This window comes from Pseudophryne corroboree, chromosome 12 (genome assembly GCF_028390025.1).
Source record: "Pseudophryne corroboree isolate aPseCor3 chromosome 12, aPseCor3.hap2, whole genome shotgun sequence".
Classification (NCBI taxonomy): domain Eukaryota; kingdom Metazoa; phylum Chordata; class Amphibia; order Anura; family Myobatrachidae; genus Pseudophryne; species Pseudophryne corroboree.
Window position 1 is genome coordinate 101319582 of NC_086455.1, and position 72089 is coordinate 101391670.

The window sequence follows — 72089 nt, forward strand, 5'->3', positions numbered from 1 at the left end:
GCCGGTATGCTGGTCGCCGGGAGCCCGACCGCCGGCATATCGTAGTGAACCCGACACAGGGACCTATATGATTACTGTATACTGAGTTAACTAGTTAGTCAGAAATCATTACAGATCTCTTGTTTTGTTTAGCGATCTTATATATCATGATTCATATCTTTGTAGTGACCTGTAGTATATGTGTATATACCAAAATCATCATGTAAAGGATTACAGTAGCCGGAACTGCTTATTATCGGTTTTTATATGTATGTCAGTGTGAGAATACGGTATCTTATTTAAACGCTATATATTTATCATATATATTATGATTCTGGAACACATAATACTGGTGCAGATAGTCAGATTGCATATGATCGCATAGTATTATTTGTTTAAAAATTATACCAAAATTATAGGATAAATATCCAGTGGAATTGCCCTGGAGTTTATCACAAACTTGGGATGGTGATACATGCTACCTATTATAGTCTGTTACCTAGAGTTGATTTGTTTTGTTTTTTTAATTCACATTCAATACCATTCATATATATCAATCCCATTAGTTTACCAAGTTGCAATGTTACAGATGCGCTAATGCACTGTCCTAGCATAATTGGGCAATTTATTATCGGTTTTCATATGTATGTCAGTGTGAGAATACGGTATCTTATTTAAACACTATATATTTATCATATATATTATGATTCTGGAACACATAATACTGGTGCAGATAGTCAGATTGCACATGATCACATAGTATTATTTGTTTAAAAATCATACCAAAATTATAGGATAAATATCCAGTGGAATTGCCCTGGGGATTATCACAAATTTGGGATGGTGATACATGCTACCTATTATATAGCCTGTTCCCTAGAATTGATTTGTTTTTGTTTTTTTTTAATTCACATTCAATGCCATTCATATATATCAATCCCATTATCTTACCAAGTTGCAATGTTACAGATGCGCTAATGCACTGTCCTAGCATAATTGGGCAAAACAACAATTCGCACAACCGTCGCTGAAACGGAGAATGAACAATTTGCAATGCCCTCGATCGGACATAACAGCCTATAGAAGAATGCTAGTCCATTGGCTATGTGGATACATCACGGCTGTATCAACCCGAACAAACGCAGCCCGCGTCGACCAAAAATGAATGATTTCGCCCATCAATTTGTTAACTAGTTATGCCACAGAGGCATGTAGTGCCTCATGGCTCATTGTGGTCATTAGTTCCTAGATCAGCCTTAAAACGTGGGGAAGTGAAACTTCAGTCCTCGAGCTGTTGTTGAACTACACATACCAGCATGCCCTGCAACAGTTTTGCTACATTGTTGATGTAAGCATTTTGCTATATCAATGTGTTAACTAGTTATGCCACAGAGGCGTGTAGTGCCTCATGGCTTATTGAGGTCATTAGTTCCTAGATAATGGATAGGCAGAATTCTAATATTCGACCATCAATTTGTTAACTAGTTATGCCACAGAGCCCTGTGGTGCCTCATGGCTCATTGTGGTCATTAGTTCCTAGATCATATCCAATTCGCCCATGAATTTAACTAGTTATGCCACAGAGGCATGTAGTGCCTCATGGCTCATTGTGGTCATTAGTTCCTAGATCATCTTTAAAACAAGGGGAGGTGAACCTTCAGTCCTCGAGCTGTTGTTGAACTACACATACCTGCATGCCCTGCAACTGTTTTGCTTCATTGTTGATGTAAGCATTTTGTTATATCAAAGTAGTGCCTCATGGCTTATTGAGGACATTAGTTCCTAGATAATGGAAAGGCTGAATTCTTATCTATATTGGTAGAGCAGAGATAATGGCAGCTGCCATGCGCAGCCAAAAGGTACGTTTTAATAATAAAGAAATTGTAAATATATATGTATACATATAGGAAACAGGCCTGAAAATGACCTTATTTTAAACATGTCATTTGTGATTTTACAGCAACAAAGCTCAAGGTATGTCAATTCAAGGATAATTAAAAATCTATGGGGTTCTGATACAGTGTATACTAAAATATTTGCTACCCCGCTGTTGTATAATATAAATTAGAATTTTCTAAATGCTGTTTAATTCGTAATAAAATAAAAATATCTATATAGTTTTGCTATTTTTCCCGATTCTCAGGGGCAAGTATATATATATATATATATATATATATATAATTATGCCCTGCAGAAGTTTTGCATCATTGTTTGTGTAAGCATCTTGGTATGTATTCACTAAGCAGGGATAACCCTGTTCAAACCCAGTTGACCAAAATGTTTTGCTTCACTGGTTGTGTAAGCATTTTGGTATGTATTCACTAATCAGGGATAACCCTGTTCAGCCCAATTTACCAAAAGGTAAGTAACCCTCTAAATGATATGTTTTAATCATTATAAACAGAAACTAATATTCGGCCGCCCATCAATTTGTTAACTAGTTATGCCACGGAGGCATGTAGTGCCTCATGGCTCATTGAGGTCATTAGTTCCTAGATAATGGAAAGGCAGAATTCTAATATTCGCCCATCAATTTGTTAACTAGTTATGCCACAGAGCCATGTAGTGCCTCATGGCTCATTGTGGTCATTAGTTCCTAGATCATTTCCAATTCGCCCATCAAATTTTTAACTGGTTATGCCACAGAAGCATGTAGTACCTCATGGCTCATTGTGGTCATTAGTTCTTAGATCATCATTAAAACATGGGGAGGTGAGCCCTCAGTCCTCGAGCTGTATGAGGTCTGGACATGTCACGATGTAATATATGGTGCTCAGCTATATAAACGGTTTAATACACAGTAATATGTGGTATGCTTGCAGCGTTATACACGTTGTAATACCCAGTAATATGTGGTCTGTATACAGTGCTATACACTCTGTAATACACAGTAACATATCGCTTGTATGCAGCGATATAAACGGTTTAATACACAGTAATATGTGGTATGCTTGCAGCGTTATACACGTTGTAATACACTGTAATATGTGGTCTGTATACAGTGCTATACACTCTTTAATACACTGTAATATGTGGTCTGTATGCATCGATATAAATGGTTTAATACACAGTAATATGTGGTATTTGGTGTAAATCTTTTTTTCGTTAATATACAGGTCTGGACATGTCACGCTGTAATACCGACAAGTCTGGTCATGTCTGCTTGCAATCAAAGTTCAGCGATCGGCCACAATAAAGATAAACTTTTTAGTGCTATTTAACACACAGTAACATATGTCATGTATGCAACGATATATAGGTTGTAATATACAGTTAAGATTTTTAAATATTCTTCAATTTAAAACCAAATACGCTGTTTCTACATATGTTTGCAAAAAATAACGTGTGAGAATGTCATTTTGAAATTTGTGCTGTCATCATTAATCATGCATGGCCATTAAAATCAATACGCTTTTTAAATCAGTACCAGGTGTGATGCTTCCGTGCATCTAAGAAAATGGACACGGTCATTAAAATCAATATGCTTTTTAAACCAGTATCATGTGTGACATAGTATGATTTTTAAATAGTACCATATGTACCATGCATGAAGTTTCATCTGCTGAAATGTAAGAACATTTTGTGTTACTTTAAAATATATCTTTTTTTTGTGTGTGTGTCATATGTGACATTCTTTTCAAAGCAATTATCTTTTAATACAGTTTAATATCGAACTCTATAAATTTTATATTAAATTTTATATAAAAGCGATATCGAACACTATAATTTAATATTAAAGGAGGAGTTACCCAGGAGAAAGGGGTGGAGCAACTGTCACTTTGACAGAAAGGTGGTCTTTCTCTACTCACTTAACCACTTGCCTGGCATGGTCGCATCAGATGCGACTATGCCTGCAAGTCCTCTATCTGACCTGGTCACACAGGATGCGACCAGTCAGATAGAGAGTGTTAGCAGCGGCAGGGAAGGGAAACTTCCCTCCTCTGCTGCTGTCAGAGGGATCGGAAGGTCCCTCTGCCTCCCTGCACTCTCCCCTACTGATTTTCGTGCTGCCGATCACTGTTGATCGGTCAGCACGGCAGGATCATCACCCCCCCAGCGGCTGCAGACAATGGCAGCTACTGGGGAGTGTAAATTAACCCTCCCAAGCCAACCCTAGACCCCTTCCCCTGTCAGGCTATCCCCTGTCAAAATGAAAGCCGCGATGGTCACAATGTTCCTGATCAATGTTTCGATGTTTGAAAAAATATTTAATATATATATATATTATTTTTTTTTACTAAAATCATTTGGGATAGGGTTAAATTCCTGTTCTTCACCTAATTCACTCATAAAAAAAATCTGACAATTTTGGAGAGGTTTTTGGTGAAATAAATCGTCAGTTAAGTGGTTAATGCCCCTTACACATTTGCCAAACACTTTTGCACAACCAACCCACCCGCACACAGCACTCACACAGCCATTTCCACTGTGACGTCTGCCTCTACTTGGATACAGATATGTCCTCTTACACCTTGCCTCAATATGTAATGCAGCAGGAGATGCCTGGAATGAGTCAGCTGGCAGCTCTAGGCCAACTCTGATATTGTTGGGAGCCTTTTTTGCTGAAAATGCATCTTATTTGCATTCCTACTGACTATGGAGCTTCTGGTTAAAATGATATGCAACATGCCTATATTCTGCGGGCGACTGGGTATATCTGCATTCACAGAGCTACGTTACAGTGATTTCCAGGAATACACTGTAATTTAGCCACAGTCACACAAAATATAGGCATGACGCATATCATTTTAATCAGCAGAAGCTGCTTGTGCTCCTAGGCAGTCCAAATTTCCAAGGCATTTGCCTAGGTTGCCTTTGCCTAGGGCCGGCTCTGGGTATAAACACCACTAGAACTCAAAGAGGTACTCCAATGGTGTCACGATCCAGGTAACTAGACGCTGTTTCCTACCTGTTAGGTGCCTCCTGAGATTGGCGCAGCGAGCCAGAGCCGGGCCATAGTTATGCTTTTAGTTATGGCCTGCAGCGCTGGTTTCAGTATTTGCACTTACAGTGGTGCGGCGCTCTCGGTCCTGTCGCGGCCGTCACTGCCGCGCCTGTGGTCTTCTGCTGGATGTGCGTCCTCTGTGTGCCCCGGCCGCCGCTTCCATCCCTGTGGCCGCTGTGCGCATCTGGGTGTGCGGAACTCTGCTGCTGCGGCTTCCGCCGCCATTGTTGTTTTACACATGGTCTCAGTTTGTTTCTTTCCCCTTCAAGACAATGGGCGCAGCCATTTTGGATTTGGATCACATATCACTATCCTCACCTATCCTCAGTGCTGCTGGAGCCAGGTCATAATTGTCAGCCAATCCCTGCTATCCAGCAGGTATAAGTATCCTGTCCCAGCACCCAGAAGGTTGTCAGTACTTCAATTGTCTCTCCAGCGATTCCAGTGTGCAGTTCACTGTGGACTCTCCTGTGGACCTTCCCTGCGATATAGCCTGACTCCCTGGTGCTTTCCCCCTGCGGTGCTGTTCCAGTCCTCCTCTGCTAAAGCTCTGTGGTGCTACCTGCCTCCTTGGTAAGCGCACCCAGTGCTAGCAGAGTGTGTCTCTCTGGCTTCCAGCAGCCACCCTCCAGCAGTTCTCTGTTTACCTCTCAACCAGTATTAACCCTTACTGTGGAATACAAATCCTGTGAACTCCAGTACCATTTCCAGTTACCTGCGAACCCCAGCTTCAATCCCTGTTTACCAGCGAACCCCAGCTTCGATAACAGTTACCTGCGTACCGCAGCTTCATTCTAAATTTCACCTATGTTTCCCAGCATTCACCTTTAATCTCACCTGGGCTCCCAAGTATTATACAGCACTTCTCACTCCAGCTCCAGTTTACTGGTCTCTACCAGCAGTGCTCAGAGACTCACGTTTTCACTTATTGTTTGGTTGCTTGTTCTTGACTTTTATTTAATAAAAACCCTCAAAGGCATCTCCTGTTGTCATGGTCACGCATTCTGGCATCTGCGTGCTACTGCTTAAGCGCATGTCTAGGAGTCCTCTCTCACCTCCTAAGTTCCGTTACCTATCAGCTCCTACAGCTGAGGCTTCCAGCTACCGTCACCAGCCCTCAGTTGTGACAGTAAGCACTGACCTAATGGATCCGGTCGGAGACCAAGTCCAAGGGACCAGGCCGATGCAAGAACTGGCAGCCCATCTTGAACATCAGGAGGCTGCACAAGGCCATGTTATCCGGTGTCTCCAGAACCTCTCTTCCCGACTGGATGAAATTCAAGCTACCCTCCGTGGGTCAGGGGCGTCCAGTATGCCGACAGTAGTACCTCCGGTGGTATCCCCACCACCATACCCATTTCTCCTCCACGTCTCCACTTGCCAACACCTGCCAAGTATGATGAGTCTGCAGGGGTTTCCTGAACCAGTGCGAGATCCACTTTGAGTTGCAACCCAGCAGTTTTCCTACAGACCGCACCACATACATCATCTCTCTACTCAGTGGCTCCGCCCTCAACTGGGCATCACCCCTATGGGAAAAATCAGATACCCTGCTGTCATCCTACTATGACTTTGTGGCTACATTCAGACGTATCTTCAATGAGCCAGGTCGAGTGTCGTCAGTTTCTTCTGAGATCCTTCGGCTGCGTCAGGGGATACGAACTGTCGGGCAGTATTTAGTACAATTCCAGACGTTGGCATCTGAAGTCTCCTGGAATGAGGAAGCCCTCTATGTAGCTTTCTGGCAATGCCTATTGGAACGTATTAAGGATGAGCTCGCCACTAGAGACTTACCCGCGAAATTGAATGAGCTCATGTCACTCTGCACTAAAGTTGACCTACGGTTTCATGAAAGGGCTAGGGAGCGAGGCAGGTCAACAGTTCATTAAACTCCTTCTGCTCCTCCTCCTCGTCAACCATCTCCATCCAAAGATGAACCTATGCAGATAGGTCATTCACGACTTTCTCCAGCAGAGCGCAGAAGACGCCTATCCAATCGCCTTTGCTTATACTGTGCTGCACCTTCTCACCTCATTAATGCCTGTCCCAAGCGTCCGGGAAACTCCAAATCCTAGCCCGCCAAGGAGAGGGACAGCTAGGAGTAATGTATTCTTCTCCATCTTCAAGTGACTGCAACCTCTCAGTTTCTCTTCAGGTGGCTCAGCGTACCAAGAATCTTATTACTTTATTGGATTCTGGAGCAGCCGGTAATTTTATTACTGAGAAGTTCGTCAAGCAGTGGTCTCTACCCACTGAGAGACTGTCATCTCCTATATCTTTAACTGCCGTGGACGGCAGTGGGATTCCTGATGCGGTGATTACCTCCAAGCCCCTACCTATCCATCTGAAGGCAGGGGTTCTATATACAGAGTTGATTTCCTTCCTGGTAATCCCAAGGGCCACTCATCCTGTGGTTCTAGGCCTCTCATGGCTTCGTTTGCATAATCCCAAAGTTGATTGGAAGATGACCCATATCCTGGCATGGGGTCCTTCCTGTTCCAAGACATGTTTACATAAAGTGCTTCCAGTTTGCAAGTAAAACTACAAGTCTCCTGATGTTCCACCTTCTCCATATCAGGACTTCACCGATGTTTTCAGCAAGTCTTCATCTGATATTCTTCCTCCTCATAGAGAATGGGACTGTCTTATCGATCTCATTCCAGGGAAAACTCCTCTTCGTGGACGCACATATCCTTTGTCATTGCCTGAGACCCACTCCATGGAGGAGTATATCAAGGAAAATCTGGCTAAAGGGTTCATCCGGCCTTCCTCTTCTACAGCTGGGGCAGGCTTCTTCTTCGTAAAGAAGAAAGACGGTGGCCTGCGGCCTTGTATTGACTACTGGGGTCTGAATGACATCACAGTGAAAAATCGGTACCCTCTGCCGCTGTGTTTTACCGCATCAGTGGAGCCACTATCTTCACTAAATTAGACTTGAGGGGTGCTTATAATCTCATCCAAGTCTGGAAGGGTGACGAGTGGAAGACCACTTTTAACACCCGTAATGGACATTACGAGTACCTCGTCATGCCTTTTGGACTCAGCAATGCTCCAGCGGTATTCCAACATTTCGTGAATGAAATCTTCAGAGACATCCTGTATCGTCATGTTGTGGTTTATCTCGATGATATCCTTATTTTCGTGAATAATCTGGAGGAACATAGGTTCTGGGTGAAAGAAGTTTTGTCCCGTATTCGTACCAATCATTTGTATTGCAAGCTGGAAAAGTGCGTCTTTGAAGTTACGTCCATCCCGTTCCTGGGGTATATTGTATCTGGTTCTGGTCTTGAGATGGACCCCGAGAAGCTTCAAGCAATCCAAGATTGTCTGATTCCCATAACCCTCAAGGGCATCCAGAGATTCTTAGGGTTTGCCAACTACTACAGGAAATTTATTCTAGACTTTTCCACCATTGTAACGCCTTTTACGGCTCTTACCAAAAAGGGTGCCAACCCTTCCAAATGGTCAGAAGAAGCTACCCAAGCCTTTCATTTGTTGAAACAAGGATTCATCTCTGCTCCGGTTTTGAAACAGCCAAATACCAGTCTACCAATTATCCTTGAGGTGGATGCCTCTTCCGTTGGAGTGGGTGCCGTACTGTCTCAAAGAGCAAACGATGGTCATCTACATCCTTGTGGCTTCTTCTCATGAAAGTTCTCTCCTGCCGAGCGTAACTACGCCATTGGCGATCAAGAACTTTTGGCGATCAAGCTCACTTTGGAAGAGTGGAGGTAGTTATTAGAAGGAGCTTCTAATCCCATCACAATTATGATGGATCACAAGAATCTCCTATATCTAAAAGGCGCTCAATGTCTTAACCCTCGCCAAGCCAGGTGGGCACTCTTTTTCTCCAGATTTGACTTCAAATTACAGTTTTATCCTGGGTCACAGAATCGTAAGGCTGATGCCCTTTCCCGCTCATGGGTGCAAGAAAATGAGTCTGAGTCTACTGACAAGTATTATATCATTGATCCAGTGGCGTTCTCCGCAGTGAGGATGGACTCTATGCTCCTGCCAGGGAAAAGTTTTGTGAAGCCGGCTCTCAGAAGGAAGCTCTTGCATTAGGCACATTCCTCTCACTTTGCCGGACATGCTGGCATATGCAAGACCTTAGAATTTGTTTCCAGATCATACTGGTGGCAGACCCTAAAAAAGGACATTGCTGAATTTGTGGCCTCCATCCCAAAGTGTGCCCAACATAAAGTACCCCTCCAGTCACCCGCTGGGCAACTGGTTCCTTTGTCTGTTCCTCATCGTCCGTGGACTCATCTTTCGATGGATTTCGTCACGGATCTCCCTGTGTGTAACAAATTCTATACCATCTGGGTGGTAGTGGACCGGTTTACCAAGATGGCTCATTTCATCACTCTCACTGGTCTCCCGTCAGCTTCCAAGTTGGCACAAGTCTTCTTTCAAGAGATTTTCAGGTTACACGGTCTCCCTGTGGAGATCATTTCCGATAGAGGTGTTCAGTTTGTGGCCAAATTTCTGGCGAAGTCTTTGTCAAGCGCTCCAAGTCAAGCTGAAATTATCTACAGCCTATCACCCTCAAACCAATGGGCAAACTGAGAGGGTGGATCAAGACTTGGAGGCCTTCCTCAGTATCTATGTATCCTCTTCCCAGGACGATTGGGTTCAACTTCTCCCATGGGCTGAATTTTGCCACAACAACCAGTATCATTCTTCGTCTTCCTCCACGCCATTCTTCACCAACTATGGGTTTCAACCAAAGGTTCCTAAGTTTCATCCGCTTCCAACAACATCGGTGCCTGCAGCTGACATCACGATTCGATGGTTTGCAAATAACTGGAAGAATGTTCGTACAGCTCTTCTAAAAGCTTCCGCCAGGTACAAGAGATTTGCGGATAAGAAGTGTAGGGCAATTCCTGCCCTTAAAGTTGGTGACCGCGTTTGGCTGTCTACAAAAAATCTTCGACTGAGGGTTCCGAGTATGAAATTCACCCCCGCTATATTGGACCCTTCCCGATTGAGCAAGTTGTCAATCCAGTGGCTTACAAATTTCAGCTACCTCTGTTTTTGAAAGTTCCTAAGACGTTCCATGTTTCTCTCCTCAAACCTGTGATTCTAAATCACTTTCATTTAGCACTTCCTTCTGCTCCCAAAGTCCAAACTCAACGTGGTGTTGAGTATGAGGTCGCCAAGATCCTGGATTCTCTTGTTAGATATGGACGTCTCCAGTATCTGATAGATTGGAAGGGCTATGGTCCTGAGGAACGTTCATGGACAAATGCATCTGATGTCCATGCTCCTAAATTAATCCATAAATTCCATTCCAGATTTCCACAAAACCTAAGAAGTGTCCTGGGGCCACTCCTAAAAGGAAGGGGGGTGCTGTCACGATCTGGGTAACTAGATGTTTTTTCCTACCTGTTAGGTGCCTCCTGAGATTGGCGCAGCGAGCCAGAGCCATAGTTATGTTTTTAGTTACGGCCTGCAGCGCTGGTTTCAGAGGTCTTATCAGTATTTGCCGCGCCTGTGGTCTTCTGCTGGATGTGCATCCTCTGTGTGCCCCGGCCACCGCTTCCATCCCTGTGGCCGCTGTGCGCATCTGGGTGCGCGGAACTCTGCTGCTGCGGCTTCCGCCGTCATTGTTGTTTTACACATGGTCTCAGTTTGTTTCTTTCCCCTTCAATCTAAGTCAATGGGCGCAGCCATTTTGGATTTGGATCACATGTCAATATCCTCACCTATCCTCAGTGCTGCTGGAGCCAGGTCATAATTGTCAGCCAATCCCTGCTATCCAGCAGGTATAAATATCCTGTCCCAGCACCCAGAAGGTTGTCAGTGCTTCAATTGTCTCTCCAGTGATTCCAGCGTGCAGTTCACTGTGGACTCTCCTGTGGACCTTCCCTGTGATATAACCTGACTCCCTGGTGCTTTCCCTCTGCGGTGCTGTTCCAGTCCTTCTGTGCTAAAGCTCTGTGGTGCTACCTGCCTCCTTGGTACGTGCACCCAGTGCTAGCAGAGTGTGTCTCTCCGGCTTCCAGCAGCCACCCTCCAGCAGTTCTCTGTTTACCTCTCAACCAGTATTAACCCTTACTGTGGAATACAAATCCTGTGAACTCCAGTACCATTTCCAGTTACCTGCGAACCCCAGCTTCAATCCCTGTTTACCAGCGAACCCCAGCTTTGCTCACAGTTACCTGCGTTCCCCAGCTTCATTCTAAATTTTACCTATGTTTCCCAGCATTCACCTTTAATCTCACCTGGGCTCCAAAGTATTATACAGCACTTCTCACTCCAGCTCCAGTTTACTGGTCTCTACCAACAGTGCTCAGAGACTCACGTTTTCACTTATTGTTTGGTTGCTTGTTCTTGACTTTTATTTAATAAAAACCCTCAAAGGCATCTCCTGTTGTCATGGTCACACCTTTGGGCGACTGGGTGCTACTGCTTAAGCGCATGTCTAGGAGTCCTCTCTCACCTCCTAAGTTCCAGTACCCGAAAGCCCCTACAGCTGAGGCTTCCAGCTACCGTCACCAGCCTTCAGTTGTGACAAATGGTATGTGGGGTATGATAACAAGCCATTGCTAAGTACTTGGTTAAATGAGGTAGTAGTCAAGGAGAGACTAAAATTAAGAGAAATAAATCTCCTGGGCCAGATGGACTTCACTCCAGGGTTCTTATGGATCTTAACTCAGAGATATTGAGGCCCCTATAATTTATTTTCAGTGAGTCAATTACATTAGGAATGATACCGAAGCACTGGCATATAGCAGAGGTAGTCCCAATATTTAAAAAGGCAATTAAAACTCATCCCGGTAACTATAGACCTGTAAGTTTGACATCTATAGTGGGAAAATACTGGAAGGTATAATAAGTGATAGCATACTAGATTACTTGGATACCTCCAAGGTTATTATTAGAACTCAGCATGGTTTTGTGAAGGTCATGTCAAACTAACTTTATAAGCTTCTACGAGAAAGTGAGCGATAATATCAAACAGGGTAAAGCAGTGGATGGGGTCTTTTTGGACTTTGCTAAGGCCTTTGACAAAGTCCCACATAAGCAGTGCTGCAAGTATGGTGGTACGGGGTTGTACGGCATACCGGTAAGAAATTCCCAGCCGGTACGCCATACCGTCGGGCCGTCCACCATACCTGCATCCCACTGCTGTGTGAGGGGAGGAGAGCACAGCGCCTCTCCTGCCTCTCATTGCTCTATGATGTCTAGTCTCCAGTGGCGGCGGCGGCAGGGTGACGCTCAATAAGGCACCAGTTTGCTAGCCAATAAGAGCTCATGGACCGGCAGCCGTGGCTCCTGATTGGCTGCCGGTGCGCGAGCTCTGATTGGCTAACGAACCGGCACCTCATTTGAGATACTCGCTGCTGGAGACTGGAGTCGGACTTCACGAGCAATGAGGTGCAGTAGAGGCATGCACTGTGCTCTCCTCCCCTCACATAGAGGCAACAACAGAGGCAGCAGTAAGCATGGAGGGGTACAGTGGGGCATTGTATATCTGGCACAGTGGGGCATTGTATATCTTGGACTGTGGGTCAATGTATATCTGGCACAGTGGGGCATTGTATATCTGGCACTCTGGGGCAATGTAGATCTGGCACTCTGGGGCATTGTATATCTGACACAGTGGGGCATTGTATACAGTATCTGGCACTCTGGGGAAATGTATATCTGGCACATTGGGGCATTGTATATCTGGCACAGTGGGGCAATGTATATATGGCACAGTGGGGCAATGTATATCTGGCACGGTGGGGCAATGTATATCTGGCATGGTGGGGCAATGTATATCTGGCACAGTGGGGCAATGTATATCTGGCACGGTGGGGCATTGTATATCTGGCACGGTGGGGCATTGTGTATCTGGCATAGTGGTGCAATGAACATCTGGTGCAATGTATATCTGGCACAGTGGGGCAATGTATATCTGGCACAGTGGAGCAATGTAAATCTGGCACGGTTGGGCAATGTATATCTGGCACGGTAGGGCAATGTATATCTGACACTGTGGGGCAATGTGTATCTGACACTGTGGGGGCAATGTGTATTTGACACTGTGGGGGCATTTGTGTATCTGGCACTGTGGGGCAATGTATATCTGATACTGGGGGCAATGTGTATCTGACACTGGGGCAATGTGTATCTGGCACAATAGGGCAATGTATATCTGGCACTCTGGGGCAATGTATATCTGGCACTGTGGGGCAATGTATATCTGGCACTGTGGGGCAACGTGTATCTGGCACTATTGGGGTCATATGTGTATCTGGCCCCCCATATGTGTATCATGCCCCATTTTCATTGGCCACGCCCATGTGGCATTTGGCCACATTATTTTTTACGCGCACCTTAGGCGTGTGCACACAGTACCTATAACACAATTTTTCTACTTGCACCACTGCACATTTCAAATTAAGAGAGCTTGCGGTAGGAAACACTATTTGTACTTGGGTGAGTAAATGGCTGTACAACAGGGAACAGAGAGTGGTAATTAATGGGATGTTCTCTCAATGGGCCCCAGTGCTTAGTGGCATACCGCAGGGTTCAGTACTCGGGCCATTGCTGTTTAACATATTAATTAATGACCTAGGAGTGGGCCTGGAAAGCACAGTGTCAATTTTCGCAGACAATACTAAACTGTGTAGAGTAATTAATTCAGACAAGGATGTTGAGTCTCTATGGAATGACTTATCTAGACTGGAGGTCTGGGCAGACAAATGGAGAATGAGGTTCAATATAGAAAAACATAAAGTTATGCACTTTGGGACTTAGAAGAATCGGGTAGCCTATAAATGAATTGGGGAAAATGTAGGGATCAGAAAAGAAATATAACCAAAAAGTGCGCAATAAATGTCACAGTAGGCAGCCGTTACACATTAACAAGGGAACACCAAATCCCTAGAATACTAGAGCAGAAAAAATAATTTTTATGTGTACATAGGCGCCTTTTGTGACAAAGATGACAAATGGCATAAGTGTTTATAAATAAAACACAATTTATTACAGAAATGACATAAAAACATATAAAACATACATGAGGTATATTGCACTGATCCCAAAAAGATATATATATTTCTCACCCTCTTTTAAATTTGCGGTGGGCAGATAGCTTTTATGGCAAAAAAGCAATCAAGTCCCGGTGGAATTCAGATGGCACCACCGCAAATAAGCTTTTATCTTTAAGAGGTAGAGTAGGGAATCCAGCGATACACTCACAAGCAGGTATCCATATCGTCCAAACGACGCGTTTCGGAGTGCAATCTCCTTTTTCAAGCTTGGATGACATGGATCAGAAAGAACCAGATATATATACCCTTAACAATTAGTACAATTAGAGCAATTTCCGCTTCCGGATTCGTCAACCGGAAGTGACGTGTACGTTTTGTGTAAAACTTCCGGTAATTCTATTTGCAATTCCCTCCTAAAAGTGCATAGTGCATATTACTCTCCACACAAAACACCAAAAAGAAAAAAGGTCCATCTATACTAGTGGATGTTTCCTCAAACTCCTAGATCGATTGAAGGAGCGCTGGACTTCCATTTTCGCTGACCGGAAGTGACGTGTGCGTTCCACCGCTGCATTCCATATCGCGGCCATTTTAAAAGAATCTTTCCATTCATTCAGGAAGTATGACGTGCGTTCCACTAGAGATAATCGTATAAGAAGGAGCACTTCCACTTTTATAGATTCTGTCTTCATATATGAGTTTAATTCAATTAGGATAATTCTGATGCCATATCTCCTCAACCTTCCTTTGCCGTACTTTATATTCCGGGCCAGTCCATCCCTAATACCGGGAGATAGGCATCTTTTGTATCTCCACAGTTATCCTCATGCATATTTAATAAAAAGAAAAAAAAAAGAAGTAAAAGATTAGAGAGAGTTTCACATATATGTACTAAAATGTTAATAATACAGATAAGATGAAAAACCATTTACTCTAAAAACCATCTTAACTCAAAATCCGAGTTATGTCCTTCAGGTTGTAAGGTATTTAAACTAAAATCCACCTCATTTCACTCTGTGCAAGTTTCTTTTCTACATTTCTATATTTCCAATTGCCCTTAATCAATTGGATACCTAGGAATCTCTTGATTCCTTTTTCACATTTATTGTGAACCAAACAGAAATGCTCTGATAATGGGTGGGTGTTGAGTCCCTTTTTAATGTTATACACATGTTCTGCAGTTCTCATTTTTAGACTTCTTGTGGTCTTACCTACATAGAGTTTACCACAATTACACTCTATGAGGTAGATCACATTACGTGAGTGACAGGTGATGAATTCTCTTATTTTATATTTTTTTCCCCCTACTTCAAATTGTGTAGTTTTTCTCTCTATCCCATTTTTTGTGGTTGATTTACACATGAGGCACGTTCCACAACGATGGAATCCAATACTTCGTTCGCTGGCCCCCTTTTCATTTTTCAGCGCACTCTGTACCAACATATTCTTAAGGGACGAAGCCTTTTTATAAATAAAACTGGGTTGGTCAGGTATAATATCGCACAAGATCGGGTCATCCTTCAAAATCCTCCAATTTTTCCTTATAATACCTTCTACCTTTTTATGATGGGCACCATATTTAGTAATATAGGCCCATTCATATCGAGTGTCTTTTTCTATGGGTTTGGGTTTTTCTTTTAAAAGGTCTTTTCTATCTATAATTTGAACTTTTTGTTTTGCAGTTTCCAAAAGATGTCTAGGGTATCCTTTTTGAGCAAAGCGTGTAGTCATTTCATTTGTTTGTTCATGAAAAATGCTTGTATTAGTGCAGTTTCTTTTTAATCTTGTAAACTGGCCCAAAGGAATATTTTCCAACCATCTTTTGTGATGTTCACTTGATATTTCAATATATGAGTTAGAATCTGTTGGTTTTTTGTGTGTCTTAGTGCATATTAATCCATTTTCTATATATATAACCAAATCTAAAAATGATAAAGATTCTGTACTCCTATTAAAAGTTAATTCTATATTATACGTATTCTGATTAAGACTATGGCTAAACGAATTAAAAGACTCCTCCCCTCCCTGCCAGATAAAAAACACATCATCTATGAACCGCCACCAGCAAACCAGGCCTGCCCCCAGGACGGATGAATGAACATCATTCATTTCCCAATAGGACATAAATAAATTGGCGTAGCTGGGGGCAAACCTGGTGCCCATGGCGGTTCCCCTAATTTGAAGATAATAACACCCGTTAAAATAAAAATAATTATTTTTAAGAATGAAATCTATAGACTCTATAATGAAATTTTGTCGAACCATTTATAGATTTAGAGGAAGTTAAACAAAAAGACAAAGAAATCATCACCAAACTAGAGAGGAGCTCTAGAGACTTAAAAATTAAGAAAAGAAAGAAATTTCAAAGAGATCTAGAAATCCTCAAAGGGACAAGTGGTGAACAGAAAATAGAGGAAAATCTAAGTAAAACCCCCTTAACCCATAGGGCAAAAAAGAATGTTAGAACGAATTTCAAGCATTCTCGTCCCTATCAGATAGATAATCCTAACGGATCTTATAACAATCCAAGGTACCCTAGACGAGATCTTGAGCGAACCCCTAATATGTACCTCAAAACAAATCATTACCAAAGAGAATGTAATGATCATAGGTCTGACTATTCAAAACCAAGAGAATGGAATAATCATGGTTTTGAATATCCGAGAAAGAGAGGAGGAAATCAAGCTATTTGGAGAAGAAATCCAAAGTTTGGTAATAGAGAGAGAGAGAGAGTGATTTTAATGTACCAATCAGAAATAGATTTAATCCATTAAGGAAAGACCAACCGCACAAACAAAACCCCAACTCCCCCTCTTTTTTAAACTGGGGTCCTTGGACACCAAGGAGAGAGTAGGACATACAAAAACCCATAGGGGGAAAAGGGGAGGAAATAAACTTATTCATAAAAAGAAGAAAAAAATTCCCATTGTAATAGATGGGAACAAAGAAACAGGTAAAGTTTTTAATCTGAGTGATTACCCATTAACAGATGATGAACAATCAGTGTTAGAAAAGGGACTTAAATTTGCCCCTACATCTCAGATTAATCCCTTTGAGATGTTTTTAGACCTTCAGAAATTTGTCAAGAAGGTTAGTATAAAAAAGTTTTTTAGACAGAAAGAAGATGGAAATCATGAGACTCTAACTACAGAAGCCCTCACCCCTTTTAAACCTAAATCTAAGTTCTACCCCAGACACGTTAAAAATGGCAACATAGATTGTTTTAATTCCATCGTTACAAAAGAACTTAAGAAACTTACCAATGTTAAGAAGAAAAATCTCACTAAGAAGGAATTTACTGCTGTAGAATCTTTACGGAATAACGATGAAGTTATTATCAAACCAGCAGATAAGGGGGGTGGGGTTGTCATCATGAATAAAGGAGATTATGTATAGGAAATTAATAAACAACTGGGAGACCAACAAACATATAAAAAATTAAGGAGTGACCCCACCCCAAATGTAACTAAGCAGTTATTTGAACTGGTAAATAAAGCGTTCAACAGGGGATTCTTTCTAAGAACGAAATGGAATATGTATGTATCCAGGATCCGGCTATTCCAATGATCTACGTACTCCCTAAAGTACACAAACATCCCACTAAACCACCAGGGAGACCTATCATCGCGGGGGTGAATAGTATCACCTCCAATCTTTCAGCGATGGTAGACTTCTTTTTACAACCATTGGTGGTCAAACAGTCTCCTTTTTAAAAGACACTGGAGATGTGTTGAGAAAGCTGGAAGAAATATCCTGGAATGAAAATTGTATTCTAGTTAGTGCTGATGTTACTAGCCTATATACAATTATTGAATGGGAACGGGGCAAAGAAGCCGTCACCCATTTCCTCAATACTAGTGATTATTCAGAAGATCTCCAAAATTTAATTATAGAGTCTATAGATTTCATTCTTAAAAATAATTATTTTTATTTTAACGGGTGTTATTATCTTCAAATTAGGGGAACCGCCATGGGCACCAGGTTTGCCCCCAGCTACGCCAATTTATTTATGTCCTATTGGGAAATGAATGATGTTCATTCATCCGTCCTGGGGGCAGGCCTGGTTTGCTGGTGGCGGTTCATAGATGATGTGTTTTTTATCTGGCAGGGAGGGGAGGAGTCTTTTAATTCGTTTTGCCATAGTCTTAATCAGAATACGTATAATATAGAATTAACTTTTAATAGGAGTACAGAATCTTTATCATTTTTAGATTTGGTTATATATATAGAAAATGGATTAATATGCACTAAGACACACAAAAAACCAACAGATTCTAACTCATATATTGAAATATCAAGTGAACATCACAAAAGATGGTTGGAAAATATTCCTTTGGGCCAGTTTACAAGATTAAAAAGAAACTGCACTAATACAAGCATTTTTCATGAACAAACAAATGAAATGACTACACGCTTTGCTCAAAAAGGATACCCTAGACATCTTTTGGAAACTGCAAAACAAAAAGTTCAAATTATAGATAGAAAAGACCTTTTAAAAGAAAAACCCAAACCCATAGAAAAAAGACACTCGATATGAATGGGCCTATATTACTAAATATGGTGCCCATCATAAAAAGGTAGAAGGTATTATAAGGAAAAATTGGAGGATTTTGAAGGATTACCCGATCTTGTGCGATATTATACCTGACCAACCCAGTTTTATTTATAAAAAGGCTTCGCCCCTTAAGAATATGTTGGTACAGAGTGCGCTGAAAAATGAAAAGGGGGCCAGCGAACGAAGTATTGGATTCCATCGTTGTGGAACGTGCCTCATGTGTAAATCAACCACGAAAAATGGGATAGAGAGAAAAACTACACAATTTGAAGTAGGGGGAAAAAAATATAAAATAAGAGAATTCATCACCTGTCACTCACGTAATGTGATCTACCTCATAGAGTGTAATTGTGGTAAACTCTATGTAGGTAAGACCACAAGAAGTCTAAAAATGAGAACTGCAGAACATGTGTATAACATTAAAAAGGGACTCAACACCCACCCATTATCAGAGCATTTCTCTTTGGTTCACAATAAATGTGAAAAAGGAATCAAGAGATTCCTAGGTATCCAATTGATTAAGGGCAATTGGAAATATAGAAATGTAGAAAAGAAACTTGCACAGAGTGAAATGAGGTGGATTTTTAGTTTAAATACCTTACAACCTGAAGGACATAACTCGGATTTTGAGTTAAGATGGTTTTTAGAGTAAATGGTTTTTCATCTTATCTGTATTATTAACATTTTAGTACATATATGTGAAACTCTCTCTAATCTTTTACTTCTTTTTTTTTTCTTTTTATTAAATATGCATGAGGATAACTGTGGAGATACAAAAGATGCCTATCTCCCGGTATTAGGGATGGACTGGCCCGGAATATAAAGTACGGCAAAGGAAGGTTGAGGAGATATGGCATCAGAATTATCCTAATTGAATTAAACTCATATATGAAGACAGAATCTATAAAAGTGGAAGTGCTCCTTCTTATACGATTATCTCTAGTGGAACGCACATCATACTTCCTGAATGAATGGAAAGATTCTTTTAAAATGGCCGCGATATGGAACGCAGCGGTGGAATGCACACGTCACTTCCGGTCAGCGAAAACGGAAGTCCAGCGCTCCTTCAATCGATCTAGAAGTTTGAGGAAACATCCACTAGTATAGATGGACCTTTTTTATTTTTGGTGTTTTGTGTGGAGAGTAATATGCACTATGCACTTTTAGGAGGGAATTGCAAATAGAATTACCGGAAGTTTTACACAAAACGTACACGTCACTTCCGGTTGACGAATCCGGAAGCGGAAATTGCTCTAATTGTACTAATTGTTAAGGGTATATATATCTGGTTCTTTCTGATCCATGTCATCCAAGCTTGAAAAAGGAGATTGCACTCCGAAACGCATCGTTTGGACGATATGTATACCTGCTTGTGAGTGTATCGCTGGATTCCCTACTCTACCTCTTAAAGATAAAAGCTTATTTGCGGTGGTGCCATCTGAATTCCACCGGGACTTGATTGCTTTTTTGCCATAAAAGCTATCTGCCCACCGCAAATTTAAAAGAGGGTGAGAAATATATATATCTTTTTGGGATCAGTGCAATATACCTCATGTATGTTTTATATGTTTTTATGTCATTTCTGTAATAAATTGTGTCTTATTTATAAACACTTATGCCATTTGTCATCTTTGTCACAAAAGGCGCCTATGTACACATAAAAATTATTTTTTCTGAAAATGTAGTGATAACTGTAGTTGAAAAAGATTTTAGACTTAGTAGCAGTATGAAATGATAATAGACTTAGTGGAAGTATGCAATGTCAAAATGCAGCAACAAAAGCAAATTAGGTGTTAGCATGCATAAAACGGGGAATAGAGACAAGGGATCAGAGTGTAATTCTGCCACTGTATAAATCATTAGCACGGCCACACCTGGAATATTGTGCACAGTTCTGGGCACCTCACCATAAAAATGATATCTTAGGCTGGGCGTGTTTAGCAGCCATAAGGATCAGACGTGTTATTTAGGGGCTCCTGCTAAAAACAGAATTTCCAGCTGTTTTATCTCCCCCAGCCACGCTGTAACCCCTTGCAACTGAATCCCCCCCCCTCTCTACCTGCAGGAGGGCTGTGTCCACGGAGTCGGGAGAGGCTCTAGGCCTTTCTGTGGGTTGCGGCCTGTCTCCCCCACACGGACCGGGACCTAGAGTTTCGGCCTTGCCCAGCAATCCAACCAGCGGCCCCGTCGGCCTCCCCGAGCAACTCCGTGACCCAGCGGCATCTAGACCGTTCCCTGCTGCTCTCACCACTGAAGACGCTGCCCTTTCCCTCCTGCTTCAGCCCCTTGCGGCTGCCACGGCTCTCTCCTCTCCTTGGGCCAGACGGACACCTGCCATCTTGTGACTGGCGGCTTCCTCCACTGAACGCTGCACTCCGGACCGCGCTGATGGGGAGCAACGACCTCACCTCCTGGAGGACTACGGGAGCTTGTACCACCACCCGATTACCGTGGCCCGACGTGGAGTCCGGCGGGGCTCGGGACGTGGATCGGAGGTCTCAGCAGTGGGAGGTAAGCTCACTGAGCAGGCAGCAGAGGCTAGCTCATATCCCAGGCGCCCCCCAGACTCTGATTCCCGTCCCACAGCATCCAGCACAGCTGACACCGGTGAGAGGCGCTGCAGAGGGTCTCCCAGCCGCCAGTGACTGAACGCAGCCTGCACGTTCCTCGCGCCCCTACGGGCGGCCCCCATCTGAGAGGTACCTTTGCAGGCCAGCAACGCCTGGGTCCCCCCGATTGCTTCGCCCACTACGTTGGGGCAATGAACACTCCTCTTCCCTGCCTTCTACCTATCTCCCCACCCCCCTAACCTTCATGGCTGACTCTGGGTGGGACCCGCGGAATCGGGGAGCACTGGAGGAGCTCCCACGGTTTGCAGTCCACCCACCCCCTGGAAACTGCAACCTCAATTTCAGCTAAATTGAGGCTCCCATTTCGGCTGCCTAGGTATCTTAGCTGGTCTGCGGCGGTCTTCCCCGGCCTGTACTGCGCGAGCGGCAGACCGAGACCCCCAAGAGAGGTGTCCATCTCCCTCATCTCTGTTGCTGCCTCCGCTTATCTACAGCCTGTCATCGTCAATTCTCATAGAGGGGAGCCATCTTTAATACGCCCGGAGCCCCCTGCTGCTGTGTGAGGGGTAGATGGCCTTCGCTTCCTGACCTCCTGATCCATAGGCGCCCAGACCTCCACCGCCAGGAAGGGCTCATGTGGTTCCTAGCCCCACATCAGCTACCCAGCAGAGAGTAGTTTTGCGCGCGGACTGCTAGGGAGTCCCGTGGATGCCTACGACACCTAACCATCCTCATGCCCCACTGATCGCAACATAACTCAGCTCTCCAGTGGTTCTTTCTCTGGCTGTCTGGTGGATTCGCTCCTGACACTTACTCTGGTGCTTTGTTTAACCGTTCCTTGCTCCAACCCACCTGCCAAGGTGCAATCATGTCTAAGTCCAACCCAAATACAAGAAAACGTGCGGGAACGGATATCTCCCAACATTTCACTAAAAACGACTGGAACGACAAACCCTCCTTGCCCTCAGGCCCTCCCTCTCCTAGCCTATCCTCATCGGATAAAGATGACCCATCCCCCTCTCCTGTCCTATCGACCAAAGAGGATATCTTGGCCTTGAAATTGCTCATAATGGACTTTAAAGAATCGATGGAATCCAAGTTGGACGGAGCGGTCTCTTCAATCAGATCGGATATCTCCTCTCTGTCTTCCAGAACCTCCAAATTGGAATCCAGACAGGACATTCTACAAAAGGATCATATAGAAAGTAGAAACTGTCAGGGATATCGATCACCTTATCCAAGATATATCGGAGCTGCGTGCCAAAAATGAGGATTTGGAAAATCGCGAAAGGAGAAACAATCTACGAATCCGCAATATCCCAGAGTCTATTCTCCCAGCGGCCCTCGAAGCATATTTACAAAGGCTGTTCTCCACCCTTGTCCAAAGTATGGGCCCCCGGGAGCTGCCCCTGGAGAGGGCTCATAGGGCCCTCCGATCTAGGCCTCGTGACGGCGAACCCCCTAGGGACATTATCATGCGCTTCCTCAGTTTCAAAGATAAGGAACTGGTTCTCCTCCCAACTCAGGGTAAGCCGCACATACTGTTTGAGGACTCCAAGCTTCAGTTCTTCCAGGATCTAGCTTCTTCTACAATACTTAAGAGGAGAGAACTCAGGGACCTAACCTCTGCGCTCCGGGATTCGATACCGCTGGGGATTCCCCTTTAATCTTCTGGTTGACTATAATGGCAAAACAATCGTCATCAAAGACCCGAGGGAAGGGGGGGACTTTCTGTCCCACTTGGAGGACTCTGACCCTCCATCTGGGCCGATTCCCAACTCTCGGCCAACCTAAACACTTCTGCAGCCGCAGTCATGTGAACTTTCTACTCGTTATACTGTTATAGTTGCTACGTAGCTTGTTTGATCAGTTTCAGTTTCTCATCCTGGTTGTTACTGAATGCCTACTGCACATTGTCTGCTCTCTTTTCTCCCAGCCTTTTTTTTTAGCTCTGTTATCCATAGGTCTGTAGCTAAATCTATTTTATAGGCGCTACTCGCACGGCACTCGCTGCGGCACAATTGCCGCTAGTGCATAGTCTATAGTCATGCATACACACCAGGATAGATAGGATTTCTAGTAACTTTGTTGTTTATATTACTGTAGTATTGCTCTTAATGTACCTAACATTGCTCTCTGCACTCTACCTCTCCGCCATGTCTTCCACACACTAATTCTTTTACCTCACGCCCTCTACTGCAAATTCCGCATAGACCACCACTGGAGGGACGTGTTCCCCCACTACCTTTACATACCACACAAGTTCGCACCATTGTTCTCTAACCTCTAAGCCCGCCTCCCCACCGTTTCCCCTTTGTGAAGGGAGCATGGTCACTACCCGACACTCCCCCACTCTGGATCCCTTGATCCTACTCTCTGTGCCTGTTCCTTCTCGCTGGTCGTAAGGAACCCCTGCACAGACCCCTCTCCCCGACACCACCCTACAGTACCTATTCTCCTCCGTTGAGTCGGGGTCCCTTCTTCATTCCCTCCCTTTTTTTATTTATTTATTTATTTATTTATACTCCTCTTTCCTTTTCTCTCTCTCTTTCCCACATCTCTCCTCCTTACCCCACCTTCTAGGAAACATACAAGATACGCCTGGTCCTGGTGTCTCTGAATGCTAAGGGCCTCAATACCCCTCAGAAACGTTCGTCACTGTTTCGCTCTCTCCAGTCTCTCAAAGCGGGAATCGTGTTTATCCAGGAAACTCACTTTAAATCCCGGCAGCATCCGACCCTGTCCACCAAACGCTACCCAATGGCCTTTTATTCCTCAAGCCAATCGAAGCACAATGGGGTGGCCATTTTGATTCACTCCAGTCCCATTTACACTACATTCGACTCACATGGACACTGACGGACGCTATATCATCCTGACGGGCACACTGGGGCATTTGGAATGCATGATCGCCACTGTCTACGCTCCTAACTTCGGGCAACCCTCCTTTTTCAATTCTTTTTTTACGGACTTGATGAAAGTCAGAAAAGGTTACTTAATACTAGTGAGAGACTTTAACACCATCCCAGACACTGACTTAGATAGATCTTCTGGTCATTCACGCTCACAACGTGATTCATCCTCACGATCCTTAAACAAACATATCCACGAATCTGGCCTCTTCGATGTCTGGCGGGCCCTCAACCCAACGGCTAGGGACTACACCTTTTTCTCGATTCCACACCAATCATACTCCCGAATTGATCTTTTTTTCTGCGGCACTCTGGTCTCTAAACACGTCACAGATTCATCTATTATTACCAACCCCTGGTCAGACCATTCCATCATCACCGCCACTTTTGACATTCTCGACACTCCGACAACCCGCCCCAACTGGCGATTAAACGAGACACTTTTGAAAATCCCTAAATTCCAAGAAAAAATTAATCTAGCTATCGCTGACCATTTTTCCTTAAATATTAATGATTCCTCTTGCACCCCATTAATCTAGGAAGCCCACAAAGCGGTCATCAGAGGCCACATTATTAGCTATGCATCGCATAGGAACCGGGAACATAAGCAAAAAATATTGTCTCTCACAGTTGAGGTCCACAACCTGGAAACCCTACATAAACGACGGCCCTCGCGTCCTCTCTACACACAACTCTCGTCTGCCAGGGCAGCACTGAACGCTTTACTGGCTGAAAAAACTGAGCACTCTCTCCGCTGGTTAAAGCAAAAATTCTATGAAAAGAGTAACATAGTGGATAAGCTATTGGGCAGCAGATTGAGAGCCCGGAAGGCGCACACTGCTATCCCAGCTATTAAAGACGACAACTACTCCCTCCAATACAACCCAGCGACTATTAACTCTCTTTTTAAGAATTACTATGAGCGGCTCTACAATCTGCCTAACACCTCATCTTCCTTGAACTCGACCCACCCCACGACTTCTCACTACTTAGCATCCTCTGACCTTCCCGGTATTGACTCAAACACCTCTTCGGGCCTCGCTAAACCCATCACCCCTGAAGAAATCGACCTCGCTATCAAATGTCAGAAGCCGTCCAAAGCTCCAGGCCCGGACGGCTTTCCGATGTCCTATTACAAAACTTTTCAGCCCGCACTACTTCCTCACCTCACTACAGTATTTAATCTGATACTGGACTGGTCCCCCTTCCACTCCCACACTACTAAGGCTATCATTACCATGCTTCCAAAACCCGGTAAAGACCCTCAGCTTCTTTCTAACTACCGGCCTATATCCCTTCTGAACTCTGATTTGAAAATCTTCGCTAAAGTATTGGCAACTAGACTTAACCCTATTCTTCCCTCGCTCATACACCCTGATCAGGTGGGCTTCGTCCCGTCTAGACAGGCACTTGACAATACTAGACGCGTTGTCGACATCATTCACCACATTAACCTTCATAAGATCCCATCCTTGGCGCTCGCCCTGGATGCGGAGAAAGCCTTCGACAGGGTCTCATAGCCTTTCATGCAACTGACCCTACAACGTTTTGGCTTTCAAGGTAAATTTCTCCAGGCCATACAGGCCTTATACCATAACCCCTCAGCATCGGTACATTCTAACGGCTTACTATCGGATCCCTTCAACATTTCAAATGGAACCCGACAGGGGTGTGCATTATCCCCTCTCATATTCGCACTTATCATTGAACCCCTCGTGAATCGCATCAGGGCCAACCCTGACATTTCAGGGATATGTGTCAATCACACCCAGTACACCATCTCTCTCTTCGTATCCTTTTGACTTTGACAAACCCAACAATTTCCCTTCCGAATCTCTTCCAAGAAATATCCACATATGGCAACTTCTCGGGATATAAGATTAACCAGACAAAATCCGAAGTCCTCTCCTTACACATCTCCAAACCAACTAAATCTCAACTACAAAATAATTTTGACTTCTCCTGGCGCAGACATTCGCTTAAATATTTAGGGGTTTCTATCACCAAATCTTACAGTTCCCTTTAAAGAGCTAACTACCCCCCGCTCATCGCTTCTATCCTTAGAGATATCCATTAATGGGAATCCTACTTTCTCTCGTGGGTGGGACGAATCAACGCAAAAAAATGAATGCCCTCCCCAAACTCCTATACTTATTTCATACGCTCCCAATTCCGATCCCCCCTCAGACTCGTAATACCCTTCAATCTTCTTTGTGTAAATTCATTTGGAACCATAAAAAACCTAGAATCCAGCGGGATATCTTTGCCAAACATTCTCGGAACGGCGGCCTAGGCCTTCCCATCCTCCAGCGCTATTATGATGCGACTAGGCTGAGCCAAATGGTTGCCTGGCATGCCCCAAAGCATACTAAAAGGTGGGTTGACCTGGAGAGTGATCTGCTGGGAGTCCCATCAATTTTATACCTGCCTTGGCTCTCTGGAAAACAATGCTTCCAACTTCCCTGTCATTCACCCACAATGGAACTGACACTCAAACATTGGCGGAACCTGAATAGAAAATTGAAATTGTCCAACCAACCCTCCCCTCTGACTCCCATCTGGAACAATCCAGCATTTCCCCCGGGGCTATCCGAAGGAATGGCCCGCCGTTGGATCTCTGCTGGTTCTACTAGAATTCACCATTTCACAGGGACACACGCCATTAAATCATTTGCCGATCTGAAAAGCACATATGACTTACCCAACTCTCTGTTTTACCAATATCTTCAAATTCGTCACTTTCTCTCTTCTCTACACTTATCATTCCCATTACCGGTTCCCACACCTCTTGAAAGATTCTGCATTTCCAATCCTACAGATAGGGGCAATATCTCTTTTCTCTATAAATGCATCCTCAACCCTGAATCGCCCCCCCCCCCCCCTCGAACCGCATGAGTTGGCGTGGGAAGCAGATCTCGGGCAACACCTCGGGGAGGAGGGTTGGAACACAATTCGCACCGCGATCTCACAATGCTCCATCAGCATAGCTATATGCGAAAACTCATACAAAATATTCACAAGATGGTATTTGGTACCAGACCAGCTGCACAGGATCTATCCTGATACCTCCAACCTTTGCTGGAGGAACTGCGGTGAAGTAGGCACGTTTTATCATGTCTGGTGGACCTGTCCACCAGCTCAATACTGGGCGATGATCCGCACGCTCTTTTCTCAACTAATTGACTTTCCAGTGCCTCTTTCGCCCGCTAACTTTCTTCTCTGCACTCCACCCGACCACGTCTCTAAAGACTCGAAAAAACTGACCCTCTTTATCTCTTGCGCAGCCAAATATCAAATAACATGTAATTGGAAGAATCCTGATGCTCCCAACCATGAGGGGCTAATGAACAGAATCTGGTTTGTCGCAAACATGGAATACATAACTAGCCTTCAACACAACACAGTACAAAAATTCCACTCTATCTGACTTCCCTGGTATAGGTATCACGACCAACCCCTCCCAGGTTTAAACTAATTCCGGGTCCCATTCTATAACTACTACCTTTCCCCCTAACCCTTCACCCCCCCCTTCTTTTTTCTTTTTTCTTTTCTTCCTTCTCTCCTTTTTTTCCCGCCCCTCCCCTTATTTTCTTTCTATTTCTCAGGCCTCCGACTCACAACGGAACTTTTCTTTTTCTTTCTCTTCTTTCTCTTACATGTCTTGATTTCTTTTCTTCTATCCTACCCTTCCTTTCTACTTTACTCATCTGCCCAGCCAAATATTTACTGTCTCCAATACAGCTCGGAACTTTGCGAGCTCACTCCTTTTTCTGATTTTACACCTTTCTGTTTTACAAAACCCGTCTTTTTACCTATTTCCCAAGTCTCTAGATAAGATGTTAACACCTTACACTTTTCTCCTCTTTAATTACTTCTTTGGAGAAACTTTATGTATCTGTATTCACACTGACCTTTCAGCCACCTGTTCATTGATTATATTCCTGTTGTATTACTTAATGCTGAAATGTATGATTCGCTTTCAAAATAAAAATTATTTGATTTAAAAAAAATAATTATATCTTAGAACTAGAGATGAGTGGGTTCGGTTCCTCGAAATTCCGAACCCCCCCGAACTTCACCCATTTTACACGGTTCCGAGGCAGCCTCGGATCTTCCCACCTTGCCCGGTTAACACGAACGCGCCCGAACGTCATCATCCCGCTGTCGTATTCTCGCGAGATTCATATTGCATATAAAGAGCCGTACGTCGTCGCCATTTTCACTCATGCATTGGAGATGATAGTGAGAGGACGTGGCTGCGTTCTCTCAGTTTCTGTGTTCAGTGTGCTGCAAATATCTGTGCTCAGTGTGCTGCAAATATCTACGTTCTCTGCCTGAAAACGCTCCATATCTGTGCTGCATTGTAGTATATAGTAGGAGGACAGTGCAGAATTTTGCTGACCACCAGTATATATATAGCAGTACGGTACAGTAGTCCATTGCTCTACCTCTGTGTCGTCAATTATACTATCCATCCATATCTGTGCTGCATTGTAGTTGTGCGCAGTATATAGTAGGAGGACAGTGCAGAATTTTGCTGACCACCAGTATATATATAGCAGTACGGTACAGTAGTCCATTGCTCTACCTCTGTGTCGTCAAGTATACTATCCATCCATATCTGTGCTGCATTGTAGTTGTGTGCAGTATATAGTAGGAGGACAGTGCAGAATTTTGCTGACCACCAGTATATAAATAGCAGTACGGTACAGTAGTCCATTGCTCTACCTCTGTGTCATCAAGTATACTATCCATCCATATCTGTGCTGCATTGTAGTTGTGCGCAGTATATAGTAGGAGGACAGTGTAGAATTTTGCTGACCACCAGTATATATAGCAGTACGGTACAGTAGTCCATTGCTCCACCTCTGTGTCGTCAAGTATACTATCCATATATGTGCTGCATTGTAGTTGTGCGCAGTATATAGTAGGAGGACAGTGCAGAATTTTGCTGACCACCAGTATATATATATATATATATATATAGCAGTATGGTACAGTAGGCCATTGCTATTGATATATTACTGCCATATAATTCCACACATTAAAAAATGGAGAACAAAAATGTGGAGGATAAAATAGGGAAAGATCAAGATCCACTTCCACCTCGTGCTGAAGCTGCTGCCACTAGTCATGGCCGAGACGATGAAATGCCATCAACGTCGTCTGCCAAGGCCGATGCCCAATGTCATAGTAGAGAGCATGTAAAATCCCAAAAACAAAAGTTCAGTAAAATGACCCAAAAATCTAAATTAAAAGCGTCTGAGGAGAAGCGTAAATTTGCCAATATGCCATTTACGACACGGAGTGGCAAGGAACGGCTGAGGCCCTGGCCTATGTTCATGGCTAGTGGTTCAGCTTCACATGAGGATGGAAGCACTCATCCTCCCGCTAGAAAAATGAAAAGACTTAAGCTGGCAAAAGCACAGCAAAGAACTGTACGTTCTTCTAAATCACAAATCCCCAAGGAGAGTCCAATTGTGTCGGTTACGATGCCTGACCTTCCCAACACTGGATGGGAAGAGGTGGCACCTTCCACCATTTGGACGCCCCCTGCAAGTGCTGGAAGGAGCACCCGCAGTCCAGTTCCTGATAGTCAAATTGAAGATGTCACTGTTGAAGTACACCAGGATGAGGATATGGGTGTTGCTGGTGCTGAGGAGGAAATTGACAAGGAGGATTCTGATGGTGAGGTGGTTTGTTTAAGTCAGGCACCCGGGGAGACACCTGTTGTCCGTGGGACGAATATGGCCATTGACATGCCTGGTCAAAATACAAAAAAAAAATCACCTCTTCGGTGTGGAATTATTTTAACAGAAATGTGGACAACAGGTGTCAAGCCGTGTGTTGCCTTTGTCAAGCTGTAATAAGTAGGGGTAAGGACGTTAACCACCTAGGAACATCCTCCCTTATACGTCACCTGGAGTGCATTCATCAGAAGTCATTGACAAGTTCAAAAACTTTGGGTGACAGCGAAAGCAGTCCACTGACAACTAAATCCCTTCCTCTTGTAACCATGCTCCTGCAAACCACACCACCAATTCCCTCAGTGTCAATTTCCTCCTTAGACAGAAAAGCCAATAGTCCTGCAGGCCATGTCACTGGCAAGTCTGACGAGTCCTCTCCTGCCTGGGATTCCTCCGATGCATCCTTGAGTGTAACGCCTACTGCTGCTGGCGCTGCTGTTGTTGCTGCTGGGAGTCAATCATCATCCTAGAGGGGAAGTCGGATGACCACTTGTACTACTTCCAGTAAGCAATTGACTGTCCAACAGTCCTTTGTGAGGAGGATGAAATATCACAGCAGTCATCCTGCTGCAAAGCGGATAACTCAGGTCTTGGCAGCTGCGGTGGTGTTAAATGTGTGTCCGGTATCCACCGTTAATTCACAGGGAATTAGAGAATTGAATGAGGTACTGTGTCCCCGGTACCAAATACCATCTAGGTTCCATTTCTCTAGGCAGGCAATACTGAGAATGTACACAGACCTCAGAAAAAGAGTCACCAGTGTCCTAAAAAATGCAGTTGTACCCAATGTCCACTTAACCACGGACATGTGGACAAGTGGAGCAGGGCAGACTCAAGGCTATATGACTGTGACAGCCCACTGGGTAGATGTATTGCCTCCCGCAGCAAGAACAGCAGCGGCGGCACCAGTAGCAGCATCTCGCAAATGCCAACTCGTTCCTAGGCAGGCTATGCTTTGTATCACCGCTTTCCATAAGAGGCACACAGCTGACAACCTCTTACGGAAACTGAGGAACATCATCGCAGAATGGCTTACCCCAATTGGACTCTCCTGGGGATTTGTGACATCGGACAACGCCACCAATATTGTGCATGCATTACATGTGGGCAAATTCCAGCACGTCCCATGTTTTGCACATACATTGAATTTGCTGGTGCAGAATTTTTTAAAAACGACAGGGGCATGCAAGAGATGCTGTCGGTGGCCCGAAGAATTGTGGGCCACTTTCGGCATTCAGCCACCGCGTGCCGAAGACTGGAGCACCAGCAAACACTCCTGAACCTGCCGCGCCATCATGTGAAGCAAGAGGTGATAACGAGGTGGAATTCAACCCTCTATATGCTTCAGAGGATGGAGGAGCAGCAAAAGACCATTCAAGCCTATACATCTGCCTACGATATAGGCAAAGGAGGGGGAATGCACCTGACTCAAGCGCAGTGGAGAATGATTTCAACGTTGTGCAAGGTTCTGCAACCCTTTGAACTTGCCACACGTGAAGTCAGTTCAGACACTGCCAGCCTGAGTCAGGTCATTCCCCTCATCAGGCTTTTGCAGAAGCAGCTGGAGAGATTGAAGGAGGAGCTAAAATGGAGCGATTCAGCTAGGCATGTGGGACTTGTGGATGGAGCCCTTCATTCGCTTAACCAGGATTCACGGGTGGTCAATCTGTTGAAATCAGAGCACTACATTTTGGCCACCTTGCTCGATCCTAGGTTTAAAGCCTACGTTGTATCTCTCTTTCCGGCAGACACAAGTCTGCAGAGGTACAAAGACCTGCTGGTGAGACACTTGTCAAGTCAAGCGGAATGTGACCCATCAACAGCTCCTCCTTCACATTCTCCCGCAACTGGGGCTGTGAGGAAAAGGCTAAGAATTCCGAGCCCACCCGCTGGCGGTGATGCAGGGCAGTCTGGAGCGAGTGCTGACATCTGGTCCGGGCTGAAGGACCTGCCAACGATTACTGACATGTCGTCTACTGTCACTGCATATGATTCTGTCACCATTGAAATCTGGTCCGAAATCTGGTGGAGGATTATATGAGTGACCGCATACAAGTAGGCACGTCAGACAGTCCGTACGTATACTGGCAGGAAAAAGAGGCAATTTAGAGGCCCTTGCACAAACTGGCTTTATTTTACCTAAGTTGCCCCCCCCTCCAGTGTGTACTCCGCAAGAGTGTTAAGTGCAGCCGCTCACCTTGTCAGCAATCGGCGTACGAGGTTACTTCCAGAAAATGTGGAGAAGATGATGTTCATCAAAATGAATTATAATCAATTCCTCCATGGAAACATTCACCAGCAATTGCCTCCAGAAAGTACACAGGGACCGGAGATGGTGGATTCCAGTGGGGATGAATTAATAATCTGTGAGGAGGGGGATGTACACAGTGAAAGGGGTGAGGAATTGGACGAGGAGGAGGTGGACATCTTGCCTCTGTAGAGCCAGTTTGTGCAAGGAGAGATTGATTGAATCTTTTTTGGTGGGGGCCCAAACCAACCAGTCATTTCAGTCACAGTCGTGTGGCAGACCCTGTCGCTGAAATGATGGGTTTATTAAAGTGTGCATGTCCTGTTTATACAACATAAGGGTGGGTGGGAGGGCCCAAGGACAATTCCATCTTGCACCTCTTTTTTTTAAATTTATCTTTGCATCCTGTGATGTTTGGGGCCAATTTGTTTTAAGTGCCATCCTGTCTGACACTGCAGTGCCACTCCTAGATGGGCCAGGTGTTTGTGCCGGCCACTTGGGTCGCTTAACTTAGTCATCCAGCGACCTTGGTGCAAATTTTAGGACTAAAAATAATATTGTGAGGTGTGAGGTGTTCAGAATAGACTGGAAATGAGTGGAAATTATGGTTATTGAGGTTAATAATACTATGGGATCAAAATGACCCCCAAATTCTATGATTTAAGTTTTTTTGAGGGGTTTTTGAAAAAAAACACTCGAATCCAAAACACACCCGAATCCGACAAAAAAATTTCAGGGAGGTTTTGCCAAAACGCGTCCGAATCCAAAACACGGCCGCGGAACCGAATCCAAAACCAAAACACAAAACCCGAAAAATGTCCGGTGCACATCACTACTTAGAACTCAAAAGAGTTCAGAGGCGAGCCACCAAACTGGTTAAGGGGTTAAAGGCACTGAATTATGAGGAAAGACTTACAAGGTTAGAATTATTTGAAATGGCTTGATGTAACGGGGACCCAACTTTTGAGATGGTTGACGGAGCTTGATGTTCCGAGTCGACAGCCACACCATGTCTCCCACTTTAAAAGAGCAAGGCCTCCGAAATTTGTCTGCAAACCTTTTGGATCTGACAGCCGCATCTTCCAAGGCTTGTTGTACTTTCTTCCAGATCTTCCTGAGATGCAATACTGGAGGAAAAGTAGAACCTGATTGTACTGATGGAATGAAATTATTAAATTTGGGATGAAAACCAGAACAACAAAAGAATGGAGACATGGAAGTTGAAGAATGCCCAGAATTATTGAATGCAAATTCCGCGAAGGGTAGATGGTCAACCAATCATCCTGACATTTTGAAACATAACACTGCAGAAACTGCTCGAAGGACTGATTAACGCGTTCAGTCTGTTCATTGGATTGCAGATGATATCCAGAAGAAAGGCTTACATTGATCCCCAATTCAGAACAAAAAGACCTCCAAAAATGTGCCACGAATTGAGTAACCCTAACAGAGATGATGTCTAAGGGCAACCCATGAATGCAAAAGATATGTAGGATGAATAGAGAGGCTAACTCTTTGGCACTTGGTAATTTGGATACGGGAATGAAGTGAGCCATTTTACTGAAACGGTCGACTACAAACCAGATGACCGAACATTTGGAAGATTTCGGTAGCTCCACAATAAAATCCATGGATAAATAGGTCCATGGTTTCGAGGGTACTGATAACGGTAGCAGCTGTCCAGAATGAGGAACTCGAGGTGACTTTTTTTTAGCACAGACAGGACACACCCTAACAAACTCCTGAACATCTGTTTTGATAGTTGGCCACCATACTCACCAAGAGAAAAGATACAAAGTCTTAGTAACTCCTGGGTGCCCCAAGGTCTTGTTGAAATGGAACTCAGATAAAACGGCAGACCTGAGCTCTGGGATGAACTGAAGTCCAGAAGGGGTCTCAGATGGGGCCTGCGTCTGTGCGAACTGGACGCGTGAAGCAAGATTCATGGTGAGACCGGAAATAATGCATCCTGGGGGAAGACTAGATGCTGGGGACTTGGGGACCTCATGGCTTGGCAGAAAACTCTGGGATAAAGCATCAGCTTTAATATTCTTGGAACCCGGACTAAAGGTAATTACAAAATTGAACCTGGCAAAAAACAACACCCATCTGGCTTGCCGAGAATTCAATCTCTTTGCTGATTCAACGTAGGCTAACTTTTTGTGATCGGTGAAAACTGTTACCGTATGCTTTGCCCCCTATAGCCAGTGCCTCTATTCTTCCAAAGTCCATTTGACTGCCAACAGCTATCGATTTCCAATGTCATAGTTGACTTCAGCAGAGGAGAGTATCCGAGAGAGAATGGCACAGGGGTGGAGTTTATGACTGACAGGATCCTCTTGTGAAAGAATAGCTCCAACTCCTACTTCGGAGGCATCTACTTCCACAATGAAGGGCAGATCTGGATTGGGATGCCGGAGAACAGGAGCAGATATAAATGCTTTTTTAAGGTCCTCAAATGCCTTAACCACCTGTGGTGACCAATGAGCAGGATCCGCACATTAAACTCACAATTGGGGCTACTATAGAAGAGAATTAATCAATAAACCTCCTGTAATAATTAGCAAAACCAAGGAAACTGTGTAGCTTTCAAATTGGAGGCATGAACCCATTCAACAATTGCCTGGAGTTTCTTAGGGTCCATAGAGAATCCCTTGGACATGATGATGTATCCTAGGAAGTCCACCTTCTCTACCTCAAATTCACACTTCTCCAGCTTTGCGTAAATATGGTTTTCAGAGAGTTTAGTGAGAACTGCTTTGACATGAGCTCAGTGTTCTTTGATTGAGGCAGAGTAAATCAAGATATCATCTGAATAGATAACCACAAATCTTCCCAGGAATTCCCAAAGAACATCTCTTATTAGATCCTGAAAGACAACAGGAGCGTTGGAGAGTCCAAACGGCACTACCAAATACTCATAGTGTCTTGAGTATTAAACGCGGTTTTCTACTCATCCACCTACCAGAATCATATTAGATTGTATTCTCCTCGCAAATCAATCTTGGAGAAGACTGTAGCATCTCTAAGCTGGTTGAATAAGATGGAGATCAGAGGCAAAGGGTATGAGTTTTTAATTGTTATTTTATTTAGTCCCCTGTAGGCTATGCATGGCTGCAACAAGCTGTCTTTCTTGCTAATGAAGAAAAACCAAGCTCCCACCGGTGACTTGGAGGCCTAATAAAGCCTTTTTCTAATTTCTCCTGAACGTACTCCTCCATAGCTTTAGTCTCAAGCAAAGACAAAGCATAAAGCCGGCCTTTAGCTCCAGGAATAAGATTGATAACACAATCATATGAACGATGAGGAGGCAAAGATTCGGCTTGCTGCTTGGAGAAGACATATATTGGGTTGGCAACCCTTCAGGGACTGAGAGTACAGAGCGGATCGGTACAGTCAAACATTTGGCAGCACATTCCGTGCCCCAGGAAACAAGATATGCTGTACTCCAATTGAACACTGGGTTATGAGTTCTTAGCCAGGGCAGACCCAGAACAATTGGAGTAAGAGGACAATGTACAAGAAAAAAAGGCAACTCTTCACAATGAAAAATACCAACAAAAAACTGCAGGGATGGAGTCCAAGTGCTCACCCGACTGTTTAGAAGAGGATTGCCATCTAAACCACAGACGGAAATTGGTGGGATAAGAATCTCCATAGGAATTCCTTGGGCATGAGCAAATTCCAAGTCCAAAAAATTTCCGGCAGCACCGGAGTCTACAAAAGCTGTAGCTTCAATCTGACATGAAGGAGTAGTAATCCTAATAGGAAGCAACAAAGAATTATTTGGGGAAATGTAACAGAGACCTGAGAAAACTCTTCCTGTACTTCTCAGGTCTACTTGATTTCTGCCTTTTGCAGACAAGTGTTTGCCAGATGCCCCTTGGCCCTGCAATAAAGACATAATCCCAGATTGCAACACCTAGGCTTCTCTTGAGGTGTCAAGCAGAAAGCCTCAATCTGCATGGGTCCCTCAGTATCTCCACTTCTGGCACCGACCAACGAGATGATGGTGTGGGAACCTTTTTCTCCATCCTCCATTCCCGGATCCGTCTATCTACTTTGATATCTAACTCCATAAGAGCATCCAAAGTGGCCAGAGAAGGATATTGAACGAGAAAATCTTAATTTTGCCTTGTTAGTCCCAAACGGAACTGACTCTGAAGTTCTGGGTCATTCCAACCACAATCATTGGCCCATCAGAAAAATTCAGTAAAATATTACACCTCTGCTGAGTTTCTCCCTTGCTTTAGGGAACGAAGATGAGCCTCCATGGACGTTGCCCGATCTGGGTCATCATAGAGTACTCCCAGGACTTTAAAGAAAGAAACCACAGAACGCAAACTGGGGTGATCTGCTTGAAGGCCCAAGATTGTGGGTCACCCTGCAACAGGTATATAATGAATCCCACTCGCTGGGTCTCAGAACCTGAAGAGTGAGGCCTGAGCTTAAAGTAAAGCTTACAGCTTTCCCGAAAGTTCACAAAGTGTTTACGCACTCCAGAAAACCTATCCAGGAGGTTAAGTTTTGGCTCCTTTAGAGCAGGTGACGAGATAGTCTGGGTCCTACGACTCTCTTCCTGAGTGTCCACACAAAGGGTAAGGACCCGCAGCTTCTGGGTCAAATCCTGGATCTGGCCCGGGTTTTGAGTTGGATTCATCCAGAAATGAATGACCCACGAGGTTATGGTTTGATATGGCTGGTTATACTGTTACGTGGACCTCTCTGTAATGAAGGCCACCAGGTGGAACTAGGTTGTGCTCATGCGATTACCCTTGCCTAGAAGTCTTTTAGCCTCCTGAAATGCTAGGGTTCACCTTTAGCAGCCGCCTTTCCAGGGTAAATTAGGTCCACCCCATACTCAGATGCCCCCAGGTCTTATGGATGGACAAGGCGACTATTGTGTTAGGCGCGGCGGTGTTCGGCCGTGCCCTGACAGAGCAGCGGTCACGGTCGCCGTGCCTCTCTCTCTCCCTGCTTCCGCACGGCGCCTAGCAACACCAGGACGCCGTGCGCGCGATAGCCGCCGGGTCCCTGGCAACGCTAGGACGCGATGCGTGCAGGGCCGCCGGGTCCATGGCAACGGGGACGCCACAGGTGGACCGCGTTCCCCGTTGCCATAAGATTACTCACCTGTTCTCCCCTGGTCGTGCAGCAAGGCAGCTGCACTACATTTATTAATTAGGCTCTGTTCTGCCATTGAAGGGTTCTCTGTTATATGCCTCCTCAGTGTCTCACACTAACGCCGGTGATAGCTTCCTGTATGCTGTTCCTGCCTTGTAGAAGTTTGTTCCTGGTCAGCTGCATCTGGTCGATCCTGCTCCCTGCCCTCTTGTATTTTGGAGTTCTGAAGCCGGTCCTGGGAATCCTTCTGGTCCTTGTGAACCTGTTGCTGTCATCTGGGGTTCTCGCCCGTTTCGTGAGTAGCGGCTTCTGCCGCGTGTTGCGGCCTAGGCCGCTTAGTATTTGCGTTTCTTTGAGTTGGTGCTTTTGCGGAGGTTTCCGCTTTCACCGTCCTCCCCGGAACTCGGCGGTGCCGTGTGGGGGAGTGGACAGTGGTATCTTTTGTAGTTATTTTCCTTTGGCGGCGTGCCGCACATACGTTTAGTTTTGAGGTAGTAAGTAGCCCCTAGCTTGGTTGTTTCAGTTAGAGGTCCCCTTGTTATTACCCTGTCTCAGTTCACGCTTTGTCTCTCTTTAAGACCTGGGGGCATCGGAGTTGGGAAGACCTAATCCGCCCTTCAAACGCGGCTGCCGTGGGCCCAAGAAACCATAGTCGTTCAGGCGTGAATTGACAACATGGGTAAGACAACGGAGGTAGGGTGCTAGGGGCTATTTCCATTCCATTTCCCTATCCCATCATCACGTCCTGGTGCTCTGGACTCACTGCATAAGATTTCCCCTGTCCTGAGCATCAGGATCGTAACATTATCACCGGCATCACCCCATCGGTCCTATGATTGCGCTATTGATTTAATCCCAGGTGCCACTTTACCTAAAGGGAGATTATATGCCCTGTCTGGGCCGGAAACCACGGCTATGGATAATTATATTCAGGAGAGCCTGAAAAAAGGCTTCATTAGGCCCTCGAAATCTCCTTTGAGTGCAGGGTTCTTTTTTGTTGAGAAAAAAGATGGGTCGCTCAGACCATGTATTGATTTTCGGGCTCTGAATAAAATTTCTGTTAAAAACACCTACCCCTTGCCATTGATTTCAGTACTGTTTGATCAGTTACGCTCTGCCGTTATCTTCTCTAAGATCGATCTTAGAGGAGCTTACAATCTCATCCGAATAAGATCTGGGGATGAGTGGAAGACGGCTTTCAGCACACAGTCGAGTCATTATGAATACTTGGTGATGCCGTTTGGGCTGTCAAATGCTCCTGCGGTATTTCAAGACCTCATTAATGATGTTCTTCGTGACTTTCTAGGGAAGTTCGTAGTCGTTTACTTAGACAACATTTTGATTTACTCTGAGTCTATGGAACAACATATTACCCATGTGCGACTGGTCCTTCAAAAACTACGGGAGAATCATTTATACGCTAAACTGGAGAAATGTGATTTCCACATCACAGAAGTGTCCTTCTTGGGGTATATTATTTCTCCCCAGGGGTTTTTCATGGAACCGAAAAAACTCCAGGCCATCCTTAATTGGGTGCAACCCACGGATTTAAAAGCAATTCAGCGCTTTTTAGGGTTTGCAAATTATTATAGGCGTTTCATTCATACCTTTTCTGATTTGGTCGCTCCTATAGTAGCATTGACTAAAAAAGGAGCGGACCCTTCCAATTGGTCGCCTGAAGCTGAGTCTGCCTTTCTGGCCTTGAAGCAGGCCTTTGTCTCTGCTCCTGTTCTCAGGCACCCTAACCCGGAGCTCCCCTTTATAGTCGAAGTAGATGCCTCAGAGGTTGGAGTGGGGGCTATCCTTTCTCAGGAAAATCCGGAGTCTCAGGAATTACACCCTTGTGCCTTCATGTCTAGGAAATTCTCCTCCGCAGAATCCAACTATGATGTTGGTAATCGAGAATTGCTGGCAGTTAAATGGGCTTTCGAGGAGTGGAGGCATTGGCTGGAGGGAGCTAGGCATACCATTACAGTGTTTACTGACCATAAGAACCTGCAGTATATTGAGTCAGCTAAACGGCTTAATGCTCGGCAGGCACGTTGGGCATTGTTTTTTACTCGTTTCAGGTTTATTATCACCTTCAGGCCCGGTTCCAAGAATACGAAAGCTGATGCCCTGTCACATTGTTTTCTTCCGGTTCACAATAACCATCCTGCTACTACCCCCCTAGTTCCATCATCTGTCATCCGGGCAGGCCTCACACAGGATTTATTTACTCAGTTAGTCCAGCTTCAACGGCAGGCTCCCAAACGTACTCCTGCTGATCGTCTCTTCGTCCCTGAATTTCTGAGAGGCACTGTTTTAGCTGAGTTTCATGACAACAAAGTCTCTGGTCATCCAGGTATCACTAAGACCTTGGAGTTAGTCTCTCGCTCGGTGTGGTGGCCTAATCTTTCTAAAGATGTAAGGGAATTAGTCCATTCCTGTCAGGTTTGTGCACAGCATAAGGTTTCTCGTTCGTTGCCGATTGGGCAACTCATACCTTTAGCCGTTCCTCTCAGGCCATGGTCACATATATCCATGGATTTCGTGGTGGACCTTCCTCTTTCAGCCGGATTTTGAGTCATTTGGGTGGTAGTAGATCGTTTTAGTAAGATGGCTCACTTCATTGCTCTTCCCCGATTACCCTCTGCTCAAGGGTTGGCAGTCTTGTTTCTCCGCCATGTGTTCAGGCTCCATGGGTTGCCCAGGGATATTGTCTCTGATCGGGGTCCGCAATTCATCGCCCGTTTCTGGAAACGTTTTTGTGCCTCATTAAATATGAAACTCTCTTTAACATCTGGGTACCATCCACAATCTAACGGACAAACCGAACAAGTTAATCAGTCGTTAAAACAGTATTTACGGTTGTATTCGGCCAAACTTCAGAATGATTGGTCTGAATTTCTTCCTTTAGCTGAATTTGCCTATTATAACTCTTGTCATTCTTCCACCAAGGAGTCCCGATTCTTTTCCGTCTTTGGCTTTCATCCTAGAGCCAACTCTTTTTTCCCTCATTCTCCAGTCTCTTCGTTGACCTTAACCTCCCATCTCAGAACGATTTGGAGAAAGGTGCACCTTGCCCTGAAGAAAGCTGCTTCCGAGAAAATAAATTTTCTGATAGGCTCCGACGTCCTTGCACTTTTAAGGTGGGAGATAAGGTGTGGTTGTCAACTCGCAACATCAAGCTCCGACAACCCTCGGCTAGATTGGGACCCAAATTTATTGGACCATTCCTTATCATTAGGAAAGTCAACCAAGTTGCTTTTCGGCTACGTTTGCCGAGATCACTCAAAATTGGCAATACTTTTCATTGTTCCCTTTTGAAACAGTATTTTTCTTCCAGGAGATTTCCTCGGAGGACTTCCCAGGGTAGATCTCCAGTGGATGTTCAGGGGCAACAAGAGTTCTTGGTGGAGAAGGTTTTAGATTCTAAGCTTTCTCGTGGCCGGCTTTATTTTTTGGTCCACTGGAAAGGTTATGGCCCTGAAGAAAGGTCTTGAGTGTTGGATAAGGATTTACATGCTCCTAAACTTAAAAATATATTCTTTCAGGAGTTTCCTCAGAAACCCGGCTCTAGGGGTTCTTTAACCCCTCCTCAAGGGGGGGTACTGTTAGGCGCGGCAGTGTTCGGCCGTGCCCTGACAGAGCAGCGGTCACGGCCGCCGCGCCTCTCTCTCTCCCTGCTTCCGCACGGCGCCTAGCAATGCCAGGACGCCGTGCGCGCGATAGCCGCCGGGTCCCTGGCAACGCTAGGACGCCGTGCGTGTAGGGCCGCCGGGTCCATGGCAACGGGGACGCCACAGGTGGACCGCGTTCCCCGTTGCCATAAGATTACTCACCTGTTCTCCCCTGGTCGTGCAGCAAGGCAGCTGCACGACATTTATTAATTAGGCTCTGTTCTGCCATTGGAGGGTTCTCTGTTATATGCCTCCTCAGTGTCTCACACTAACGCCGGTGATAGCTTCCTGTATGCTGTTCCTGCCTTGTAGAAGTTTGTTCCTGGTCAGCTGCATCTGGTCGATCCTGCTCCCTGCCCTCTTGTATTCTGGAGTTCTGAAGCCGGTCCTGGGAATCCTTCTGGTCCTTGTGAACCTGTTACTGTCATCTGGGGTTCTCGCCCGGTTTCGTGAGTAGCGGCTTCTGCCGCGTGTTGCGGCCTAGGCCGCTTAGTATTTGCGTTTCTTTGAGTTGGTGCTTTTGCGGAGGTTTCCGCTTTCACTGTCCTCCCCAGAACTCGGCGGTGCCGTGTGGGGGAGTGGACAGTGGTATCTTTTGTAGTACTTTTCCTTTGGCGGCGTGCCGCACATACGTTTAGTTTTGAGGTAGTTAGTAGCCCCTAGCTTGGTTGTTTCAGTTAGAGGTCCCCTTGTTATTACCCTGTCTCAGTTCACGCTTTGTCTCTCTTTAAGACCTGGGGGCATCGGAGTTGGGCAGACCTAATCCGCCCTTCAAACGCGGCTGCCGTGGGCCCAAGAAACCATAGTCGTTCAGGCGTGAATTGACAACACAGGTAAGACAACGGAGGTAGGGTGCTAGAGGCTATTTCCATTCCATTTCCCTATCCCATCATCACGTCCTGGTGCTCTGGACTCACTGCATAAGATCTCCCCTGTCCTGAGCATCAGGATAGTAACATATTGGAGGCTGGGCAAGAGTGAACCACAGATGCAATGAGACACACACTGTGTACAACCTGGATTAAGCTGCCTAAAACAAGCTGAGACCAATAACAGAATATGTGTGGGTGCAACAATGCACAGGGTGATATGGCAATAAAACACAGACTGTATGTGAATGCAACAATGCAAAGGATGATATAAACGACTGCCTCTGGCATCCCCGCTGCTAGGAGTGCAGCAGCTCCCTGGTGTAAGCCTGTTGCTAGGAGCTGGGTGGGAACCAAGAGACATTGTGCCCTGCGTCCGCTTCTTGCTAGGCACCGGGCGTGGACCAGGAACCATTGCACCCAGCATCACCCTGTTGTACAGGGTGGTATGGCAATTAAATACAGACTGTATGTGACGGCAACAATGCACAGGATAATACAAGCGACTAACTGTAAACCGTGTATAAATGCAACAATGCACAAGATGGTAACAACAATAGAATGAAATATGAGCAAAAAGACAAGAATCTGTGTGGAAGATCCACAGAAAACCTGAATTTTAGGTGAGCTAAATCTGATCAGGAAAATGATCATGACTGGGTAACCGAATTTCAGGAGCACACAGAGCTGATAGGTTCTAACATGTAGTAGGAACTATAACCAGTAATTTGGGAGTGAACAGGAAATTAATATATATGAGTTTACACCAATTAGTACGCTGGCTCAATTAGAACAAGCTTCAGTGCAGCTGCCCTTTTTCACGTATACTAAATACTAAGCAACCGGGAATCCCATCTGCCTCTGGCGTCCCTGTTGCTAGGAGTGTGGTGGCTCCTAGCACCCAGTGTCAGCATGTTGCTAGTCGCTGAGCAGGAACCAAGAGACATTTCGCCAGGCATCTGCCTGTTGCTAGGCACCGGTCAGGGACCAGGAACCATTGCTCCCAGCATCATCCTGTTGCTAGGTGCCGGGCGGAAACCAGCAGCACCAGCGGTCGGGGAACACTTGGCTTCCCAGTTACCAAGTAAGTGCTGGAACCCACGTCCCCTGGCCGTACTGCTGCTAGCATCAAGATCTCCAAAGCATTTTGTCTTATAAACTTTATCAAGTATACGAGTCACCAAACATACAGGTGGCACTCCGAGTCTTTGTTATGCAGTGGATGTTTATTGGTCTGACATATGTTTCAGGCTATCAGCCCGTTGTCAGGAATCATAATACAAAGTTCTCAAGACATACATATATACACCTCCAAAGGCATTGCTACCCCACTGCGGTAATTGTATTCACCTGTCCTGCACCGCCAGTGCATCCCGCCATGCTTACCCCAGAATACTGGTGCTCTGCAATATATCTCCAGGATGCGCAAGAATAGGCTGTCAATCGGCTGGTTACCGTGGTGATCTACACAAAACATAATTCACAATACTTAAAATACAATCCATTTAAAAGCAATGTTAAAAAAACGTACAGAATACACCCGAATAATGGCAATAATACAGTACAATTATGTAACATGGTATTTCAATATGTTTAGTAACTAGTATATTATTTAAGTAAATTTAACATATTAGATTACCGAGGGTGCTTAAATAGAATTAGGTTGTTGGTTTAAAGGCAGCTATTATATTACAAAATTTAAAAGAAACAGTGTAGCCCCAGATTTTTGTCCAATCCCCAAGGAGACACTGTATTCTGTCTCTATATCCATTTGCTTTCTAACTGAAGCTATTTTTTTACCGCAGTCTCCTCCTCTCTTGAGAGGGGGAACATGATCTATATTCTTACACCTAAGACTGGCCACTCCATTTCATGCAAGTGGGTCATGGAGTGGCCAGTCTCGGGATCACTGGTTATTAGAATCATGTGCACTGCAGGGGGGGGGGGGGGGGGCGCGACACAGATATAACAAGTGCAGAGAGAGTTAGATTTTGGTGGGTTATATTGTTTCTGTACGGGGTAGATACTGGCTGCTTTATTTTTACACTGCAATTTAGATTTCAGTTTGAACACACCACACCCAAATCTATCTCTCTCTGCACATGTTATATCTGCCCCTCCTGCAGTGCACATGGTTTTGCCCATTTTCTAACAAATGTGCTGCTGTGATCAGATCTTAATTAGGCCCCATGTCTCATGCTGTTTATTTGATACCTGTGATTAGTATTAGTAAGTGCCATTAGTAATGAAGTTACCATCTAACTAATATATTTGAAGTGGCTCTAGGATTTTAGTTTGTTTTCTAATACAATACATTTCATGTATTTTACTAATAGTTATTTTGAACTTTTTTTGGTAACAATCATATATTTTAGTGCTCTTTATTCAGTACACATATAGTTTTATAACATACTGTACAGGTATATTTTAAAACTAGTGATAACCACAAAGCATCAATAATAATGATAATTTAGTTCTGGACACAAGTTTTATAACAACAGAATAGATTCTATGTTATATTAAAAATATATAATTAATATATGAATACGTCACTGTAAGGCATTTTGTTTAAATGCTCTGCATTGAGTTGATCCAATTTTCACCACTTATGAAACTCTCATAGATGCAGCAATGTGCTGTTTACCAATAACATGTTGTTAATGAGGAAAGTGCTATTGTTTTGTTTTGTAATATGTAATTATACTCTAGGGATCATTAAGGAGCGCCTAATACTATCAGGGATTTAAATGGGTTCATTTTTAAATTGAGGGGCATATAAAAGGAGGACCCTCCTTACTGTAAATCTCAGCAACACCTTGATCTACAAGTAAAAGACCAAAAGCAACAACATCAACTTTGTACATACTGTACAGTAGAAATCCTAACTGTAATATAAACTACCTACAGTATTACAGTACAAGGCTAAGTCATAAATACAAACTGATTGTTTTTTTAAATCAATCCTGGAAACTATAATACAGTAAGTACAGTTATTTACAATAATACATTGTATATATAGGTATTATATACATTATTTGACACTGCTGTTGTGAAATATTGCTGTATTTTTTATAAACAATATTTTTTTCTATATTATTTTTCACTTTATTTGAATTTGACTTTTAGAGTTACAGTATATGTATATTGTGCTGCATTTAAAGGTTAAGGCAATAAGTAGCAATGTTTTTGACACATAGGTAAGTGAGACAAACACCAATTTTAGCATTGTACAGAGAGCTGCATAAAATGAAATTATATTTATTTTATTTTAAACTTATTTTTTTTATATTTATTTTATTATTATGGAGGTGATTACACTTTTAAAAATTCATGATGCTTCATTCAAAATTGTCAGACAAATACATTGTCCTATAAAGACTAATCACTTGATAGCAATTACAAAATGGAAAACTGCTGGAATCTCAGGTTGGTCATGAGGATCATACTAAGTATCTGAAGAGTTATGGCATGAGACACTGCATTTGGCATTCAATCATTTGTCATGATCATGATTCCTGGTTACAATGGTATTATGTTAGTTAACATGCATAAAAAGTTTAAATAAAAAGCATTATTACAACAAAGAAATATTGTCAAAATAAATTATTACTACTACTACTGCTATTATTATTATTATTATTATTATTATTATTATCATAATCAGGGCTATAACTAGGGTGATGCAAAGTGTGCCTTGCACACAGCGCTGCAGTGTAGGGGGCATTATTAGCAGCACTTGTCAATTATCTGTTTTAATTACTTTCACTTTAGCTACCCTCCTCTTTGTAGCCCAGCATCTCCTGACCTCCCCTGTTTCCTTCCATCACTAATACCTGTACAACATTACTGAATTTAGCGTGAGAGTTCTATGTTATTCAGTTGGGATCCAGGCTGTCCAAATACCGGTGCTGGAATCCAGACACTGATCAGAATGCCAGCGCTGGCATCCTGAATGAGATCACAATGCCAGCACTGGCATCCTAACAGCCGGGATCCCGATCAAGAGACTGCCGGCCTGCCAAAGAGATAAGCCACGGTGTGGGAGGCATGCGCTTTATGTCCATATTTGAAAAATATGGGGGGGGGGGAGTAAGTTCTCTTTCTAGCACAGGGCACCAAAAAGTCTAGTCAAGTCTCTGATTATTATTATTATTATTATTATTAGTAGTAGTAGTATAGTGAATAGCTAATTAGAATGAGTTTGCCATGCAGAGCCTGTTATGTAATAGTCATTGGTTCAAAGCAATAACTGTTTTCCATGAAAACACTGTAACGTAGCATATAGTATGCAGATACAGCTGCAGTTGCACACAGAATATAATCATGCCACATATCATTTTAGTCAGCAGTCTGCTTCTGTCTTGGTAACAAAAGATACCCGACACTAATGGAGCTGCAAGGGACCTGTCAGCTCATTGACACCAGGCATCTCCCGCTGCATGGCATATTGAGGCAAGATGAACGAGGACACATCTGTAGTTTTCTCCCACGCTGCCTCTGCCTATTGTTGCAGAGAAGAACTACTGTGCAATAACATAGACAATATCTTATAGCGGTAATTGTTTCAAAAGTTTAGTTAATAACTTTGACATATGCTATGTACAGTAGATGCCCTGACCTATAAAGTTTTTAATTTAAAAGTTCACATAAATCTTAAAATATTTGTTTCTACAGTGTAGTTGTGTATAGTAAATCTCACTTTAGTATAGGTAACCGCATTTGGATTTTCAATGTAGTTACAAAGCAAAAATATATATTTAGGCAATCTGAAGTTTCGTTGTCTCTTTTAAAATATCCACTACCTTCAGTTTTTATGGTAGGTTTACTATACCTTTTTGTCTTTGTTTATTTCAATAATAAATGTATACAATAATGTTTTAACCTTATTTCACTGACATGTAATCTTTACAACTAGCTTCACTGTTGTCAATTTTATTGTATGTTTAGTCTCTTTATATATTCTTTATCCACCTAGTTGGTTGGTTGGTTGATTGGTTGGTTGGTTGGTTGGTTGGTTGGTTTATTATATATTGAGTACATTTTCCATGCAGAATAATAATATATATATATTTTTTGCTTTTACAGTATTTACATATTGGTTGTATCATGTATTGATTATTTGATTATTCTTATTTGACTTAAGTCAGTCTTTCTAAAATCTGAAAAGCAGAGCTATTTTTTCAGTAAAATTATTTATTCCTTAATGAACAATCATGTAGTCATGTGTAATATTATATTACACATGTTAATCAATTAAACTTTTGAAATTGTGATATGATATAATAGAGTCTGTAGATGGATAGTATGTGCTCAAAAAAATAGTAACATTGCAGATGATTAAACCGTAATCTCCATGAACAGGATGACACATAATATCACACAATACATTATAATAATACATTGTAATAATTATTTTCTTTACTGTAGAAAATTGAACTTACTCCTTTTATCTAAAGCAGGCTGCAGTACACTGGGCCATGGGATATAAGGTTGGGTTGGAGTTGGCACCTAAATTAAACTGTAGCTTTAAAAGTAAGATCCTCCCGTGGAAGCCTCATAATTCCAGTACTTTTTAAAAGAGTCCAGAAAGGAGTAGCAGTAACCCAGTGAAACTGTTATCACTATCAAAGAAACCAGCATGGAACAGATAGTCAAGAATCAAATCTCGATTGACTGAGGGAGGGAATACAGTGCCCCACAGCCTGCTTCAGAGAAAAGGATTCAATGGTAAGTGATTAAAAATCCTTTTTTCTCTTTCAGCAAGGTTTGTGGGACACTGAACCATGGATGTTCTACAGACGCCCCCAGTGGAGGGAATGCTCAGGCTGCCTGACAGGAGAACTGCCCAAACAGGGTGCCACAGAGGCAAAAACCTGAAAACGCTAAAAATGTGTGGATAGGGGAACAGAGAGCTGCATGACAGGCTTGTTCCACTGAAGCCCTATCATGCTGCTTGGGAGATCATTACTGCCTTTGCGGAATGTGCGAACACCAGGTATGGCGCTGGTTTCCCCGCACTAGAATACTGTAGGTTTCAGTGATGACTGAGAGTATTTAACAATGGGTGTTAATGTGCAACAGGGTTGGATTAAGGGTGGTGGCAGCCCAGGGGCAATGAAGTTTTGGGGGCCCCAGTAGTAAAACTTCTGACAAACACCCAGACCCCCACACAGAAACACAACAGTCCCCTGTACAGACATCTCCCTGTACATCTCCCCCCCACCCCCGACAGTACCCACACCTCCTCTCTATCTTTCTGTACCTGAATCATCAGGGAGCAATGCCCCAGGAAGGACCAAAGCACCAGAGCACAACATGCTGCTAACTCAGGCACAGTGTCTCGAGGAACTTCACCTCACCATCCTGCAAGACTAACTGGAGATGGACGACATCCAAAGCGGCCACTAGCGCTGTTACTAAACAGCTCAGCCACCGGAGGGATACCACTTGAAGCAGCCGTGTGTGGGGCCCCTAATGTGGATGACCACCTCTGTTGCCTCTCCCTTAATCCAGCCCTGATGCGCAATGTAAATTACAAGCAGAGAATCTGTGCAACAGACAGAAGAAGTTTTGTCCTAGTAAATCCTCAGAGCTCGAACTATGTCTAGAAGAGCCAGATAATCTCACATACAGGTGGACGTCAAAGGAGGAGAAATCGGAAAAGACTATTATTGTGTTTAAGTGTAAAAAACACTTTCGGATGGAATATAGGAATAGTACACAGACACGCTTCATGGAAGACAAGCAAATCAGCTTGCAAGACAAAACCTGTAAGTTGGAATCACACAGGGCCAAGGCATTAACCATATGGTAGACAGTGTCTAAGTAACAAACTGAAGATCTGCTTAACATCCTAAAGAGATATAAATAAGTTATTTTTAGATTGTTTTATTTCGTGATTTTAATGATTGGATTGACTAGTTACTAACATGTGCCAATGAACAGCTATATTGCTAAGGGTATATAAATTCAATAAATACAAGCTCACTTTACCTTTTTATAAAGCTGCCGTTAGGATGCAGCAAAATGCATCAGTCCACCCACTGGCTCGCTCATCAGGCTATGAGGACATTGCATACAAGTGTGTCTGAACCAAACCCGGAATCTTTACACCTTCTTGCCTCACCTGCAAGGTTTTAAAACAACAAGTGGAACTTTTGCCTGAACATCCACGCCACAATTTCTGAGAACCTACACCTGAATACAGGACTTTACTGTTGGAAAATCCAATCCAACAGGATTTACCTGTTGGAAAATCTAGTGGCGACTGGTAAATATACCACTTTGTTAAACCACATATAAATATCCAAGGAATAACACCACAGGAGTTTGGACTTAAGCAATAAGGGTATTTATAGGAACGGACACCTTCCAATTGATTAATTGTCCTAAATATTACATTTTTTAAGAAAATTTGGGTGAAATTGTTTTATTTTTGGCACATGTTGTGAATGTATTTTTATTATGTGTAATAATTTATACTTCCTTTTTATGCATATTCAATACAATCATTTAATTGAGGAAGTACAAAATACCTTAATATAAGCACTGGTAAATCTTTTGCTAATGTAAAACACAGCCTGTTTGAGAACCGAGCGGGTCAGATAAAGATCCCACGGTGCTACTGGCAGATTAAATAGTAGTGGAATACCTGTACATCACTCCAAAAAAGGTATGGACTCCTAGAAGAAATGCCAAACATTATTGGAAATAAAGTGACAGGGGTGAACTGTGCACCTTCGAAGAACCAACCATAAATTAGCTTCCAAACCCCCTCGAAGTAAGGCCAAGCACAATAGGGGTGAAACTATAATGTATGGACCCATTTTTGTTCACACCATAAGATGTAGAGTGTCTATACTCTGCGATAAGTTACATGACGGGACCGGATTCTGGCTTTGTAGCATAGTACAAACAACTGTGGTAGAAAATGGTACGTTTTAAAAACCATGCTGTTAAAACCAAACAAGAAAGAGTCACGTGTAGGAACGAATCCTGCAGGTCTGGATGAAAAAGGAAAAAAACATATGCCACTCGGCACTTGCTAACAACAGAAGAATATCGGCCTACCATGACCTGCATTGCCAGCCTGAAACCATTAGGATTACAGTCATCCGTTGAACATTGTTGAGCTGCATTACTGGAAACAACAGTGGATCAGTCAGAGTAGAACCTACAGAACTGTTATGGCAGGTGCTGCGAAAAACCACAAGTCTCGAAATACCACACAGACTGTGGAACTTCAAGTTGTTTCGAAACTTCATGAGATGTCCTTGTGGAAGTTTTCCAATCCCAAAATAATCATTAGAAGGTTCCTGAAAGGAGAGACAACACTTTTTTATGAGTAAGCCTAGGGAAGTTAACCTAGGAATTTTAAACTGCTGGTATGAACACTGCTGAGAATGCTGACACAAAAGTCTATACTTAGGAGAAAATTCCCCCTTATTCCAGCACTTTCTGTTTGTTAGTGCTATACAGGTACTGGACATATACTGCCACCATAGCAGTGAACTACCAAGATGGCAGGCTTGCAAAGAAAGACTGTACTCCTCAGACAAAAAGGCTGAGAGCTCAAGGACACTAAAAGGTAGATCTGACTATAATGTTAACTAGAGACGTGGGTGCCGAAGATGCAACGTCACAGCACCATATGTTCAAAAATCACCCTCAGTAATCACAGAAACCGGAGAGACAAAGCGAAACTGCCACCAAAAGAAAAATTAACAAGATACTGTATGTCTGTTTGAACAAGAGCACTGAAACAAGAGGGCTGAGTGTCACTTTCAGTTTGAGAGCATTTTTCAACAAAATAGTCGTTAGTGGAACTTGATGTATGTAATGGTCACTAAGGCAGAGACAATCCTGATCAACTCATTTCCTTACAACAACATCCATGGCAAGGTACAAACAACACCCTGGTGATGAAGTTCAGTAGGGTATGTGTTACCAAGACATTTATACGTTAGGATACAAGTGCGATATTGAAGCATGTAAACTGCATAAGGCAGGTGCTGTCAAAACTGTGAAGCAAAATCATATTGCAGAAAAAAAATGTTTATTTTAATAGGGCTATTGTACCATGATCGTAGTCGACCACAAGACAGAATTGAAAGTTACGCTCTTCTGGTGTCCAATGCAAACGCATGATCCATGCACAACCCGATGCTCAAGGCACAAAAAAAACAATTTCTAATGAAATAGGCCTACAACAAGGAACAAGTTGGAATAAAAGTTGAGTTTCCATTTTAGCAGTGAAACTAGAGCAGGGACAGTTAGATGGGACAGTCTAGCCCAGTGGTTCCCAAACTTTTTTGAAACATGGCGCCCTAGAGTATCAGGTTTTTTTTCATGGCACCCCTAGGCCAAAAGTTTCTTATTGAGAAATTTAGAGAGAAATATTAAATTAAGTAAATTGTGTTTATATTTCATCCTTAGGTTCAATTGTGTGGTGAGGGACAAGATTTGCTTTTGATTATCCTCATATATTTATGATTGGCTGCCACCAGCACTGGTTTTGCCTATTACATTGACCATAAATAATTTGAATTGGTTGGTCCTAGACCACCAATCCAAGGCACCCCTGCAAGTGTCCCGAGTTCACAAAGAGCTCCTGAGTTAGTTGGTGACCACAATGCATATACTGTATCACACACGTGCGAGAGTGACACAGCAAAACAATCTAATAACCACACAGTGGTAAGTGTTAAACATAGTAATAAATACTGTACACAGCGTACCTAAATACACACAGGTGAGAGGGAAATAGCCATATATACTGAGAAACACCCATAGGTGAGTGTGAGGCACAGTAATAGTGTAAATACATATGCATAATTGAGAGGAACGTCAAATACATAGATGAGTGTGAGACACAACCATAGATAGCACACAGAGGTGTGCATGCAACATCATAGTGTGTATATATATATATATATATATACATACAGGCCCATCATCAGGGGGTGCTGCGGGCACAGCTGTCTCAGGCCTGGCCTCTCTAACAGAGAGGGGAGGGTCCAGGCTGCTCATGACGCTGACCGCCCGCTGCCTTCAGTCCTCCTACTGCCACCACTGCTGTTGTTTGCCCGGCCCCAGCGCCCTCAGGCTATTGAAATTGTCCCTCTCAAGATGGCCGCTGCCTCAGATGAGACAGTTATTAAAGATACTAGAGGAGGCTCTAGTATATTTAATAACTGTCTCCTCCAAGGCGTCAGCCATTTTGGGAGGTACACATGAAACAGTTTAATTGAAGCAGGCTGCCGAACAGTCTGGGTAGGAGGGCAAAAAGAACCCTGGGCCCTGACAGCAATACCCCTGACAATGAGCAGGTACAGGGGCATTACTGTGTGGGGCAACATAATATGGTGGGGATACAGGAATTTATATATATAACAATTGCAGAAATGGGAAGTTGCACTCACGGGTCTTCTTAAATGTAGTTTAGCAGTCTGGCAACTTTAGATAGATCAATGTTTCATTTTTATAAAAAAAAATTTCATCAGGACATGAATAACAATGAAACGTTGATCTATCTAAAGTCAGACTGCTAAACTACATTTAAGAAGACCCATGAGTGCCGCCTCCCATTTTTGTAATTTGTCCATACTATAATGGCTGGCACCAGAGCAATTACACTGGTTGGAGCTAGGAGTGCCGTTCATTGCTGATATATATATATATATATATATATATATATATTTATTAAAAGCTTCACAGGTATTCTTGCACGACTATTGGAGACTCTGTTTTCTGCATTTGTGGGGGGGGGGGGGTCATTTCCGACTAAGACGGCACTGGAGCAAGCTTACGAGGTATTCTGCAAGAGTGCCGGATCTAACAAAGTGGATATAGATAGATATATATATATATATATATATATATATATATATTCAGATTTTCTTTTATTCATTTATTTATTTATTTATTTTGGGTGGGCCTACATATTTTGCCAGTCCCAGGCCCCATCATTTCTGATGACAGCCATAAATATATATATGTATGGTATTTCTTTTGCTGTGACGTGATCTTGACAAAGGGGGTTACGCCCCAAAACAGTGATCCACAAATACATCAAGCTTTATTGGATTTTCCAAGTCTCTGAGTGCCATCTCTCTTCACTGTTTATTCTACATCATGATTTATGAATGATTTATTCCCTGAGCTGTTGATTTATAACCGAGTGCCGGCTGAACTGTGAGCTATATATATATATATATATATATGAATCTGTGTTAGTAACTCTCTATTCGTGTATGTATGTATATATATATATATATATATATATAGATGAATCTGTGTTAGTAACTCTCTATTCATATATATATATATATATATATATATATATATATATGATACAAACAAAATTCCCAAGTGCGCTATATAGGAACGTCTTTACGGTAATTCTTCCAATGCTGTTTCCATAGGTGTAAGTTGGAGATTGGAGAAAGTTTGTGACCGGGAACCTGTAACGGACACCCCTCACCAAATGGTCACCCATGGTTTGTCAGTCAGAAGTTTCCTACTTAGTTTGTGTAGATACTCCCTTGTGAGCTCACACCTTAAAAAGGTGAGGGAGTATCTAGAGTTCAAATTATTCAACAAACGCAGTGGTTGTCTTTTTTACTGACATTTATTTTTACTATCTGTATACTCATTACATGATGAACTATGTAAAAATTGCATTTGTTCAAATGAATGTTATTAAAATAATCTTTTATTAATTGGCCTTGGGCCTCTTGTTTGGGTGACCATTTGGTCAGGGGTTTCCATTACAGGTTCCCGGTCACAAACTTTCTCCAATCTCCAACTTACACCTATGGAAACAACATTGGAAGAATTACCGTAAAGACGTTCCTATATAGCGCACTTGGGAATTTTGTTTGTATCTTGTATTCTTTAGAGATCTTTCAACAGAGATCTCCCCTGTTGTGCTGCTTTGAGTTTAGCGCAAGATAAGGGTACTATTGTATATATATATATATATATATATATATATATATATAGATGAATCTGTGTTAGTAACTCTCTATGATCAATGACGACCAGAGTTCTAACTGTGTGTAAGAAGCTTCGTTGTGTATCAGCGCTGAGAGAGAATGGACACATGCACACTCAGTCGTGTCTAAGCAGTCTCTGATTTATTCTGGGCAATGTCAAGTTTTATATCCTCAGCAGCCCGGCGGTCAGGTAACTGACGCTGGAATCCAGACACCGCTCGGAATCCCGGTGCTGGTACCCCGACCGACGGCATCACGAATGTAACTATTGGGGTGAGGTTAGGGTTAGGCACTAGAGGAAGGGTTAGCCATAGCTTCTGCCCCCCGAGTCTTAACCCTAGCTGCCGCCCCCTGTGATTAGCCATAGCTGACACCTTCCACTATCTTAACCATAGCCACCACCCCAGGCAGGTTAGAGTTAGGGTAGGGGGCAGAGAAGGGGTAAATTAATTACCCTGTCCCGTGTCGTCATTCTAAAAGTCAGAATGCCATGGTCAGTCATGTGACCGCCAGCATTCCGACTGTTGGTATAACATATAACACCCGCGGCAAAAGCCCACCTGACGATCGTTTCAATCAACTTGCTTTTGGTTTTCCTCATGGGCTATGACCACAGCTCCTGCTTGTTGGTATTTAAAGCATAAAAAAACAGCAAGTCATTCCAAACAGAGCCCATGCTGTCAGCTCCTGGCCGAGCCCACTCAGAGCTCATTGGATGCCAGGCATCAGTTGTGTGGGCGGGGCTAAGATAATAAACAAAAGGTCTGTGGCCAAGTTGATGCATTGCTAGGCAATCCAGCACTAATAAGGGATGCCACATGAGTGCCTGTTGTACACAGACAGCATGTAGTAGTGGCTGCCATAGGGTTCAGACTCATTGTGATGCACAGTGTGCGCCCCATATGGTATGGTGCACTGGGCAACAGTAAGACAAACTGCCACTATGTGTCCCATGGCGGGATAACCAGGGCAGGTAGAGAGATGTAACGTCCCTCAAACAGAAAAAAGACAGGTCTATAGCCAGTGAGCATCCTGCTTGTTTTTCCAACTTAAAGTAGGGCATTTCATTACATTAATGACAAATCTGCTGTTGCAATCCAGTCTGTGCTTGATTGTGTATTATTTGTTATCTTGTGGATTGACAAAATGGTTGCTGGTTGAAAGAAAGTAGCAGTTGGAGCGTCCTGTACAACGGAATACACCAGACTTAATGTTTAGCCAATTTTTCTTTATTGTTCTTTTTGAGTAGTTGGTTACCACAAGTAAATCCTTTAGGTTAGGACCATGTTTGTAGGCGAATCTGCATGCTTCGCCCGTTGCATAATTAAACATAATGATCAACAGTTGGTTGAAATGGTTATATTATTGTTGTACTCTGCTCTAACTCCTTGGTCCTGATGACCAGCATGACCCAGAAACATTGACCTCCGGAGGAACTCCAAGTTATATGAGCTGCATTGTATGTATTCTTGATCACCATGTTTAGCAACATCTTTTCCTAACAATATATTCTTTGAAAAATCCTGTAGTGCCGTGTTCTTAGTAAGGTACCACCTGCCTATTTGGAATTATTTACAATATACCAAGGGCACACAGGTACTTATTAGCAGGACTTTTTGAGTGCCGGATTGTTGTAATATATAAATTATAAATGGATAGAGAGACAAAGAGAAAGATGTTTTCATTTATAGGTTAGGATTTATGCCAATCTCTAGATCACTGTTTACCACAATTGTAATACCATACAAAAATACTAAGGGGAAGATAACTGCACAGTGGTTTAGATTTGCAAACTGCCACACATCAGTTGAGTTTTTCAGATCAAAATAATTAGATCTGATTTTGTTATTCAAATTCCTAAAAGAAATAAACATCCAATGTTTTGGGATTCACTAGCCCTAATCTAACACAGATCAATGGAGCGGGATGTAATATAGTCCAAGTTCGGCAGACATGTGGGATGCCGGCTGAACTTGGCCTGTTTTTTAAAGGGGCAATCATGTACAAGGCATGGTTTAGCCTCATAGGCGTTTCTATAATGGGTGTGGTGTGTGTGGTGCACCCGGGCCCCTGGTTCCAGGGGGGCTCACATGCACACACTGCACCCATATATTATACTTACCCCTCCGGAGTCCTGTGACCATTTCCGAGTGATTTGCGCATGTGCACTGGAGATGTCCCCGGGAACAAGGTGCGGGCGCCATGTTCCCGGAGACCTGCGAATGTGCATTAGACTCTGGCATTATGCCAGGGTCTTCTGCTGCTGGAGAAGAGTGTACCCACGATGGAGGATGCACACAGGTTCCCTCCTCTTTTAAAACACCCCTGTTTAGCCTTGGACATGATTATCCCTTTTAAAAAAGGTTCGAGTTCGGCCGGCATCCCACACAGCCGCCAAACTCTGACTTCATTACATCCCGGCCCAAATGTCTATTTGATTGGCCAGCTTCTTCAGCATTGAATGTTCAGCATTGAATGTTGCTGGGATTTATACTGAAGATCTGAGTGCTGTAAGGCAGTAATGCTAGCCATTACACCAGGGATGGGGAACCTTCGGCCCTCCAGCTGTTGTTGAACTACACATCCCAGCATGCCCTGCAACAGTTTTAGCATGGCCAAATAGCAAAACTGTAGCAAGGCATGCTGGTATGTGTAGTTCAGCAACAGCTGGAGGGCCGAAGGTTCCCCATCCCTGCATTACACCAACCATGGAGCACAGCAAAGTGATTAGAACATGTGCACTGCTTTACTTGTCCTCAACCCAGTCATGCTAGACATACACTGGTAATCCTTATTTTAGGGGAGATGAGTTAAACCTTTGAGGGAGTGGCCCATAGTATCCAATCAGCTTCTAGATATCATTTATCTAGCACAGTCTATAAAATGAGGGTTAGAAGCGGACTGGCTGCTATGGGCAACTTCTTCACTTTCTCATGTTTTGGTCTTCTTTAACAGATATAATCAACTTTTTTATGATCACTGTAACTTATCTGTGATGCTTCTAAAAAATCAATGTCAATTATGTTACAGATTGCAAGAATCTTTTAACAATGTGTGCGAAGAATCAAACCATGGTGACTGAATTCCTACTTCTGGGATTTAATGGTCTTTATAACCTCAAAGTTTTGTATTTCATTCTTGCATTCCTAGTTTATATTGTCATATTGACTGGAAATCTCCTGGTAATCGTACTGGTGTCAACCAAACACCGGCTCCAAGTTCCCATGTTTTACTTTCTCAAACACTTGGCTCTTGTGGACCTTTTGTTTACCACTAACATTGTACCCAACATGTTGTATATTATACTAATGCAAGGAGGACACATAACTACTACTGGGTGTTTTGTCCAATATTATGTTCACTGTATTTCAATATACACTCAGTCTGTAATTCTTTCTGTTATGTCATTTGACAGATACATGGCGGTTTGTCAACCTTTGCGTTATTCATCTGTCATGAGCACTAAGCTGTGTTTTCATCTGGCTTTCTGGTCATGGGCAGCTGGTTTCTTTCTCATTCCAAGTGAATTTCTTTTGATATTCCAGTTACATTTCTGTGGTTCCAATGTAATTGATCATTTCTTCTGTGATTTTGCCCCTTTTCTCAGCCTTTCCTCATCAAATACAAACGTAGTACGATGGCAAGACTTTTTAATTTCTGTATTTCTCATATTTCTCCCATTTTTGTTTGTTATTGTTTCTTATTTAGGTATTTTTGTGACTATCTTGAAAATATCTAGCTCTGCTGGGAAAAAGAAGGCATTTTCCACTTGTAGCTCCCATCTGGCTACTGTCAGCACACACTATGGGGCGTTAGTTACTATATACATATTTACTGCAAGGGGTGATTCTCTTCATGAAAATAAGTGGAGGTCACTTTTATATACGTTACTAACGCCCTTTGTTAATCCTCTTTTATACAGCATGAGGAACAAAGAGTTCCGAAAAGTATTAAAGATAATAACTCACAGGAGAGGAGGAAAATAATACTTGTATTTTAAAAAAATAAATGCTTAAACAAGATATTGCAAACCCTTTTAGTAAAATGTCAATTTTGTGTTACTTTGGCCATCCTGTATTATAATGGGTATATACTCAGAACTCAAGTGATCAAAGTAGCCATTAAGGTGTTCAGTAGCTACAACAGTCATCACCCTTAATGATAAATGAACAGTAGTATGTTTAACAAAAATTAAGCATTAAAAAAATATACTTTTTTCCTCCCACAAAATTAAACTTTGTACATTTTTGTGAGAATAGATATGCCAGCTGGGCCAGATTAAACCTAGTGGCAACAAAGGTGTGAGGGCCCCCACCAATAAAATTGACTCTGCACCCTACCACTCTCACTACTTTCCCTTAGGGGAGCAGGAGAGAAGATAAGGGGCGTGTGAGAGAGAGAGAGAGAGAGAGACACAAAGAGGGTATCAGGGAGAAAAGAGAGGGGGGGGGAAAGGAGAACAAGAGGGAGAGACAGTATCAGGGAGAAAGAGGAAAGAGTGAGAGAAAGAGGGTGTCAGAAAGAGAGAACAGTTGTTAGGGATAGATAGGCAAAGAGGAACAAGAAATATAGAGAGAGTGTCAGGGAGAGAGAGAGGGGGTCAGGGATAGAGTAGGTGTTGGAGCAAGAAAGACTGAGAGAAAGTCAGAGAAAAAGAGGGAATGAGACAAGAAAGGGGAGAGCAAGAGAGAGATAGGGTGTCAGGGAAGGAGAGGGTAGCAAGGGAATCAGGGAGAGAGAAAAGAGAGACAGAGAGGAGCAAGAGAGAGAGGGTGATGGAGAAAGAGTGAGAGGGATAAGAGAGGGGAGAGAAAGTGAGGGTTTCAGAGAGAGAGAGAGAGAGAGAGAAAGAGAGAGAGAGAGAGAGAGAGAGAGAGAGAGAGTGGGGCATGAGGGCAAAAGAGACACTGAAGTAAGAGAGAGTGTCTCAGGGAGAGAAAGAGGAGAGACAGTGAGAGGGGGCAAGCTGGAAAGAGAGAGCATGTCATGGAGAGAAAAAGGGAGGGAAAAAGAGTGAGACAGGTGAGAAAGAGGGAGAGAAGAGAGGGGGATTGAACGAGAAAGAGTGTGTCAGGGAGGGAGAGAGGGTAGCAAGAGAGAGGGCAAGAGTGTAAGGGAGAGAAAGAGGGAGAGACAAAGAGAGGGAGAGGGAGGGGGAATGAGGGGAGAGAGAGAGTGGATATCGGGGAAATAGAGAGAGCACATCAGTGAGAATGAGAGAGCATCTGGGAGAGAGATAGCATGTGTCAGGGAGAGAACGAGGGTGAGACAAAGAGAGGGGTGCAAGAGAGAGAGAGGGGAGAGACAGTGGGAGAGGGATTGAGGATAGAGAGAGCATCAGGGAAGAAAGCATGTCAGGGAGATAGAGAGTGAGAAAGAGAGGGAAAAGTCCACGGGAGAGAGAAAGAGGTAGGGGAGTGAGCAGGAGAGAGAGGGAGGGTGTCAGGGAAAGAAAGAGAGCACATCAGGGAAAGTGAGAGAGCATGAGGGATAGAGAGCATGTGTCAGGGAGAGAAAGAGGCTGAGAAAAAGATAGGGGGAGAGTGGGTTGCAAGAGAGAGGCAGAAAGCTGGAGGGGGAGTGAGGAGAGAGCATCAGGGAGAGAGAAAGAGCATGTGAGATAAAGAGAGGGGGAGAGAGAGAGGTGCAAGAGAGAGGAAGAGAGAGGGAGGGGGAGCGAATGGGAGAGACACTGACTGTTACAGCCTTCAGCATAGTCCTCTAATGAGGCAGGCACTTCACAGCATTAGGACTCACCCCCTTCTCACCCATGAATCTTGGCACTGCACTGCTTTACTAACTGTAGTTGGCCAAGTAGTGGTAGAGAACGACGGGCAACACTGTGGGGGACCCTGGATGACCACCCCAGCCACCCCACCTATAATCCAGCCCTGGATGCCAGTAACTGAAATTACGTGGTGCATGACCTTTTGATGGAGAAGGCAATGATGGATGGGGTCATTTCCAGGGAGAAAGTTTGGTTCCTATTTCCTACACATCCCACAGTACCCATCTATTATCACTTACCAAAACTCCACAAGTCCATCACTGCACCTCCCGGGCATCCTATTATTTCAGGAATGAATTATTTATCTTTTAATTTATCCTGTTATGTTGATTGTTTACTTCAACCGTGGGTGTCCACTCTTAGATCACATATTAAAGATACAACTCACTTTTTTCAACTTATAAAAGGAAAGATTCAGATGCATTTTTGACAATGGATGTTCAGAGTCTGCATTCATATATAACTATGTATGCAGGCTATTGCAACCAAATTAGATAAAGATGTTGATCTAACAGAGAAACACAGATAATACATATTGGAATCCATTTCAGTTACATTATATCACAATAATTTTTTGTTTTTAGACATGTTTTATATACAGATGATGGGGATCAGGTTTGCGCTGAGTTATGCCAACCTATACATTGGTGGGCTTAAGGATCATCTCATGTGGGGAGGCAGATTTGGTGCAGACCTGTTCCTCTATGGCCATTATATTGATGATTTGTTTATTATTTGGTATGGTGATCACGTATCAGCATAACAATTTGTCACTTTTATTTACATGAACCCTTATACTTTACAGGTAACCTATACTTTTCTTAGAAGCAGAATTAACTACCTGGATCTGGCCGTAGAAGTCAGAGATAATAGGATCACCACCTGTAACTATACTAAAGCGGTGGGAAGAGATGCATATCTCCACTATGATAGTGCTCACTAACCCCCCTTGAAGAATAATATCCTCAAAGGAAAATTTCTCTGACTTAGGAGAATTGTTCAGAAATGAACACCATTGAGAAACAAGCCACTGATACTGTATGATGGATTCTTTCAATCAGAGAGGTTACTCAGAAACTCTAGTGCAGAAGGCTTTTAAGGAAGTTAAAAGCAAAAACATGGATGATCTTGTAGAACAGAAGAAAAAAAGACTAGAAGTAGAAAATAATGACATAGCCATTACATATACTTATAATAGTCAATGCCTGCAAATTAAAAACTTCATACAATAAATGTATATGTTATGATCCGGAGAGGATACCTAGACTAAGTGACACAGAAGTCTGGGTATGTGTTACGAAGACAACACTGTACAAGGGCTACCAGGTTGCACCAGGTGGCACTCATATGATTACACTTGCCCAGCAGTCCTTTAGCCTCCTGAATTGCTAGGCTTCACCTTTAGCAGCCACCTTTCCAGGGTGAATTAGGTCCACCCCATAGTCAGATGTCCTCTGGACTTATGGATGAACAAGGCGACCATTGGAGGCTGGGCAAGAGTAAGGTATAGTGCAGAGAGATGCTCACAGGATGCAACCTAGATAAACTGCCTAATGCACAAACTGATATTAGTGACAGAATGTATATAAGTGCAACAATGCACAGGATGGTGTAAAAACTAAACACTAACTGTATGTGAATGCAACAATGCACAAGATGTTATTAGCAAGTAAACATAAACTGTATGTGAATGAAAGAATTCATAGGGTGGTATAAGCAACTAAGTACGAGCAATGAATAACTTAACTATGAGTCCCTTAACCACTTAACTGGCTTGGTCAGATTTCATGCAACTGCGCCATCCCACCCTGTCCCCCTGTTTTTGACGAGGAGATCTGTTCTGCAGATGTGTATAATATAATGTTTAAATATTTAAAAAAAATACTTTTTCAACTTTATTAAATAAAATACATTTAAAAAACAATGTTAACGCTTTTGAAGGGAAAAATCATCAGTTAAGTGGTTAAGGAACTTGGCAGAGCAAAGCAAGGTACAGATAATAAGATACGTTAGCTGCAGGAGTCCCCTGAATTCCAGGCAAGGCAAGGTTAGGCTTGAACTGGAGCTTGTCTGAATTGACTTCCAGACTTGGTTTCACATACACAGTCAGGAGCTCAGGTAACACAGGTAATGTACTCAGGATTCTGGCAGGACAGGGTACACAGGATTCAAACGGGACTGGGTTTAACAAGTAATGTGATAGCACTAACTGCACAGGAGTAAGAACCAATATCCAGCATCTGGTAAAGGGCAGGCTGGGTAATAAAGGAAGCAAGTCCCAATCAGGATGGCTGGAAAAGAATAAGCCGCCTGAAACACAGATTAACTGCAGCTGGAAAACCAGACACAAGGTAATGGCCTAATTATCTGACAGATGAGACTGCACAGGCCACACATAAAGGAGAGAGACAGGCTGCAATTACACAGACTTGCCAAAGGTGGCCCGGAACAGTACCTCAAACAAGTACATAAGAAAACCTGGAATGCTAAAAGAAACACAACAGACTCACAACATAAAAACATAAACAGAATGCAAGCTGCATCAGCAGCTTGCAACAGTATAGTTTGAAACAAGATCATATTTTACTTGATCTTTTTCCATCTAAACCATTGTTCATATTTCGCAAGAACAGATCCCTTAAGACCCTACTAGCACAGAGCTTTTTGAAACCCTTAAATGGCCAAAAAGACAGCTGTCAAGTTCTGTCTTGGCTTCAGTCAAAACCAAAATGGTGTTATAAATGTGGGAATAACAGATGCTTAACTTGTGCATATATATCAAATAAGACATCGGTTGCAATAAATATGGATACTAAAATATGAGATAAAAAGTTTCATAAACTATAATACATCTTTTGTAATATATATGTTAATACTGTATGTGACTGTAACCCTAAATATATTGGTAGGACTACAAGAACACTGAAAATTAGATTTCCGGAGCTTCGCAGGAATATAATAAAAAGTTCTGACCCATAGTGTATCAAAACACTTTTAGGATTTTAATAATAGTGACCCCACTTGTTGAAAACTAATAGGTTTAGAACATATTCTAAAACAAAATGAGGAGGAGATCGTTTTAGAATGTTATGTAAACAGGAAGTATTTTTGATGTTTCAATGAACTCTATACATCCAGAAAGCTTAAATGAATCAGTGGAGCTAAATATGGTGATTTGAAAACTTTTATTCTTGTTTTCAGACTGGGTGACTAATCCAAAATGTACATAAAAATTAAGAAATATAATAAAAAATAATAATAACATTCAAAAATAAAAACAGTACATAAAAAAACACCTACTTCAGTAACAGTCAGATATGTAGCCAATCAGAATATGTCAGATTATTGAATGTGCTGTCCAATACAATTGGTGAAAAAGAAAACCTATTCTAAATATTTAACTACACATATGTTAACAAAACTACAGTTCCTACTATCCTTTGAGAAATATAATAATGCAATTGAAGAAGGGAAAATATGTAATTAATATTGTCTACTTTTAAACTGAGCTTAAAGATACACACTACCATGTAATGTGCGTCACATAACCAGGAGGTCCGGAGTGGCCATCAGGAAAAAAGTGACGTACAGAGACTGGAACACGTGACCATTGGGGTCACATGACTGAGGACATTTGATCAGCATCGAACCAGAAATCAGCATAATTGTTGATGCGAAAACTTATTTTACGGAGATAAATGAATAGGCTCCCTAGGGTCACGTGATGTGTGTTTATATCACATGACTGGATAAAGGAATAGGCGCTATTGACCATAAACGTTTGTAATAAGGTATTTCCCTTATTAATTGAAAGTAATGCTAGAACTACTTAACATCACAATTTATTGAATTAAAGTGCATAGGCAAACACTTATTTTACATAAAGAAAATATTTAAAAACATAAAAAATTCCACAATGTAGTCAATAAACTGCAGGTGCAGTAATTAGGTGTATGTTGTATCTCACCATTTAATGAGGATGTGGTGGGCTAAGATTATTTGATAAAGCAAAGAGCAGGTCCCGGGATGGGAAGCACAGCACCACCGCAGATCACAAAAAAGCCCTAAAGGGGCACTGGTCAGCTCCTGGATCACAGCAAAACAAGTCCGTGCGATGCGTTTCGGCCCATAGACCTTCCTCAAGAACGGATAGTGTGCTGTGTTACTCATGTGGTTTTTAAACCCCTATTGCGGATATGTACTGCCGCTCCCATTCGCATTTCACTTCCGCCAGAAGTGACATTTGCAAACCAAAGCCTCCTTCCTGTTGCACTACTGGATATGGAAGTGATGTTTGTGGTTCACGGCTTACTTCCAGTTGCGTTCCACGATGTCCCAATGCGTTCATCCTTTAAAATTCTCCAGTTATTTTTTAAAATATTTTCTTAAAATGTGACCCATTTTTAAAAATAGCTGGAGAATTTTAAATGACAACACATGCCAGAAAAAACAGTTTTTATTTATAAGAAAGCCAGATCCTTAAAAGATAAATTGGTAAAATGTAGTCTTGTAGAAAATACTCTGGTAAGAAATTGCACAAAAGGTTTCCACCTCTGTGGAACGTGTGTAATGTGCAGAGCCACCACTAAACCCAACATTGAAAGGAAAATTACAGAATTTGAGGTCAATGGCAAGAAATATAGGATCAATAATTTTATTACTTGCCATTCGACAAATATCCTATATATGTTGGAATGTAGTTGTGGACAACTATATATAGGAGAAACCACCCGAGCTTTAAAAACTTGTGCAGCCAAACATGTATACAATATCAAGAAGGGACTAGTAACACATCTTTTATCGGAACACTTCTGTAGTAAACATAACAACAATGTGGGCCATATAAAACATTTTATAGGAATCCAACATATTCAATTTAGTTGGTGAAATAAAAATATAGAAAAAACATTAGCTCATGGAGAAATTAGGTGGATTTTTTAACTAAATACACTCAAACCAATTGGACATAATGTTGATTTTGAAATTAAATGGTTTTTGGATTAGGTAGTTGTTGAGACTTTTTGTATTAACGATATGTGACCCTAATTTTCTTTTGTCTTTCTTTTTGTATGTAAAAAATTAAATCCCATAGCTGATCATTGGTACAAGGAAACAGGAACGTTTCCCACTCTAATATAGGGTAAGATTTTGCGGGAATACAAAGTACGGCAATAAATAAAGATGGAGTGGGTACAAGTACTGTTTACAAGATGAAAAACGAAATATTTGTAGTCAACAAGCAATGTATAAAATGGAGACAAACCATCTTCGATGCGTATCATTTGGGAGTCAGATTTCATCGTTAACTGTGAAATAAAGAAGTTCTGATGGAATTAAAAAGTTTGCCATTAGTAAATGAGCTTTTTTCCTTCAAAAAGATGGAGGAACTGTATCATGACCCGAAACGGAGACATGCACTGTACACATCCCTTCCGCCCACATTGGGACAACGTGGAATGCAACCGGAAGTAAGCCGTAAACCGCAAAAGTCACTTCCGTATCCAGTAGTGCAACAGGAAGGAGGCTTTGGTCTGCAAATGTGTTAGGATCTCCTGCTCTGTGCTGCCACGTCGCCATGGCAACCGGGAGGCAAGTGTTAGCGAAGTAACCTGAGCGCAGCTGATACTCCGGTCCGGGTTTTTACTGTGCAGTGGTTACAGGCTCTGTGCACGGCAGGGAATCCGGTGCTGGTTTTGTGCTCACAGTCTGTGAGGTCTGAGTGGGGCGTGGACAGCACCTGCTATATAAACCATCCTCTCAGGCTAGGCAAATGCTGCTGAATCTTTGTTTGTTAGTCAGTTCCAGAGAGTTAGCTAGTACTGTGTGACTTTGTATTTACTTGTTGCTTACTGCAAATAGGCCTTGGGATTCGGTACTTCATTCTGCCAATCCGGACCTAGCAGTAAGACTGGAGTCAGTTGTTTAACCTGCTGGGGTTCTTTTGCTATTCTGTGAACCCAGCAGGTTTGTGGCTGTACTCTCAGACCTGCTTGCTTAATCCTCCCTCACTGTGCAGGGCGTCCAGGTGTCAGTTTAGTGGCAGTAAGCTGAACCTGTGCCCTGCAAGTGGGGGTTAAGATTGTGGATACTCTCCTTGTGTCTATATTTCTATCTCTGACCAAGGAGTTTATTCCCACACCAGTTGGTAATCCTTTGGGGTTTTTCCTGTTGCTCTTAGCAACATCATTTCGGGTGCTCCACATGTTAAATCACTACATCTCGCTTCATTGTCTGCTCTATTCCATCTGAGCATTCCTGACACTAGGGAGACACCCAGTTCCTGAGCCTTTGGGCTTCTCCATTCACTTTGTGTTTATTAGTTATTCCATCACCTCCTGTGTATGTTATGTTATACTGTCTGTGAGTTCGTTTGCTTCACATCCCTCTCTGTTCATACACCGGTATACTCCTGTTAGCACTGGTGTGCGTAACATATTTAGCAGCCCTACTCCTGTTGAAATTTTGTGGGAATATGGAGCATACCCCTCAAAATACTTTGCAACAGGTGGTCGATCAGGTGCAGGTCCTGACTCGACAATTTAATGAGATGTCCATTAAAATGAACACCCCGCAGGCCGCTAGCGGAGCTCCCGCAGCAGCAGCGGCAAGTTCAGGGGTTAAGGAGCCGAAATTAAATCTCCCGGATCGTTTTTCTGGAGATCGCTCGCAGTTCTTTTGTTTCAAGGAGAACTGTAAGCTATATTTCAGGCTTAGGCCCCAGTCTTCTGGGTCGGAGATTCAGCGGGTGGGCATGGTGATTTCCTTGCTACAAGGAGACCCACAGGTCTGGGCATATGGGTTGCAGCCTGACTGTCCGTCGCTTAAAAGTGTTGATGCTTTTTTTACGGCACTGGGCATTTTGTATGATGACCCTGACAAGATGGCTTCAGCCGAGGCTCAGATTATGGTCCTTAAGCAAGGGCGACGGCCAGCTGAGGTTTATAGTACGGAGTTTCGGAGGTTGGCTCATGATACCCAGTGGAATGACCCAGCCCTGAGAAACCAGTACCGAAGGGGCCTTTCTGACCAGATAAAGGACCAACTGGTACAATATCCCTCGCCTGATAGCTTAGATCAGCTCATGCAGTTATCCATCCGGGTGGATAGACGGCTGAGAGAGCGTAGGCTTGAAAGGGAGACCGCAGTTTCCTTTTTTCCCAGGGGAACCTCAGACTCTGAGGAATATTCCGAGGAGCCTATGCAGATTGGGGCTACCCGCCTCTCCTCGCGTGAGAAGACGCGGAGGAGACAGCAGGGTTTGTGTTTGTACTGTGGGAATAAAGGTCATGTTGTAGTATCATGCCCAGAAAAGCCGGAAAACTTCAGGGCCTGAGGGTGATGGGAAATATCCTGTCAGGCCAGAAGTCAGAATTTCCCAAAAAGACTTTTCTCATCCTGGTGACTTTGGAGATCCTTGGCCAAACTGTCAAGACTGAGGCCTTTGTTGACAGTGGGGCCGATGGGGTTTTCATGGACCGTCAATACGCCCTGGAACACTCTGTTCCCTCAGTACCTTTGGCATCAGAGATTGAGATCTGTGGGTTAAACGGGGAACCATTGTCCCAGGGTAAAATTACCTCCTGCACCAGCCAAATTCCTTTGTTTATTGGAGCCACACACTTTGAAAAATTGTCTTTGTATGTGACTGTCTGTTCTTTTGCCCCATTGGTTTTGGGGTTACCCTGGTTAAGGGCCCATAACCCTCAATTTGACTGGGTCTCTGGGGAGATTCTTAGTTGGGGTAGTGATTGTTTCAGGAGTTGCTTGAGCCTTCCAGTCAGGCTCTCGCAGCTAAGTATGCCAGGATTGCCAGGATGTTATGCAGATTTTGCGGATGTGTTCTCCAAAAAAGTTGCGGAGGTACTACCTCCCCATCGCCCCTATGACTGTGCCATAGATTTGTTGCCGGATGCTAAGCTTCCCAAGAGCAGGTTGTACTCCCTGTCACGTCCTGAGACTCAGGCTATGGCAGAGTACATTCAGGAGAACTTGGCTAAGGGATTTATCAGACCCTCACAGTCTCCAGTTGGGTCGGGGTTCTTTTTCGTGGGTAAAAAGGACGGTTCGTTGCGACCCTGCATCAACTTCAGGGAATTGAACCGTATCACGATTAAAAACTCGTACCCACTGCCTCTCATTTCGGTTTTGTTTGACCAGCTTCGTACTGCCACCATTTTTTCTAAGATTGACCTACGCGGTGCTTACAATCTAATCCGAATAAGAGAGGGGGATGAATGGAAGACTGCCTTTAATACCCACTCAGGGCATTATGAATATTTGGTGATGCCTTTTGGGCTCTGTAATGCCCCGGCAGTCTTCCAGGAATTCATGAAAGATGTGCTCAGGGAATATTTGGATAGATTCTTAGTTGTTTATCTAGATGACATCCTAATCTTCTCCCATTCCCTGGAGGAACATCGGAAGCATGTACGCTTAGTCCTCCAGAAACTCAGAGACCACCAGCTTGGGGCGAAGCTGGAGAAGTGCGAATTTGAAGTCCAGCAAATCGCATTTCTAGGGTATATTATCTCCTCAGAAGGTTTCCAAATAGAGGGTTCTAAGATACAGGCAGTCCTGGATTGGGTGCAGCCCACTAGTTTGAAGGCGCTTCAGCGTTTTCTGGGCTTTGCAAATTTTTATAGACGATTTATCGCTGGATTTTCGTCTATAGTGGCCCCCTTGGTGGCACTCACTAAGAAAGGGGCAGATGTTGCTCACTGGTCTTGTGAGGCCAAAGCGGTCTTTGCCCGTCTCAAAAGGGCATTTGTCTCGGCCAAGGTGCTGCGACACCCAGATCCAGAGCGTCCTTTTGTGGTAGAAGTGGATGCCTCTGAGATAGGTATTGGGGCAGTGCTCTCTCAGATGGGGGTGTCTGATAATCGCTTTCATCCCTGTGCTTACTTTTCCTGTAAATTTTCATCTGCCGAGATGAATTATGATGTGGGTAACCGGGAATTGTTGGCTATAAAGGATGCACTCGGGGAGTGGAGACACTGGCTTGAGGGGGCTAAGTTTGTTGTCTCAATTCTCACCGACCATAAGAATCTGGCATATTTAGAGTCAGCGAAGCGGCTCAATGCCAGGCAGGCACGATGGGCTTTGTTTTTTGCTCGCTTTAATTTTTTGATAACATATCGCCCTGGGTCAAAAAACATCAAGGCTGATGCGCTCTCGCTGAGTTTTGCTCCAGTCCAAGAGACCACCGAGGAGCCATTGCCCATTGTGACCCCATCATGTATTAAAGTGGGCATTACCCAGGACCTCTTGTCATTAGTCCTTAGAGCACAGGAGCAGGCTCCTCCAGACCTTCCGGTAGGTCTCTTGTTTGTGCCTCCTAGGTTAAGACAGCGAGTGTTCCAGGAATTCCATGCCAAGAGGTCGGCAGGGCATCCGGGTATTGCCAGAACTCGGGAGTTGCTGTCTAGGGCGGTGTGGTGGCCCTCGGTGGCTAGGGATGTGGATCAGTGGGTTCGGGCATGTGACGTTTGTGCCCGAAATAAAACTCCTAGAGGGGTTCCTGTCGGCCCATTACACCCACTCTCTATTCCATCTAAGCCATGGACCCACATTTCCATGGATTTTGTGGTGGACTTGCCCAAATCCTCGGGATGACAGCCATTTGGGTTGTCGTTGACAGGTTTTCGAAGATGGCGCATTTCGTTCCACTGGTTGGGTTGCCATCGGCCAGACGCCTGTCTGAGTTATTTATGCAGAATGTTGTGCGCCTCCACAGGTTGCCACTTGATGTGGTCTCTGACCGTGGATCCCAGTTTGTGTTTGTGGCCAAATTCTGGAGGGCATTTTGTTCCGATCTCCAGATTTCTGTGAGCTTGTCGTCAGGCTACCATCCACAGTCTAATGGGCAGACTGAGAGGGTGAACCAGTCCTTGGAGCAGTTCCTCAGGTGTTATGTCTCCAAGTGTCATACTGACTGGGTTGCTCATCTGTCCATGGCGGAGTTTGCCTATAACAATGCGGCTCACTCTGCTACAGGGATCTCTCCCTTCCTTTGTGTGTATGGGCATCATCCTAAGGCCAATTCTTTTGACCCCCTGGATTCCACGCCTGGTGGTTCCTCTGTGGTTTCGGCCCTTAGGGGTATTTGGAGGAAAGTGAAGAAAGCCCTTGTGTCTGTGTCATTAGTAACCAAAAGGGTTTTTGATAAGCGAAGACCCTGCAGCTTCAAATTAGGAGACTTCGTCTGGTTGTCCACCAAGAATTTGAAGTTGAGACAGCCATCTCATAAGTTAGGCCCCCGGTTCATCGGCCCTTATAAGATCACCAGGGTTATCAATCCGGTGGCATTTCAGTTAGATCTGCCCCGTTCATTGGGTATCAATAAAACATTTCATTGTTCCCTTTTAAAACTGGTGGTTAGTAATCCTTCTTCCAGTGGAAGACCTTCTCCTCTTCTGATACGGGGTCAGAGGGAGTTTGTGGTTGAAAGGGTTCTTAACTCCAAGATGGTTCGGGGTCGGCTGTCATTTTTGGTGCACTGGAAGGGGTATGGCCCGGAGGAGTGGTTGTGGGTACGCAGTTGTGATCTTCATGCCCCCAGACTGATACGCTCTTTCTTCTTGCAGTTCCCGATAAACCCGGTGGTAGGGGTTCTTTGACCCCTCGTCAGAGGGGTGGTACTGTTAGGATCTCCTGCTCTGTGCTGCCACGTCGCCATGGCAACCGGGAGGCAAGTGTTAGCGAAGTAACCTGAGCGCAGCTGATACTCCGGTCCGGGTTTTTACTGTGCAGTGGTTACAGGCTCTGTGCACGGCAGGGAATCCGGCGCTGGTTTTGTGCTCACAGTCTGTGAGGTCTGAGTGGGGCGTGGACAGCACCTGCTATATAAACCATCCTCTCAGGCTAGGCAAATGCTGCTGAATCTTTGTTTGTTAGTCAGTTCCAGGAAGTTAGCTAGTACTGTGTGACTTTGTATTTACTTGTTGCTTACTGCAAATAGGCCTTGGGATTCGGTACTTCATTCTGCCAATCCGGACCTAGCAGTAAGACTGGAGTCAGTTGTTTAACCTGCTGGGGTTCTTTTGCTATTCTGTGAACCCAGCAGGTTTGCGGCTGTACTCTCAGACCTGCTTGCTTAATCCTCCCTCACTGTGCAGGGCGTCCAGGTGTCAGTTTAGTGGCAGTAAGCTGAACATGTGCCCTGCAAGTGGGGGATAGGATTGTGGATACTCTCCTTGTGTCTATATTTCTATCTCTGACCAAGGAGTTTATTCCCACACCAGTTGGTAACCCTTTGGGGTTTTTCCTGTTGCTCTTAGCAACATCATTTCGGGTGCTCCACATGTTAAATCACTACATCTCGCTTCATTGTCTGCTCTATTCCATCTGAGCATTCCTGACACTAGGGAGACACCCAGTTCCTGAGCCTTTGGGCTTCTCCGTTCACTTTGTGTTTATTAGTTATTCCATCACCTCCTGTGTCTGTTATGTTATACTGTCTGTGAGTTCGTTTGCTTCGCATCCCTCTCTGTTCATACACCGGTATACTCCTGTTAGCACTGGTGTGCATAACAAAATGTCACTTCCGGCGGAAGTGAAATGCGAATGGGAGCGGCAGCGCATATCCGGAATAGGGGTTTAAAAACAACATGAGTAACACAGCACACTATCCGTTCTTGAGGAAGGTCTATGGGCCGAAACGCGTCGCACGGACTTGTTTTGCTGTGATCCAGGAGCTGACCAGTGCAGGGAGGACTTGTATTTTGGGGCTTTTATGCGATCTGTGGTGGTGCCGTGCTTCCAAGCCCGGGACCTGCTCTTTGCTTTATCAAATAAGCTTAGCCCACCGCATCCTCATTAAATGGTGAGATACAACATACACCTAGTTACTGCACCTGCACTTTATGGACTACATTGTGGAATTTTTTATGTTTTTAAATGTTTTTTGAATGTAAAATAAGTGTTTGCCTATGCACTTTAATTAAAATAAATAAATTGTGATGTTAAGTAGTTCTAGCATTACTTACAATTAATAAGGGAAATACCTTATTACAAACGTTTATGGTCAATAGCGACTATTCCTTTACCCATTCGCATTTTCCTATTTTGTACACAAGACTGGTGTTTTCTCTATCTGGAGTAAAGGAGGCTGCTATTTATCATTCAATTTGTGCAACCTGAAGTAAATATTTTTCACGAGTACATCACATAACTGGAACACACTCAAAATACCACATGTTACTATGGAAATGAATAACAATTTTTAATTGAATTTGTTTTCAAAACTAATCTGATATAGCATAGTTATAAGGATTGTGTTAATAGGTTTGCATTCATGTAAATAAATGTGTGTTTTATGATACGATTAGGATAATTGAATGAAAATTGTAACCAGGTGCTAATCAGTAGCCATATTGGGATAGGTGTATATATATGTCCATTTGGACAATTTGAAGTCACCTTCAGAAAGCTGCAGGCACTAATCAGTGAAACACATTAGTGTACATTCAATTAGCGAAAGCAGGGGAGAGGGGAATGAGTACCCTGGCAGACCAAATTTTTTTTCATATAAAAGCTGCTGCTGCATCCCATGATTTAAGCCCCGCCCCTCCAGCATTTGCCCCCCCCCCCTTCAAAGGTCTGAAAATCACAGCTGCTGCTGTTACAGTATCTCTGACTCTGCAACAGTCCCTTCACTGGCTGCACCTTCCTATCAGCCCATTGTCTGATCCTCTCCTGGAGGCACT